Source organism: Liolophura sinensis, chromosome 7 (genome assembly GCF_032854445.1).
Source record: "Liolophura sinensis isolate JHLJ2023 chromosome 7, CUHK_Ljap_v2, whole genome shotgun sequence".
Taxonomy (NCBI): Eukaryota; Metazoa; Mollusca; class Polyplacophora; order Chitonida; family Chitonidae; genus Liolophura; species Liolophura sinensis.
This window is the reverse complement of record NC_088301.1, coordinates 20,613,008-20,685,096: the sequence shown is the minus strand read 5'-3', so window position 1 is coordinate 20,685,096 and position 72,089 is coordinate 20,613,008. Positions and strand designations below refer to the sequence as shown.

General features: G+C 39.4%; 4 protein-coding genes and 2 non-coding genes across 6 annotated transcripts in view; all 6 read left to right on the top strand.

Annotated features, from left to right (window-relative positions):
• LOC135470723 (mitogen-activated protein kinase kinase kinase 1-like) overlaps positions 1-21,884 on the top strand; it is a 24,783-nt gene extending 2,899 nt beyond the window's left edge. Inside the window, 21 exon segments of the mRNA XM_064749759.1 lie at positions 354-404; positions 946-1,086; positions 2,051-2,275; positions 2,905-3,021; positions 4,262-4,407; positions 5,265-5,386; positions 6,002-6,092; positions 6,456-6,606; positions 7,186-7,428; positions 8,398-8,519; positions 9,026-9,117; positions 9,463-10,893; positions 11,282-11,461; positions 12,384-12,524; positions 12,527-12,564; positions 14,167-14,268; positions 14,270-14,330; positions 15,456-15,587; positions 17,191-17,333; positions 18,128-18,259; positions 21,615-21,884. Coding sequence (XP_064605829.1) covers positions 354-404; positions 946-1,086; positions 2,051-2,275; positions 2,905-3,021; positions 4,262-4,407; positions 5,265-5,386; positions 6,002-6,092; positions 6,456-6,606; positions 7,186-7,428; positions 8,398-8,519; positions 9,026-9,117; positions 9,463-10,893; positions 11,282-11,461; positions 12,384-12,524; positions 12,527-12,564; positions 14,167-14,268; positions 14,270-14,330; positions 15,456-15,587; positions 17,191-17,333; positions 18,128-18,259; positions 21,615-21,773 — 4,020 coding nt within the window. The 3' untranslated portion in view covers positions 21,774-21,884.
• A 5,804-nt stretch (positions 21,885-27,688) lies between these two features.
• Positions 27,689-27,850, top strand: LOC135471981 (U1 spliceosomal RNA). Its single transcript, XR_010444491.1, has one exon. It is a non-coding gene; the product is annotated as a U1 spliceosomal RNA (small nuclear RNA).
• A 1,793-nt stretch (positions 27,851-29,643) lies between these two features.
• Positions 29,644-29,805, top strand: LOC135471983 (U1 spliceosomal RNA). Its single transcript, XR_010444493.1, has one exon. It is a non-coding gene; the product is annotated as a U1 spliceosomal RNA (small nuclear RNA).
• Positions 29,806-35,564: 5,759 nt separating this feature from the next.
• Positions 35,565-50,175, top strand: LOC135470025 (trifunctional enzyme subunit beta, mitochondrial-like). Its single transcript, XM_064748720.1, is given in 18 exon segments — positions 35,565-35,630; positions 35,947-35,997; positions 36,652-36,781; positions 37,135-37,166; positions 38,460-38,527; positions 39,152-39,195; positions 39,197-39,237; positions 40,407-40,597; positions 42,083-42,107; positions 42,110-42,174; positions 43,147-43,234; positions 45,645-45,728; positions 45,731-45,768; positions 47,135-47,262; positions 47,554-47,641; positions 48,442-48,516; positions 49,014-49,178; positions 49,676-50,175. Coding segments are annotated over 18 exon segments (1,407 nt in total). The 5' UTR covers positions 35,565-35,575; the 3' UTR covers positions 49,715-50,175.
• Positions 50,176-57,872: 7,697 nt separating this feature from the next.
• On the top strand, positions 57,873-58,280 carry LOC135470722 (uncharacterized). The gene has a single exon (XM_064749758.1). The coding sequence runs from the start codon at positions 57,873-57,875 to the stop codon at positions 58,278-58,280; it is 408 nt and encodes a 135-aa protein (XP_064605828.1).
• Positions 58,281-71,456: 13,176 nt separating this feature from the next.
• On the top strand, positions 71,457-71,810 carry LOC135470721 (uncharacterized). Its single transcript, XM_064749757.1, has one exon. It carries the CDS (start codon positions 71,457-71,459, stop codon positions 71,808-71,810), a length of 354 nt encoding a protein of 117 aa, XP_064605827.1.
• The last annotated feature ends 279 nt before the right edge of the window (positions 71,811-72,089 follow it).

Below are 72,089 nucleotides of genomic sequence, written 5' to 3'. Positions count from 1 at the left end.
ACTGCATTAAATATCTGTTTTATTGAAATTCTGCATTGGAAAAGCATGCCCCCATTGACAGTAACTGATAGTAAAAACAATGGAGAAACTGACAATACCAAGTAGAAACTGTTATTTCGAAATGCTGCCATTTTTTTGGTCGTGTAAGTCAGCTGTAACTTCAAACCTCAAAGGTCAGTGTTGAAGCGCTAATTTGACCATGACTGCCCTGTCCTGACGAATGTAGTAGCGCACATCCTCAAATGCAGATATGGCTTATAGGGCTGTGTTACCTCTAGCAAAGAATTTCTTTACGGCTGCCTTATATGATGTAGATGCCTGGCATTGAGTGCTATATGCTGTTCTCTTCTTAGGTGGTTAAACATGCACCAAACTCAGGAAATGCCCCACCTGCTAACTCACAGGTATGTCATCAAGGTGGCTGTAGGTAGGTGGTGTTTATTTAGTCATAACAGGTTAAACTAGAAGCCGTGATAATTGTTGGATTCATGTACCTGACAAAGGGCAGTGGTTTCCTCAGGGCCCTGCCCAGCGTATTCCGTTCATAAACATGTAGTATCATGTCCAGTAAACTTATTGTACTTATCTGTACTAGTATTTTTTCATAGTGTTTCACAAGCAGACTCTCATTGTTAAAAATATTTATGAGTACAGTGTTAAACCCTATTCACGAACATATAAAAATATAGGGGCCATTCATCATTATGTTCAGAACTAGCCTGTAAGGTCAATTTGTAATTGGCAATCATTAAAACCTCAGTGTTCCATCATTAGGTAGAAGGTATTTTTGTTTTGTTGTATGCTTTATCATCCAATAACAAGTGGATTTGAGATCAATTTTTTTTAAAAAGGAAAACACTAAACAAGTTGTTTGCAATGCTAAAAGTTGTGGTGTACATGTCAGAGCTAGTAAAATCACTGATTCATTAATGAATTGTCATTCAGGCTGCATCCAGCAACATTCCAGTCCGCCTGCACAAAAGACGTCACTTATCCCCACATGCCGAGTCTGCCTTCACAAGAAATGTGGTAAACAACCCTGTCTCATACAGTGGCTCAAGGAGGAAACTCTCCCCCCACAATTCAGTATGTCAGTTTTATCTTCCAAATAGAATTGTGTGAAATTATTGGTTTTCATTCAGCATTTGTGTGTTGTGTTGATCCACCAATAAGCTTAGCAAAATTCAAAAACATAGATATTCCGAAGAAAATGACAATTTGCATATCTAAATGAGCATAAGTGTCGTCCATGACTAACTTTCTCATGTTTCCTGATTCTGAGGGTTCTATTGATTTTAGTAAGGTGTTTTGAGGTTTGCTTGGAACATAGGTTGATATTCCACTGGAAAATTTTAAATTTCAACACCAAAAATAATATTTTGTGACATTTATTTGCCTCCAAAAATACACTTTTGTGAGTGAAATTTAAGATCATTTAGGGTATTTTATTTTTCAATATTTTGGCGAAATTTTATTTTTCATCTTCACTTATCCTGAAGATGACCTATAAAATTTTGTAGGAATATTGAAACATTTTTGAGATTTTGAGATATCATTTTATTTGATGAAAATTTGCATGTGTCCAACTTGACTATATTCTATATTCTGTTCTTGAACTGCCTTTTTTAACAAGCCTGTTGGATTTAATCCTCAAGCTGTAACTTAAGTTAAATATTCTTGGATTAAATTCAAAAAAGTAAAAAACATGAAACTTAACAATTATAGAGAGACAAAACCTGTGATTTTGGCAAAAATTCCATATTCCTTACTCAAATGAAATTTTCTGTATTTACCAAGAAAAGCTCAAATTATTGCCTTCAGTAAATATCAGATTCAAACCTTGTGACCTGCGTTATCAATTTTAAGAATTTTATCGTTGTTTGAATGATAACACATGCACAGACAAGGCTAATGTTTTGTGAAAGGTAATTGCTTGGACTGTTGTGAAATAATAGCAAAAACGTGATTGGTTTTTTTGCCAAATGTCGCTTGTATAATCTCATTAATGATTGAAACATTAATAATAGTAACTTGTATATGCTATGTTTAGTTCCAGTTTCGACAGCCAGGTCTTTCCGCTGGATTTTACTCTGGTCGACGCACACCTTCTCCAAACACTCTGCACGATCCCAGCACACAGAGCGAGTTGACCAACAAACGCATTGCCAAGGTGCTGCGTGCTCGACTCTACCTGCTCCAGCAGATGGGACCAAACTCCTTCATGATTGGTGGAGATTCTCCGGAGCATAAATATAAAGTTATCATTGGTCCACAGGTAATCCAGTGTGTCATGTGCAAATATTACAAAAACATGTAATTTATCCCTTATGTATTGTAGATCAGTAAATGGCAGTAATTTTGTGGCAAAAAAATGCACTTTAAAGACAAATGTCAAGAAGTTTTATTACTTTTTCCATCCTATCTTGTAAGCAAACCTTTCTAGGATCAGTAGAACTAGCAGAATCGGGCAAAATATGTAACTTTACCATGGGTGAAGTTTTAGGCCATTACCATACTTGTGTTGCTTTCTATGGATTTTAAAAAAAAAAAAAATAGTTATTCTTGTAACAGATCATATAAAACACTGAGTGTTTATTTCCAAACTTCAGATTCAGGTGTCTTCATATTATACAAGAGTTACTGTTTCACCATTTCGTGTAATTAATTTTTAATTTCGGAACTTTTTATTGGTCAGCTGCACTGTATATTTTCATACAGGCACAAAGTGAATACATCAACTGAAGATTGATAGTCCAAAAAATGCAGGTTAAGTGTACCCAATAGAATGGTTTTATTACATGTACATGTATTCTATTTCAGTTTACTTTTTTCCAATGCAAGCAACGAAGCGCTGATATTTTGAGAGAAAGTAATAGTCTGTTGTATATAATATCCATGTTGTAGTCTTGCTCATGTGGACGAGGCCCTCACTGCGCTCACTTGTTGTTCGTCATGCTGAGAGTGTTCCAAGTGAGCGAAACTGACTCCTGCCTTTGGGCAAAAACATTAAAAAACTTTGAGGTGAGGGTGCAACTAATTAATTTTATTTTGTTTTCCCGTATTGTGTATTTTCTGTCACCAGCACATCTGCCTGATGCATTCTTCTGCCGTTGTGGCACATTGCCCTTGTCCATAGCAGTCGCATACTTATTTACCCTATTTATTTGATTGAAATTTTACTCTTCATTCAAAAATGTTTCACTTAATGGGCAAAACCTGTTAGAAAGCCACAGCCATCTGCATGTTGTTAGCAGACCTTCCCACGTATGCCAGGAGAGGAGGCTGACATGAACTGGACTTGAACTCCCAGCAATTGTGTTGTTAAGACGTCCTTGGGTAATTGTGCTGCGCTAACACCTCAGCAGTATTCTAGGTTAGAATCTTCAGTAAGGTTAAGTCAACAGTTTTTAAAACTCATACTTTGTTTTTCGGCATTCATGCTTAAGGGGTGGTGTCATGTCTGGCGTCATTGTTTATAACATTTCTGTAATGGGGGAGGGGGGCATAATGAAAAGTCAATGTCAGTGGCTTTGTGAACGAGAGAAAAGAAATTTTATCAAGTCAAAATGATGCTCTCACAGAGCTTTTAAGTCTGTGAATGAATATGAATTAAAAACAAACTTCATATGGTTAAACCACCACCGTTGTAGTTGTAACTTATCTGGAGTAGTTTGGTTCCTAACAGTGTGAGAGCACCATAGAAAGTGGCAGTTTTACCCTGCCTGCATGCTGTATTAATACTATACATAGATAGCCTGTCATGATTTGGCTCATTTTGTTTGGAAAGTAAATCAAAACACTGAGTACTCGTCAGTCGAGTCTGAATGAGTGAGTGAGTGCTTGGGGTTTAACTTCGCACTTAATTTTTCAGTCATATGATGACGAAGGAATCCTTAGAGTCCTTGTTGCAGGACGGATTTGAAACACCTTACTGAAGGCAAATAAGCCCGCCCGCCCGCCCGAGCCATTATACTGAGACGGATCAACCAGTCATTGCGCTATCCCCTTCATGCAGAACACCAAGCGAGGAAGTTACAACTTCCTCTTTTAAGGTCTTAGGTGTGACTTGACCCAGGATTGACACTGAATCTACCAGTCCTGAAGCGGACACTCTACCAACTGTGCTATCAGAGACGGTCAATCAGTCAAGTTTGAAACAAGTAACATAGTTAAATGTGGAATATGTAAGCCTAGGTAAAGTGTCATGCTAACAGAACCTTTGAATCAAAAATGCTAACTAGACTAGCTATTTCTGTTTCAGGTGGAAGCTTTATTTGGCATGTATCACAACAAGCGTTCACTGCGATTGGCTGCTCGTCACCAACAGAAGAAAACAAAAGAGTCGCTGCCTGAGACACACGATAGTAGTTCTGATGAACCTACAACTCCTACAGAGGGAGATACCGGGTAAATATTACAACTCATTGTATTACTCAACTCACATATTGGACGTGTATATGTAGTACAGTTCTGGTCATTCTTTTAAGTAGCTGGTAACTGCCTTGTGATGAACCCTCAGGTTCAGAGCTGAACTCTTGGCTATAGTGGCATTGATAAATGTAGATCCAGGGTTCAGTCATGAATCAAGTCATGTCTCAGACTTAAATATCAGTAATCTTGGCACTAACTCGCTTTGCATTTAGTAGAAGACTAATAGACCAAATACCAGTCAACTCGGTATAATACGACTGAGTGGGATGCCATGTCTGGTGTCTTCAGCATTGTGTTTCAGTGAGGCAGCACTGTAGGTACCGTAGCTCTTCAACCTTTTCAGCCACCTCTGCTGCTAATGTTTTGAAACATTTGGAGAGAATCAGAGAATTACTTATCACAGTTTTGTGAAGCTTGCATCCTTGGTGACACAAACAGATCATTTTGAGGGTTATTTTCATAGTAATTGTATGCGTAAATTCCACTCAAAAAAGTGTTCTGGAGGTTGAAAAGGTTGAAGATTTGCAGTATATCTGTATAAGGCCCAGTCTGTTACAAGGGCACATGGGAACTATACTCTTAGCAGTCATAAAGAAGTTCATTCTGGCCTAATTGTGATGTTTGCATATTATGACTTTGCTGTGAGTTCATAAACCCTTTTGGTATGTCTGGAGATTTGTTTACTGTACGCAGGTAGCATATAATAATGTCACTGCCTAGATATGCCATGCATTGTGGAATTCAAAGTGTGGTAAAAGTTAAATATTTAAACACCGTTAAATATAGTGCTAACACTGTCACATACATGAATACACTGGTGAGCATCATTGTAGGAGCAGTAAAGATGAGGAAGACACCTGCCCAATCTGTCTCTTGGAGATGCTGGAGGGAGAAAGCTTGCTCAAGTGTGAAAATGGCTGTCAAAACAGGCTTCATCATCATTGTATTACCATCTGTAAGTATTCCAAGTCATGTCACAGTGGATGTCATCACTGTATTACCATCTGTAAGTCACTCAGTCCTGCCATAGCCGGTGTCGTCACTGTGTTACATCACTGTATTATCATCTGTAAGTCACTCAAGTCATGTCATAGCAGGTGGCGTCACTGTGTTACATCACTGTTTGGCCATCTGTAAGTCACTCAAGCCATGTCACAGTGGATGCCATAGCTGTATTATCATCTGTGTGTCACTCAAGTCATCTCATAGCAGATGTCATCACTGCATAACCATCTGTAAGTCACTCAGTCTTGCCATAGCTGGTGTCATCACTCATGTCATGCCACAGTGGATGTCATCACTGTATTACCATCGGTAAGTCACTAAAGTCATGTCACAGTGGATGTCATCACTGTATTACCATGTGTAAGTCACTCAGTCTTGCCATAGCTGGTGTCATCACTGTGTTACATCAGTGTACTATCATCTGTAAGTCACTCAAGTCATGTCATAGTAGATGGTTTTGAGGCAATATACTATTATTGGATGTGTCACATGGCTGTCAGTTTGTCAGGGTTTGGGGCTTTCTGCTGCTATTAGATGTGTCACATATTTGTTGTGTACTTTTCAGGGTTTGAGGAGTGTCGCAGACAGGGAGAGACCCTTAACTGTCCTCTGTGCAGGGCCGAGTGGAAGGGTACCTCAAATGACAACAACAACACGTATGGCAAACTTTAATTGATAAATTATAATATAAGTGATAACAATTTTTACGAAGCCCTGAAACAGATGTATAAAGTGGTGCATTTATCTTCATGAATCTTTTGAACATGTTCATTTTACTTCATGTTATCACATCATGCCAATTTCAGGGCTTCACAGATAGATTAATTTTGTCAGCCCGCACACAATAATGCCCTCAAAATTTGTTTGAATAAACATCTTTCAAACATGCGAAAAGTTGAAGAATTACAGTAGGTATGTTTTTTACCTGTGCAGCTGAATTTTCCTAGGGCGATTTCCTTCCTTGTATGTATGCCTTGACTATAAAGACCGTGATAAACACTGCTGTCTGTTGTTATCAGGACTGAAACAATTGAAAATGGGGAGCCCCTTATAGCCCCTCCTAACACTCGTGCCTCGTCCCCCACTCCTGAGCCTCATGAAGACACCAGGCTTCCTCATGCTGAACCCATTCCTCAAGAGTACATGAGCACTGCTGAGCCATGGATCCAGGTAAGTGTGGCTTAATGAAGTATTCATGTAACAGTGATAAAAATTGGCTGGTTTACACTTCAGTGAAAGGACAACTAGAAACTGTTTCTATAACTACCTTTTGTTATGTAATAAAAATACAGTGAAATTCTGAAATAACTTGGTAGCTTTTTTTAATAACTGAAATTGCCATTAATGTCACAAATTTTATTTCCATTAGAAACACAAGCAGTTGACACATTTATGTAAACAAGTGGCACCAAAGAACTACCAAATAAATAAATTAGTGTACATGAATATAAAGCAGCTCAGTAGGCATCAAAAGGACTTCTTTCCATGTGTAAATAGAAGTAAATGTATTTATTTATTTATTTGATTAGTGTTTTGTGTCGTACCCTAAATTATTTCACCTATATTATGCAGCTAGCACAATGGTGGAAGGCTATAGGAATGCTACCATCATCCGCTGGTTGCTGCGGTGATTTTACTTGGATGGCATCCATCTTTGTCCAAATGTTCCATGAAGCCTATTATCTAGAGTCCAATAAACATATATAAATTTCTAACAAAGATTTATACAAAACTTTGGAAATGTTTCAGGTGTTAGGAGAGGAGTTGGTGGCGTGTCTGTTTTCTCGTAACTGGTCTATCCGTGAGACAGCATTAAGACACCTGAGTCGTGAGGTGGTGGCGACCCTACTACGAGGGATGGGGGAGGGCAGGTCAGGTGTGATGGTCTCACCTGTCCGTCAGTCAGCCACTCATCAGATGCTGAACACCTGCTGCAGTATTCTGGCCTTCATGTGTGCTGACCCCGTCTACAAAGTCTTTGTGGCTTGTCTGGTACGATAAACATATGTGTTGTTGTTTGTTACAAGTACAGATAAACATCTACACTGTTACAAGCACACATAAACATCCACACTGTTACAAGCACACATAAACATCCACACTCTTACAAGCATACATAAACATCTACACTCTTACAGGCGCACAAACATCTACAGTGTTACAAGCACACATAAACATCTACACTGTTACAAGCACACATAAACATCTACACTGTTACAAGTACACAAACATCTACACTGTTACAAGTGCAGAAAAACTTGTACACTGCTATAAGCACAGATAAATATCTACACTGTTACAAGTACAGATAAACATCTACACTGTTACAAGCACACAAACATCTTCACTGTTATAAGCACAGATATATATCTACACTGTTACAAGCACAGATAAACATCTACACTGTTACAAGCACAGATAACATCTACACTGTTACAAGCACAGATAACATCTACTCTTTTACAAGCACAGATAAACATCTACACTGTCACAAGCACACATAAACATCTACACAGATGAATATCTACACTGTTACAAGCACAGATAAACATTTACATCGTTACAAGTACAGATAAACATCTACAGTTTTACAAGCATTCATAAACATCCACAGTGTTACAAGGACACATAAACATTTACACTGTTACAAGCACATAAAACAGCTACACTGTTACAAGCACACATAAACATCTACACTGTTACAAGCACACATAAACATCTACACTGTTACAAGCACACATTAACCTTGGAAGCACATTCTGAGTTTAAGTCGGTTAATTAAACCAAAAGCAAACATATAACAATAAAAACTTAAAAATGTAACAGTAATCCTGCCGTCAAATTCAACTTCTTGTACATCTACTTATGTAGAAATACTCATCATTACTGTGATAAGCTGAAATTGGTTAGTATGGGCATCATTGCAGTTATCATCAGTGTGATGTAATTTCTTTGTGACAGCGTACGTTGAGAACAATGATGTCATATACACCGTGTCGTGGAGTACAGCAGAGGCAGCGTCTTCAGGCCTTGCTGAAACCAATCATCGACACCATCGTGCTTAAGTGTACTGACGGAAATCGGTAGGTCAAACATTGATACCATTGTACTCCAGTGTACTGCTGGAATCTGGGTAGTTTATATACATTACTGATACCATTCTGATTTCTTCTTAAAAAAGCATACTTTTAACACTTGAATTCATGGGTGTAAGGTTAAGAGCTAGCGATTCAGGTGCTCTGTTGATGATTCAATGACCGTGGTATTTGGCAAAGTTGAACTTGCTTAGAGTTCAGCCAAGTTTGTGCTGGCTTCCTCTTTGGTCGTACGTGGGATGGTCTCCCAGCAATCTGCGGATAGTTGTGGGTTTCCCCATGGACTCTGGCCGGTTTCCTCCATCCATATTGCTGGCTGCCGTCTTATAAGTGAAATATTCTTGAGTATGGCGTAAAACAGCAATCAAATAAATAAATAAATAAATGCTGATAGAAACCAGTAAATTAAATCCATCTTAGTACTTGCGTGTATTTGTTAAAACAAAAACAATCCAGTTTAAAGATACTTACATGAGCTTTCCCTATCATTTCAGGCGGACCAGTCAGCTGTCCATCTCCACCATTGTCGAGCTGGCCAAAGGTCAAGCAGGGGAGTTAGCAGTGGGCAGGGAGATTGTCAATCCAGGTGAGGTACTCTTCATTACCCATGGTTTACACAAGTGCGTCTTAGGCCAGTCCTGGCTGGGAGAGGCAAGTCATTACTTGTGCCCACCTTGTTCAAATTAAGGCGAGTGATATGTTGTTCACCTTAAAATAGTAATGTTTAGGTCTTCAATTTTTGGGACATTTTGTGTGCTTTTTTTAGCCAATAGTGCTCTGTTTGGCCAATAGTTCATGAAATGAACTACATAATACATATCTCTTCTTTTCAAATAAAAAACTCAGAGCTAAATCTACGCATGTAGATGTAGAAGTCATATTGTAATAATGTAGACTGGTAATTAGAAATTTTGTTATGTTATTTGTCCAGGCATCCATGGACTAGGTGGGCTGAAGTTTGTGATTCAGTGTGTAACAGAGGCCTACCTTCCAGACTCGATTCAGTGGCAATGGTTGCTTGGTCGGATGTGCATACTTGAAAGACTTTTCGAGGAGTTTTCGGAGCAGTTCGTGTTTCAGGGAGTTGCCCTGGATGAAGATGATGATGATGCTGACTTGGACGTTTCCATGCAAATGGATCCTGGTCGACCCCCAGGGTACCACTTCATCATCGCTGTGTCTCAGTTCACTATCAAGGCAGTAGGGTATTCCCACACCCGTGTGGCCAAACTCGCTCGTAGACTTTTCCTGGTGGCTGCACACTATGCTGCGCATGACCCCAGCGCCACAACTGAACTGGAAACAATGTTAGCCAATACAGAGGCTAGGTTGGCCCCAGCCATGAGGAGGAAATTCAGAAAGATAGTTCAGGACAACAGAGTTTCGCATGCCGCTGAGGAGCTTGATTTCCCGTCCGACCTGAGCGAGTCAGATAGTATTTGTGTTTCCGTCCCATCTCCCAGTATTTCCCCGGTGTCTACACCACGATGTAACTCGCCCGAATCCGTTAAACTGGTAAACGTGCCACAGGAGGATGGTCAGAGTGAAGCCAGTTGCTCAGGGAATGTCGCACCAGCAGTGCCCCCTAACACCCCACGACACGTGAGGCGGGCACGCCCTGAACCTGAGGGTAGCTCCGACATTGTTGACAGTCTAAACACGAGTGATCGAAGCGAGCCCCGTGAAGATGCACACGAAGAGGGAAGATCAGAGGTGATTTCTGCGGAGACTGGAGCTCATACACTGACCACTCCCCTGGTCCAATCTGTGATTAACATTAGTGCGGAGGATGTCATTGGACTGGCTCAAATGGAAGCCGTTGTGGACATTGCCGAAGACATCACTGCTTCACATTCCACTGCTGAGGAGGTTTACTCACCCCCGAGCCCTCCGCAAAGCTTGCACATCAAGCCATCTTCCCCAGGAGAGGAATTACCCTGGCAGGGGGAAGTCACTCCTGCCTCTACCCCAAGATCTAGAACCTCCAGTCTCAGGGACAGCCTTAGTACAGATGGAGTTGTCTCCCTTTGTGACGCAGAAACAATTCACCCATCTGAATCCTCACATAGACAGGCTCCAGTTTGTCGCTGCAGCGCGGGGCTTAGTCCTTCAGTGGTGACAACTACAAAATTACGGCGTAGTGTGTCTGACACACAGACTCCGACAGGGTCACGTAGGCGTGATGGTGCGGTCGCACCTGAGGGCAATCCCCACCCTAAACCACGATACAGCCGCTCAGTTATGCTAACAGAGGATCTGGACTTTCGCTTTTCTCCTCCTCCATCTGACCAACCGGTATGCTTCAAAACAGAAGTAGCCACACCGTCCCCCAAACATTCCCCGAGTACCACGGCCGACCAAGGTAAGGATGACCAGAGTAGTCGTTGATAAAAAATTACATCGTCGTTCATTTTGTGTGAAATGTTTAAGTTCATATGTGGCAAATATGTTTTCTTTTTTTGGATCAAAAAGGCTTTTAATGTTAAGTGAATGAGTAATTATGGTTTAGCGCCCCATTGACATTATTGCAGGACATATCTTAAAGAAAATTGTGCTGACCAAATACACTGTAATTCAAACTTTAACAAAATACTTCTATTTTTTCCAGTTTCTTTTCAATAGCTCCTTTAGTGTTTAACCAACAATTCATACAGGTGTAAAAGCCTAAACACATAGCCTTATATGCCTCATGTCCATGTTGTCTTTCTTCTGTCTGTAATTACGTTATATGTGTGAAATTTTGATGACAGCCTCCTCTGACCCTGAGTGCAAGTGTAAAGAAGAAGTGGAGTTAGAAGAGGCTCTGGCACTGGCTAAGGCATTAGACGTGTCCAGTAAGCAGGACCCGAACACCAGTAGTGCCAGGCTTGACCCCTACAGGACAGAGAGGAGGTTATCACCATCCGTATTCAGCCAGAGGTTTGTGCATCGTTAGAATAATGGTTTTTCTCGAGATTTTATATTTTGGTTTCAACATCATTTCAACCATATGATTCCTTGTGCACTAGGCTGGTCTAACCTGTGGAGATAGTTATATTGCTGCTCAGTGGAATGCCATGCTGAAGATCCCAGACATGACACCCTACCTACTTGCACATACCAGTACTTGACCTACCTCATTATTCTAATCACCAAGCGACTGAAGTAGATGTATCAATATTACAGAACAATTATTGTAATTCAAGGCAATATACAGTCAACAGTGCTCTCTCTTGTTGCCTTGCATGAAATGTTTTCCGGTACAGTGTGCAAGTACTGGCAGGAGGTGGGTAACTCCTGCATCCCTGAAATGAAAAATTTTTGAGTGTAACATTGAAGTACGTTTTCAAAAAAAAAATTCAATATATGAAGCTTTAGATGCATGTATTTTTACATGTGGATGAGTACTATTTTTGAGACAGGAAGAGCCCCAAATTAGGACAAGTCTGTATCGGCACATAATTATTAAATAGCTGCATTATTTTACACCAATCATCAATCACACTAGGGCTGCAAGCTTTAGTCGTCGCATTTGAAATTTGACACAAAAATTTAAGGTATAGGTAGTAAAAGTGTAATTTTTTTTTTTTATGAACGGGGCTGAAATATGTACAGAGAAAATTCTCAGTGTCATCGAACGACGCAACAGTAATGTCATGTTGCTAATGCCAGTGTGCAATTTAAAAGGTTGCTAATGATCGCCACCACGTCAAAATATAGGCAAACATGGAAAGTGGTCTAATGATACTGAATGTGATCTCAAGATTACTCCAAGGTGAAGCGATCACTGGTTTGTCCTTTTATTTAAACTTTGAAGCTTTTCCAGGAACAACCTGATGTGTTAATTGTTTTTTCAATTACTTCTTTTTCCAGGGAAAAGATCAGGTGATGGTTTAACCTCTGACCTTGACAATCCAGGCACTTCAAGGGAGGAGCCTAAACTATACTTTGAGAACATTCATTGGGTGAAGGGGTTGCTGTTAGGAACAGGGGCCTACAGTACATGTTACCAGGCCGTGATGTTCAGACTGGTGTGATCATGGCTGTCAAACAGGTGTGGAAGAAAAGTAGTACCTCGTAAACAAGGGGCTGTAGCAGTACTTTGGTGGGGTGATATTTATACTCTTTCAACTTTTATAAAATAAATCTCCCCTTGATAGTTACCATCTCCAAAGCAGGAATGTTTATTCCAGATCAGGTTTAAATCACCAATAGACGAAACTTTCTTGGCTTAACCTTTTTAACCCACAAAATTTTGAAAGCAATATTCAACGTCAAGCGAGCAAAGGGCTGTCGTCACATGGGAATTGATCTTATACAAATCACCATGGAAAAATCAAATGTTCTCCTGATAATGATAACCATGTTTTTTAAATGTAAATTAAATGCAACTTAAAGTATATGTTCTGACATAATTCTATGTTTTCATGTTTTTATGTGTCTAAATAGTTTGGTGACCTGTGTACATTTTCGGGGCTGAAAACTATTTTGCCACTGTTGGATTAGCCTAGAGTTAGAAAAACTGTTGTGACAAAAGCCTGGGTAATTATTCCTCTTGAGTGACACAGGCCCTGGCAGGGCTTGAAATGGAGGCCTACGAATGGCAAAAAGTATGCTGAAGATGTGGCACAGCAGGTGTGTTAAGAACCTTGCCTGCGAAAAAAAAAAATAATAATAATAAAATGCCCAACATGAGCTGTCAGTGTATGGACAACTGTAAGTTCTGCTCTCTGATTTCTGCCTGGCTGATAAAGCTGTCATGAATTTATTATTCACCGAAAATGCAGTGAACACTGTTTGCGACCGTTGCAAACAATGGAGAGATGTAGTGAGATATAACTCTGTGCTGAAAGCTACTTAATAACAAAATGATTGGCTTCGCTGGTGTGCACTTGTATTGCGTTATGCACTTCTGTTGTTTGCGTCAACTGAAAGCAAAACCAATGCGTTAATGGAAAAGCATGTCTCCAATTACTGTCAAATTGTCCATCATGCAATCCTGGGATTTGGGTTGGCTGAATGTTCTTAATACATAGCGGTAGAAAGGCATTAAGAGGCGCAATTCTCTTGTGTTGAAAGAAAATTTCAAAGTGCATGATCAAAGGCACAAGAAATGTGATGAAATGACTCATTCTAAATTGAGCCTCACAGAAAGTTAGAGTATCTTGAACAAAATCGGATACTGTGAAGGAAAGGGAATTCTTCTTCAGGTCATCGTCATTTTGTTTGATGTATTTATTAAATTCTCGTGGCCTCCGTGGCTCAGTCGGTTAGCGCGCCAGCGCAGCGTAATGACCCATGAGCCTCTCACCAATGCGGTCGCTGTGAGTTCAAGTCCAGCTCATGCTGGCTTCCTCTCCGGCCGTAAGTGGGAAGGTCTTCCAGCAACCTGCGGATGGTCATGGGTTTCCGCCGGGCTCTGCCCGGTTTCCACCCACCATAATGCTGGCCGCCGTCGTATAAGTGAAATATTCTTGAGTACGGCGTAAAACACCAATCAAATAAATAAATAAATATTAAATTCTCTCCTAAATTGGCAGACCATTTTAAAAATTGCAGGTCATCTGCTATTTGGCCTGTGAAATTCTGACTTGCAAGAAACTTCTTAAAGTTCTAAAGTGTATTTTATTGGTCTTTATTATTTTCGTGCCTGCAGATTTCGTTTTGTCGGAATTCGCCGTCTGAGCAGGAGAAGGTGATAGAGGCGATCACAGAGGAGATCCACATGATGTCTCGTCTGAACCACCCTAACATCGTGGCGCATTCTGGGCGCCACAAAACAGGGCTGTCATTTCAATATGTTTGTAGAGTGGATGGCTGGTAGGAACAACCTCTGCAAAAAAAAAAAAAATTTCTGTATAAATACATCTTGCCAAAAATTTTTCAAGTGGCACATTTTGCTTGACTATCCACCTACATGTATTCACAATATTTTGTGAAGTTTAATTAATTTCTGATTAGAAAAACATCGTTGTTGCTGTCAAAAATATCATTTTAAGCCCATTATGTGTTTTTTAAAGTGCATATTCACATACCAAACTTTAGGTAGTATAAATACAGTAGTTGGAACTACCAAAGAGAATAATAATGGCTTCCGACAGAGATTATTAAGCCTTTCACGGTTTAGGTCACAAGTTCATAACTAGTTCCTCCTGTTTTAGCTAGACTTTTAATGTGCCGTAAGCTATTTAGCTTGCTTGTACAGACGGAGCTTTCTTCACACCTTAAGGATTGGTGTCAAATAGCTGTTAAAGGATTGTAAATGTAAAGGATGGCACTGCATGTATTGAGTTCAGGTTTGCACACATGGGAAGCATAGTAACAGGAGGGGGGTGTTCTGGAGTTAATGATTTATTTGTTTGGTCTTTCAAGCTGTACTCAAGAATATTTCACTTATACAACGGCAGCCAGCGTTATGGTGGAAGAAAACTAGGCAGAGCCTGGGTTAAACCCATGACCATCAGCAGGTTGCTTGCAGACTTTCCCACGTACTCTATAGTTAATGCCTAGCATGCATATTTTTTCCTGCACATTACAATATTCAGGTTGATTGTGTATTTGAATTAATGTCGAGGTAAATCTCAAGGGTTGTAAGTGGAAAAGTATTGCATTGTACCTTTGTAAATGTGTGATATCTATGAGTATAACTGTCATGATGTAACCTTGGATGTTGCTGAATCTTGTAGAAGTTTCAACATTTTTAATAATGAAAGGAATCAAAATAAACTCTACATATTTAGATGTATAATGTACATGTATCTTTCAAACATTAAAGCTTTTAATACAGAACTGCAGTCTGTAATTTTAGAATTCTATATTATGTCCATTTTCAACATCAGCTTATGCCAAGAAGCATTTCAGTTGATACATGATACAATTTTTCTTTGATCAGATGACATCTCTCTTGTCCTGACAATAAATCCTGCATGCGTTCATGTGTTGTAGGTGGGTCAATAGCCTTCCTGCTGGATCAGTACGGAGCTTTCTCGGAGCCTGTTATCATCAGTTACATACAGCAGGTCCTGAGAGGGCTGGCTTATCTCCATGACAACCATATCCTACATCGGGACCTAAAAGGTATGTCTGGGCAATAGCCCTAAATCGTGATTAAGTTATTGATTGTTTGTTGCTGTTGGTGAAAGGGCACGTTCACTCGTCTTTGCTACTGTATCTGGCATTTTCCAAATGCCTAATGGAGACAGATTTTAGAGTTACACTTACCTCACCTTTGCAGAGGCTGATTTTTACCTGTAATTTCATGCAAACAGCGAAATTTAAACATGTTATTTCGTGAAAAGCGCACGTATGATACAGACAAGATCTCAAATAAAAATGGCCCCTCCAAATCTTGAAGGTACCTTACATGAGGATAACTCACGTGGATATAAAGTTGTTATTTTTTACATTAAGAGATCCCTCTCCGGCCGTAAGTGGGAAGGTCTGTCAGCAACTTGCGGATGGTTATGGGTTTCCCCCGGGCTCTGCCAGGTTTTGTCCCGACATAATGCTGGCCCCATCACTTTATAAGTGAAATATTTTTGAGTATGGTGTAAAACACCAATCAAATAAATAAATAAATAAATGAAGAGGTCTAAATAACTCACAAATATAATTGAATTGAATATTGAGTCAAGATCTGATTGACATCAGATTCTTTTTTTAGCTGTTGTAAATATTAAAACCACATGTCATTTATTAATTTATTTATTTGATTGGTGTTTTATGCCGTACTCAAAAATATTTCACTTATAAGACGGCATCCAGCATTATGGTGGGAGGAAACCGGGCAGAGCCTAGGGGAAAGCCACGACCATCTGCCGGTTGCTGACAGACCTTCCCACTTACGGCCGCAGAGGAAGCCAGCATGAACGCCATGTCATATTTAAATTTTGTGGTTTAATTTCCTTTTGAACCCGCAGAAGATTGTGGGTTTCCCCTGGGCTCTGCCTATCCTCCCGCCATAATGTTGTAGAAGTGAACTATACTTGAGTATGGCATAAAACACCAATTAAAAATTAAATGAATAAATGAATTTTCATGTGCATTTATATTATTGTGACATCAGTATTCCTTCAGAAAGGATAGAAAATAGACCACCATCCAGCCCTCAAGGCACTGACCAAATAGGTTGCTTGTTTTGGCTTGTACTTCTATGATTCTTCAACCTTTTCGCTTATTTGGAAGGTGTTAATTCGAGCAAATGCTTAGGATACTATTTTGTGTAGATTGATAAAGTTATACTTTTTGTGAAGCCCTGACATGGGCCCGTCCAACCAATGTAGTTTTGTCTCTAAAATCAAATTAAAAAGATACATAAATGGCGCTGAAATTTGCTGTTTCAAAAAGATTGAGGAATTAGAGTACTCTTTTCCTCGACATAAACCCCATCACTGTTGCATTATGGGAAAATTCTTAAATGTAGTGGTACGACATTAAACCCCCAAGCATACTTACAGATGTAGCTAGGAACTCCAATTAAATATATACAATAAAAATCTTGTTAATCAGTCAGGCCAAACTGTATAATGTTTTTCACCTGTTTTATGTATTCTAGATTATTTACCCATTTTGATGGCTGATAAGCTGCACAGTGCATTGGTGTATGTGTCATAGCAATTGTCAAACAATCCCCAAGATTCTGATCTGTAAATGACATGTACTCTCAACTGTATTGTTTCAGGAGCCAATCTTTTGGCAGATAGTACAGGTCAAAGGTTACGTATTGGAGATTTTGGTGCAGCAGCGAGGCTGGCATCACGATCAACAGGGGCAGGAGAATTCCAGGGACAGCTGCTGGGGACGATAGCCTTCATGGCACCAGAGGTACTTGTAGAAACCTCTTGAACAACAGTTGTTGCGGTTCAGCAAATACAGAAAATAAAGTAATGGAACATTCACCTCTGTTCAAGCCTATACCCATCCTTGAACTATGCTGCCTTCCACTTTCCAGGGATGAGGCTGTGAAAACCTCGGAGACACTTGTAATGTAAATGGCGTTTCCAGGCCTTCAAAAAGCATGAATTAACATTTTTTAATTTCTGTTTTTTTTTTCCAGTTCTTTTATTATTTATCTTATTTCTTCGTTGTTTGACTTTGAAAAGCCTTGACATTGAGATCTAGCTTGACACACATTGTGAGCTAATCTATAAACAGACCACAGAAGTGACCTGAACTAACATATGTACATGTAGCATGCTAGCATTCTCGCAAGAAATACATTTCCAGTATTTTTAAATTGCTCAATGCAATTGAGTGTGGTTATGTGAAAATTCAGCCAATAAAGTTGTATAATTGTTAAATATTTCTTCAAATTTCTTGGAAAAGGTGTATTTTGTGCCTCGAAAAAGGCGAAAATGAGGTTACCAGCTATAAAGCACCCTGGTGAATGAAATTGATACATTGTATTTGTCCTCATTATAAATGTTATCTCTTTTTTTGTAACATTGTTTTCCTGTGCTATTTTGCTCTATGACATCTTAGTGAAAATCATCCTTAAATGATTGACTTGTTTCGTACGTGTTTAAATATATACCTTTGTGGTTGTTTATGAGATAAACATAGCGTAGTAACCATAACTTGTCAGAAATGTTAAACACCATGTGATATTGCTTAAACAGGTTTTAAGGGGAGAGAACTACGGACGTTCCTGTGATGTTTGGAGTGTGGGATGCGTCATGATTGAAATGGCTACCAGAAAACCTCCATGGAATGCCACTGATGTCACCAATCATCTCAAGTTAATATTTAAAGTAAGTCAGTATGCCTCAGTGTATTTTTCTGATAACATTTTTTCAGTTGATTGAAGTTTTACACTGTATTTATACGAGATTGGCCAGCATTATGATGGGAGGTAACCTGCCCTGATAAGATTACCTTACTTTACACTCAGCTTAAGCACTTTTTGGCCTGATGTCAGTATAATGGGAACAGGCAGTATACCAAAACTTCTTGTTTTTAGCATAAAACACCAGTAAAAAAATTATTACATTATCGGGCGTATTTTTAGATCCAATTTGACTGAAGTCTGATCTAGTTACTCTACCCCAACTTGTCATTTACAAGAATAACACCTAGTCTCATGTAGTCAGACCACTGTTCATGAAATCAGATTTTTGCTTGATTTTTTGGGGAAGTGAAGTCACCTCTTTATTCTCTTTATTCCATTAATTCACGCACCGTGTGTCGTAAAACAAGGCATCTGATAAGTACTTAAGAACTTACCTGTCCACTGAAAAATTGTTTTTGTGTTTTGTGGTTTTGTTTTTGTATTATAAACCAAACCTCACGATACTGGTTATAGTACAATGTAAATTTTTTTTTTTTTTCGCAAATTAGGAAAGAAATTCAGACTGTCTCAAACTTTATCAGTTTTTAAGAAACAGAGTTTTTTGGCATTGAAGTAACTGTTTAAATGTTGGAATCAAAATTATCATTTCAAGGTCTTTGTGAGCTTTCAAAAATGCACGTTGACATTCCACACTGTAGGTGAAAAACAGTAAATAAATAAATCAAATCATTAGTCCACTGAGATACACTGAGCAGTTATGCTGTGAAAACTGTTTTACCTGCTTTCTGTGACAGTCACGAGGATGGTTCTTGTTGTTTTTATTTTTGGGTAAACATATAGTATCTTTACCTACTAAACTTATGTATGCACCATATGTCACGTTGGGCCGGGAGTTGTATTTGCTGTGTATTTTAATATGACATTGAGGTACATATACTGTTTGTACTCTTCAACTTTTCCGTATGCTTTTAAGGTGTTTATTTAAGCATAATCTGAAAGCATTATTTTGTGTAGTTTGTGAAATTACCCTTCTTATGAAGCCCAGAAATTGGCCAATCCAACCCATGTAGTTTTGTCTCCAAATTCAACTTAAAAATGTGTATAAATTGCATTGTAGATTGTTCTTTCACATGCGGAAAGTTTGATGAATTAGGTTACGTGTAAATTTGTGTCCTACAGGTGTATACACATGCTATGTGGAAAGGCCTGTGGAAGAACAGTTTCATTGTAAACAGACTGAGTTACTAGTGATAAATAACAATATTTTTTGGGGTCTATGGATGAGAATCGCCAGAGGCACATTATAGATGCACGAAAAATTGTGAAGAAATTGCCGGAAGTTGTTTCACCCAAATACGCCGTGTCAGTGCGCTTAGCAAAATAGGAAGTGTGTTCATGAATACGCAAATGTTTCAACAGGTCAAAAAAAAATTACCAGTGGCATTAGGCAAGTTACCATAGAATGAAATAATACTGCAACCCCTGCTAGCAAAACCAAATAAAAAGGTAAAGTTGTCAGTGAGTGAGTTATTAGTGCAAGCCCAGTACCCTACAGGTTAAGGTGTTAACAGACCCTTAGCCAGGATTTATGAAAGGCATCGGGGACGAGTGTCTAGTCACTTGTAAAGTTGTAAAATTAATGCCATTAGAATCGTGTTTTTTCTAAAAAAAAACTTAAAAAATAAAAAATCCATTTCTTGAATAGTTTTGACTGGTATGCTTGAGGAGTACTTTGTATAAAGATTTTCTTATCCTGTAAGATTGTATAAATCTTCAAGGCAGAGGGCTGACTTGAAAGTTGTCATTGTTGTTGCACTGACAGTTGTATTCGTCCGGTTGGTTAAAAAAGATGGAATAGACTTTTTCTGTGGGACAAGTCTTTCATGGGTGGACTGACACTTCCTCTCCAGCTGACCCTAACTGGCAATGTCTAATGTTGAGATTGTTGTGCAAACTTGTTGATACATTGGCTGTGCATTATATACGCTCGATTGGCTGAGTGTTAGATTTTGTCGTTACTCTTCAATATTTGGAGGGAAAAAATGGTCCTGCAATCGGAAGCTTTGTTCAATGAATACAATATGGCCGATGAAAGTATTTACAGCAGAAAAGGAAAGCATATGAAATAAAGTGTCTTTTAGAGGCAGGGCACACTGCAATGTGACTTCTCAGAGGCATGGCGGACCTCCAGATAGGCATGGCGCTGAGCCACGTGATAAATGTAACTACAAGAATCTCTATACCGTTATGTCTATGTAGTCCTTTACCTGTATGCACGTGTATGTCTTTCGATTTTCTCAACCCCCTTCACACAGTCAACTTCACACTTTCCAGGTGTATTGCTGGGGACCCAATGTAGTGAATTGTTAAGTATCTTCAAAAATGTGTACTGGAGTAAGCTTACCCAGTACCCCCTCTTTTGGAAAAGTATAGAGTATTGCACTACCTCTGAAAATTATCTGTAGCACTGCTTGGCCCCTTGGGTTACTGCCCAATAGTTGATCTTCCTAATTGCGTGAATGCCAACAAACTTATTATGCAAAGTTTTAGTGGTCCGTTGAAGAAGTTATCTATTATGGAATGAGCTGTTAGTAATTGTTTACTATATGTGATGAACATTTGGATATAATCCTGAAAAGATTGAAAAAAAAAAGGTTGACAGATTGTACATTTATTTTATGCTTCCTTGCCATATGTGTACTGTTGGTCTGCCAGCAATGGATGGTTGTGGGTTTCCCCCAGGCTCTGCCCGGTTTCCTCCCACCAAAAAGCTGGCCGCCTTTGTATAAGTGAAATACTCTTGAATACGGTGTAAAACACCAATCAAATAAATAAGTATTTGTACTTTTGAGATACAACTATACAATATAAGGACTAAAACATGTATTACGATATGTTGGCTTGATCTGTTGCCACATACGGTAGTGGTACAAATAATAAAGATTTTCATGCTCACACTAACTGAAATGGTAACGACTGAGTTGCAAAAAAAGAATTACAGGCAATTGTGTACAATCTAACAGTATATGATAATATGATGTTCTGGTCCAATGCATTCTGTTTAAAGTCCTGTCATATTGAGGTGGGGCCTGGTCCTCCATTACAGACAGAATAACTGATAGGCCCTTTGTGGGCGGAACAGACGAATGAATTGTACTAGAAGACAAGTGATCATTAGTTACCAGAAAAATAAAAATAGAAGAAGAGCAATAAACCCATTTCACAGCCCTTGGTCTCTAGCTATATTATTATATTGTATGTTACATGCCTTGTTTGGCTCTCACAGTGAACACATCTTTGGTTCTTTTACTCCGCAGATAGCCACGTGTGACCAACCTCCACCCATCCCGCCCAACATGTCCCCGCCAGTAAAGGACGTGATGCTGCGGTGTTTGGAGCTGAACAGGACAGAGCGGCCCTCGGCCAAGGAACTCCTACTCCATCCCCTCTTCACCCAGTACCAGGCCCCCAGGTGACTGCCAGACTATTGTCACAATGACGACGAAGATGACGATGACAACAACAACGACAGCATCACATATCACTCAAACTGCCTTACAAAACACATTTTATATATATATATATATATATATATATACATTATGTGTGTGTTCTTGTTAATCTGTGAATGACAGATTACGCTGTTCATGGTGCAATCTGCAGGTTAACTACTTTGTATGCACTTTGTCTGCATGTGTCTGCACTGTAACAGGTTCATACTCATGCAAGCTCTATTTTTGTATTGGCATTTCAATCCAGATTTTCAGGGTCAATATTTTTTCATCACATTCATAAAAGGAAGAATTTTTTTTTTTACAATCCAAATGATGTTTAATATTGCCACAGTAATTGATATAGCACAATGATGATGAATGGAACCTGATAATATATGGGTTTTTTTTTTGGTATTTCAACACATTTATGCTTCAACATGTCATTGGGTATTAACAGAAGATAGGTGTCAAGGAGGGAATGAGGCCACATCAAAACTATTCTGTATTTGTATATTTATTATTGAATGGTTTGTGGGATAAGCCCTTTCTGTTGAAACACCAAAATGCAGCACTGGAATATGTTTTTCAAAGCAGCTAGTTGTCGTGTCACAAGTAACATTTATGCTTCTTCGCCTTATATGACGAACTATACCTTCATTATGACTATGGCTAGGGGTTTTCTAATTTTAGGCAGACCCACAGCTGAGAGAAACCATGTGTTGTAACATGCGACTTATGTGCTCTTCCTTCTGGGAAGTGGCACAGGTATACAAAGGGCATCAGAGTAACCTACTTAATACTCTGCCAGGTTTCCTCCCACCATAATACTGGCCGCCGTCATATGAGTGAAATATTCTTGAGTCGGCGTAAAACACCAGTCGAATAAATAAATAAATTACTTAATAAAGAGAGTTGTTTAGACTTTCATCACCTGGCTGAGCTGTAGTCTCGTTATGAGGGCATCAAAGGGTTGACTTTATTGGTTAATTTTACAAAGACATTGATGTTGAAAACATCATATGCTCAGGTTTATGTGTTGTCATTTTGTAACATTTCACAAGCAAGGGTTCCAAATCAGTTACAGAAGTCAAGAGAACATTTCCTTCAATAAATGGGAATGTTAGAAGCAATATTTCCTTTCTGCACTATAATTGCAGTGCCGCAACACCTGTTCTTCAGATGTTTTATCTAGATTGAAATGCAATTCTCACACAGTAAAAGTATTTTTTACAGGACAGCTTTAACATAAGCCTGTGTCGAGTAACCAAGAAATCCCGAGCTTTGGAAAAAAAATTATTCCAAGCTATATACTTGTATGCATGTTAAAAATGAGACATGTACTTGCACATCTGAAATTGTTACCATGTGCATTTACGTCTAATTAACCTGATGTTATTCTTCATGAAAGAAGGCACATAGTTATAACCACATGGGGCCACTTTCACAAAACTTTATACATGGATTTTTGATGACTTTTCTCATAAATCATAATGTCTCTGGGCATTACAACATGGCCACTGTCTTTTACAAAAACTTTTGGGAAGATCTGTGAAAGAGGCCCAGGAGGAAGATTTTGCTACTTCGCAAGAGAAAAGCAAAATATGTGTTGATGGCTTTGTACATCAGTTAAATAAATTATGATCATAATTCAGAGTAATATACCCCAAATATATCTGATACACAGTATTGCCTGTATAAAGGTATATGATCTACATAAGCAATAGGCCCAGAGAAAGCAGGGACATACGAATGATCCGAATCAGCATTTGTGGGGCATTTTGCGAGTTCATGCGGGATTAGGAGCTCTCATAAACTAAAGCTACCAGAATTCGTGATTTTACGGTAGTTGCTTATCGCATCGTTGAGCAGACAGACCTGGCTATAAAACTTTGTAAAATCACACCTCTTAGACGTGTTAGTTTCCGAGAGCTCCCACCTCGACTCGCAAAATTTCAGAAGTGCTGATTCAGCTTTTTGTTGTTATGGTTACTCTTACTATGCAACATAGAGCCTGTGTTCTTAAAGAAGAAACCTGAAGGTGCCTTTATCTCAATGGCCAATTGTTTTTCAGTATTTGATTGTGATGGAGTGCAATAAGAAGGAGTTTTATATAAGTAATAAAGGTCTACAAGTCTAGGATATAACATACAAATTGTTTTAAAGAAATTCATGTAAGAAAGAGTTTTAGCCTTCAGGAAGGGTGTATTTTTAATTAAAAATTTTTTTTGTATTGAAGTTTTGACTGCTCTTATCATAAAGGATTCGTGTTTTAATTCTCCGTCAATATTCATTGTATATCGATAATTTTTTTAAGTGTATATTTTGTCCAAAGGAATCAAAAATTGTAATTAGGAATGATCTATGACGGAGAAACAAAAGCCATGTGGACAGTTTTAGACATAGCCTTATTTTACATGGGTTTCGAATCAGAAGTTGTGCAATTACACATCAAGATGGGGGCCAGCCTCGAATCAAAAACAAAATGAGTGCCTTTGTACCTCGTAAGTTTCAACATTCCATTGTATTTTTGTGTAGATTACAGGTCACATATGAGTAGATACAGTAAAAAAAACTAGTGTACTTTTATCATTGTGTGTCAGCTGAGTGCTAAACATTACATACAATACAATCACAAGTGCTATTGCATGTAGAGAAAAGTTGTGCATGGCAGGTGTGTTCAGGTCACAGGTAAGTGTGTGTAGGTAATTATCAAAATCATTTCAGGTTGCAGGTTGAAGAAATTGTTTTAAATATTTTTATTTAAAATTCAAGGAATTTGATGAATTGTGACTTAAAGTTTAATAACATCAAAACATACCAGGCCAGTTTACTTTGTTGCTGAAAGAGGATGACATTTCCATCTTGATAATCCGTGCAGGTATTTGATATCTTCAGTTTGGAAAACTTCCTGGTACATCATATATAATAGCAAAGAAACTGTGATTGCGTTGGTGATGAGAACAGATTTTTTCGACAACCCATGATTTTTTTTCTAAATTATATAAATATTCTATTTTTCAAGGACATGAACTTACTGGCTTATAGCATAACAGTGCAAAGGGATATAATAAAGCTTTAATACCAGAAAACATCATCATTGAAATAGGTGTAGATTTATGCCTTTTGTAATGCCAATTTATGTAATTAGACAGATTAACGTAAAACAATGATCACAAAACTTCCATTTTTCTGCACACAAATAATTGTATTTTACATTGTTTTTAATCTGGTCTTGTGGGCAAAGGTGCATGCATTTGCCCCCTAATTTATCTGTTGAGTCGCGGCTAGGATTTTAATAGAAGGAACATATTTTTAACTTAATTGCAGCTTTTGAGAGCTTTGTTTACTATACAATGAATTAATGGACAAAGGATGATGAAAGCTGAAGACAAAGCAGAAGAATTATTTCAAGGAATCCGTACTTATTTAAATACTCACCCAAGGGGTCAAGGCCACTGTGGTTTCTGTAGATACCAGTAAAGAAATTAATGTGTGTTTCTTTATGGATAAAGGTAGTGGTTTCCCAATACATATAAGCACATAAATTTCCAATATGTTATATCCACAAGTGCTTAATTTATTTGTTGTAGTCAAAAAATGTTGTGTGACTCTGGTCAGGACATTTCCCAATAGAGTTTGAATGGTTTAGTGAGAATAGAAACAAATAGTTAACTGCTCTCGATGCTTTGTCATGAGATCTCATATTGAAAGCTCATATTGTTACTATGTAGCAGAAAAACGGATACAATGTACCAGGGACTGTTACACTGTACAATAGTCCCAGAGTGTACTCATTTCAAATTTGTCTGAATGTTTTGCAGTCATCTGTTTTTTATTATTAAGACAGTATAGCAATGATTTTACTGTGCTTCACTGAGAAAAGAGGAATGACTACTGCCACATCTCCCTAATTCATTGTGCTACTCTCCATGTCACCCGTCTGCTGTCACACTATTATTTGATTTAACAAAACAAGTCCACATTTTTATTTCCAATAACCTATTCATGCCCGCTTACATGAACACTTTTATACTGAAACGGAGAACTGCTGTTACAATGATCTCAGTCTTCAGGGTACACTGTGATATGTACATGCTGAAGTTATATTTTTTTCTGAGAGGAGGGGTAGATTCAAATTTTGAAGGACTTAAATTTTATGCTGAGTTTCCTATTTCTGTGTGCAGTCTTCTCCACAGTGATCTTCCAATTAAATCTTCCTCTCATATGCCGAACATTTCCAGCATTTGTTATGACAAGTTCACGGTTGTTACGTTTTCAAGTTTCTTGTTTGATTTTCCGTTGTGTTAAATCTCAAAATAGGAAGGGTAAAATCAGGTTACAAACATGTTTTTTTTTTTTTTTTTTTTTTTGGTAAATGTGACAGGGAGATGTTTGCAAATATGGCATGTTGAAGATGATTCAGTTGGGATGTTAATAATCAATGAACATGTTTCTTGAAGTTCTATAATAAAAAAATATTTCTCTTTTACGTTATGTTTTGTCAGTTCTGTATTATTATGTTTGGCTCACAATTTCATGTTCAAGATCTCTAGACATACTAATTTTATAACTGCTTGAAGAAATTAAGAAGATAGCACAGTAGTCTCCCTTGTAGATTTATCATGTCTATTTTAATGCTACCTTTTGTTTAGGCCTACATGCATTTATCATTGAATATAGAATAGTTGAGAGATGAAATTATACAATGTGTAAAACATCCATAGGCATTTGTCTGTGCATGTATAGGCTCCTATGTATGCAAATTTCGTGTTTAATGGAAACGACAACAAATAATATTACCTTAGCTATTTTGGAAGAGGTGTCAGTAAAGTGGTGTAAACAACATCAGGTATTTATGGCTGTGCCCTGGATTGGTTGTGTGCATTTTAAATACCGTAAATTACCAAATTCCTGACTCAGTGTACTGTGTATTAAATTCAAAGTTTAACCAAATGTTAAGGTGGTATATTAGAAAGTACTGCACGTATTGAGGTAATGTTTTGCACACGTGTAGAGCACAATAGCATGAGGGGAATGTTCCATTGTTGGTTCATTGTTCATATACATATGCCGCATAGACCTTCTTTGTAATTGTTAATTGTTGCATTAGTTGATAAGTACTTGCACTCTTGTTTGAACAGGGTTCACAGAATTAACTGGGAGGTGTCTTGAAGGGCATCAGCCATTTCCCAACCCCACCCTCTGCCCACCTCCCTCCCCCTTTTTTTTTTATAGACAGGCCACTGTGCTCTTACCAAATTAGCTATACTTTTGACGCTTTGAAAAAGAATTTAAAGGTTTAAAAGAATTTTTAAAGCCTTGAAAATAACATCTATTTTCTGTACATTGTAAAATGATTTTTCAAAAGTTTATGATTCCTGAAGCTTTATGACTGACTTTTCAGTTTCTAGAGAGCAGCATTTTTTTTTTCAATTGACAGGCTAACCGTGCCAAACTCCAAATCCTGACCCCGATCACCCCAACCCCTCTCTCTCGCTGTGATGTCTCGCGCAAAAAAATGAGCTTATTCATATCACTGTAATGTGGCTAATTTGGTCTTCGACTTGTATAATCAGACTTGGCGCACCGTCGTATCGCTAATGTATAGAGAGAAGAGAGATATCGGCATTAACTGTTAAAGGGAGATAACTTTGAATTCATTGTTTCTTGTTTCCGTCAATATTTCCTTCATTTTCACGATTTTAAGTGGAACATGTTCCTATTTTTCCGTTTATAAATCGACCAAAATACTGTACTTTGTTACAAAATCACCAAATAGTGAATTTTTTCAGCTGTAACAGAGATGGGACTTTTTTTAGAAAGAATATAATTCCCAGGTGTCTCTCCTGTTACGCGGAAGCAGCGGTACATATACCGTAGAACTGCACTCCCAAAGCATACTTACCTGGCACAGGGGATACCGTGATCACGAAGGCGGTTCCCCCAGGTCGAGGCCTTCCCATTGCACTTCGGTGGGCTGACGCTTGCGATCACCCCAAATGTGGGTGACTCGGGTGCGTAATTTTTACTCAGGGGGACTGCGTTCGCGCTATCCCCTAGGATGAAAGCAAAAGTAGACAAGGGGAGGATGATCATGGGAAGAGTGAGAAGAACGATGGCCTCTGTCTTAGGAAATTCCTGATTCGTAACGGTGTTTGTGCAGTGTAATGGCGAAGACGTATGGGCAATAACCGAGATATCCTGATGATCAAAGTTATACAACGGTATATAGGTAACCAGAAAGTATGGAAGAAAGGGTTAGCAAACTTGACCGTGAAATTTACGTAGGCCTACTACGCTACATTATTTGGTATTGTGGCCTGCACATTTTGACGTTTGTCATCATCCCCAAAAGAAGACGACTGGCATGGGTATTTTTACTCAGGGGACTGCGCTTAGCGTCTAATGACACGATAGACCCAAACTGCATCAAGTGTGCCTAGACTGCCCAGGCCTGATCCATTTCCATTGTTTTATTTATTTGATTGGTGTTTTACGCCGTACTCAAGATGTTTCACTTATACGATGGCCGCCAGCATTGTTGGGGGAGGAAACCGGACAGAGCCCGGGGGAAACCCACTACCATCCGCAGGTTGCTGTCAGACCTTCCCACGTACGGTCGTAGAGGAAGCCAGCATGAGCTGGACTTGAACCATTCTTTTAATGTAATTGTATATTAAATGTGATGACCAGACAGCTTTTGGAAAAATCAGATTAGTGGCGGCTGAAACACTGCAAGTAAAATAACTATTTTTAATACCTCATTGTGCTGAAGCCATGGTGGCAGGGGACGTGTACGTTACTACTTTTTAAGCAGATATGCATGAAGTCAGAATAAAAGCCAGACTTCAGTAAATTGACAAGAGACTGTGTGACCAAATATCACACAGTCGTCACTTCTCTGGTTTTACTATCTATGGTGTAGTCTTTTTGGTATATTTGTTATCAATGATGTTGAAGACCTTTTTCCTGAGGGCTCGATTTAGGTACATTTATTATAATTTGAGTACAAGTCTATGAGTCACCTTTGCACGTTGTAGTGTCGTACATTACGTGATCTTGTTTCCATCATGTGTATAACCTGACTTCAAAGCCGAGCCCCATAAATTCGAGGTGTGTCATGTTTTCATGGAAACCGATTATGCATATTTGACGGAGTTTTCCTCGCCATGCAGTCCAGGTATGTGTCATTAAGAATAAAATAAATAAATAAAAATACAGCACTTATAAGAACGGTTTAACCTAAGACATTTATGCATAAAATGCTTTCATATCCCAGATGACCATACAACCTGTCTGTGCTCTACAGCGCACGACAGTGGCTTTGGACGGGCCGGATGCATACACAGCCAGTTAGTGAAGATTACAACAGGGGTTGTCTAGCCCACAAACTGCTGGCTGCACCACGAGCCACACCAGTCAAACAACACGGCCGAATCCAAAGTACTTTTTCCCTTTTTAATGTGAGATCCTGGAGCAGCTATGTTTTGTTAAATGACTTGTCCAGTGCGTAGATCTAAACCGATGTAACGTTATTGATGTGTGCTGGACCGCTACAACAACGAGTTCCAAGGTCCAAAACGGAATCAGAAAAAGGGAGATAACCCCTGGCCGGCGTATATCTTTTCAATTTATTTTCTTGAATTAAAGAAATTTAAATTTAATTTATGGATATGTAATTATCCGTACAAATTTTGAAAAATATGGTTCAAGGCGTAATTGCACATAAAACCTAATTTAGTCTTAAGCTAATTAAAATGTTAGCGTTCTATTGTGCAACACCCTAATTTAAGGCCCACCATTTGGAAACGGAAACAGAAGTTTATAAACTTTCGTTGTTGTTTGGTAATTCATACTTACCTGGCACAGGGGATACCGTGATCACGAAGGCGGTTCCCCCAGGTCGAGGCCTTCCCATTGCACTTCGGTGGGCTGACGCTTGCGATCACCCCAAATGTGGGTGACTCGGGTGCGTAATTTTTACTCAGGGGGACTGCGTTCGCGCTATCCCCCAGAATCAAAACAAAGATCAGACTTGGAAGGCATAGGATACGTGCAAACCGTTGGAAGGAATGCTTACTCAACACGTGCGAGCTCGGCGAAGTGACTTAAGCGCGTCTCAGGGCGTAAGATTGTGGCTAATTACGTTACCATATAAAGGCTTACGTGTTCGGGTTAGGGGCTGTATATTCATCGTGTTGAATTAAATCGCGACGTTGGATATTTTAACAGTAGCAATTGAGTACATATTTCTTTATCCACAACTGATATTCTAGCATGGTATATCAGTTGAATGCTGATTTCACTCAGTCGCGTAGAACATACCTTTTGTTTTTTTTTTTTTTTTTTTTTTTTTTTTGATTGGTGTTTTACGCCGTACTCAAGAATATTTCACTTATACGACGGCGGCCAGCATTATGGTGGGTGGAAACCGGGCAGAGCCCGGGGGAAACCCACGACCATCCGCAGGTTGCTGACAGACCTTCTCACGTACGGCCGGAGAGGAAGCCAGCATGAGCTGGACTTGAACTCACAGCGACCGCATTGGTGAGACATACCTTTTGTCTTTGCTACGCCTCTGAAACTGTTGACCGCTACTCTTTGTATGACTCCGTTCTGTTTTCGTACTTTATATACTTTCTTTGTTCTTTGGTGATTTGTGTTAAACGTCTTTTTGGGAATTGGCTTTGCGATTATTGATACGCCCTTATCAGTTGTCGGCCGGTAAAGTAATGTGTTTTTCGCATGGTCGTACCCCCCCCCCCCCCCCCCCCCCCACCCACTCCCCGCGTCATGAAATGAAGTCATTAATTCTTGATTTAACGCAGTCAAAGAACACTATTAGTTTGGGATTGTTCCCGGTTTAAATCGTCCTCTGTTGTAGATCAGATACTGCTAGCATTGCGGTAGGTTTCAAACGGCCATTGCGTTACTGTACACAGTTCACAATTTGTTACTCATTGGTTCACTCATTGGTCCATAGGAGAGACACAGGCAATGAGACAGCGACATTCGTTGGAAGCCATCACGTGGTTGTATCTACTTTTCTTTCTCTTCACCGGCATACCGAAGATTGATCAAATTAATGACGAATAAACTGTCGCTTTGTTTTACACCCACCAAGCCCTGTCACCAGAGTTTATATACATATATTTAAAGCCTAATTTTTCCTCCCTGCTGTGAAAATTTAACTCCCCGCCAGGATTTCTTATCCCAACTCCTGGAAAAAATTCGATATGTAAAGGAAAACTTTGAAAAAAAAAATGATCTGAACTCTCTCTCCCCACTCCCTCTTAATATGTTCTGCTCTTCTTCACACAGATTCAACTGATAGAATTTCATCACTAATTACATCGGTGTTTCATAAAACTGGTCACCGCTATACATTAAGCTCATAGGCAACAAAGCCTTCTTAAGTTCCGTTACCTAGAAAGGTTACCATTCATTGGATAGTTTGTTGTTCTTCCTAATGTCTGAATAATTTCTGTAGGAAATGCGTTGAAGCCATATGTCAACAGTGTATAGATATTTCGATGGGTTCAAATTGTGCCACCTTTTTGGCTGACCTATATACCTCTTCTCTTATGAGAACGACTACATGTATATGCAGAAGCTATTAAAGACTAATCCCCAAAAGACCCGATCGTTCTTATTCACTAAACGATATAGTGATGATCTCATAGCTTTAGATAACCCATTTATAGCAACGGCTATGCATATAAGCTGACGGCCAAAAGAATCTTTACAAAGAGTTCAGATCAATTTATTTTGCCAAAGCAAAAAACAGGATGACTGAAGTTTAATATATGCAAAAGACCAATGACTTTAGATATTGAAAGTCTTGCGTAGGAACGGACAAAGCAGCCCTCAAATCATTTTACAAGTGAACAAACAGAGCAGGGGTAGAAAAATAGCCATTCCATCTTGGTTAACAATGAGCAGAGTACACAAAAATTTGATCATTTTTAATATCAGTCAATATCAAAACCAATCAATATCGCGTGTGGCCACCCCTTGCTTCAGTGCATGCAAAAACTCTCCGACGCATAGAAAAAGTCAGTCGTCTGATGAGATGACGTGGGATTCATTGCCATTCATTGCCATTCATCTTGGAGAGCGAACGCCAGTTTTTGTCGGTTGGTTGCCAGGTGTGGCCGTTGTCTTACTTAACCAAACATGTTCTATCTGGGGAACGTGCAGGCCACGGCAAGACGTTGACGTCGTTGGCGTCGAGGAAGTTCTGCACAGTTCGAGCTGTATGGGGTCTGGCGTTGTCATGCTGGTACAGGACACCACGTGCCTGTTGTTGAAGGAATGGCAGAAAAACAGGACGTAGAATTTCATCCACGTAACGCTGAGCTGTTAGGTTCCCGTAGATGATGACCAGTGGTGTCCGTTCCTCTCCACAAATCCCACCCCACACATCACGCTGCCGCCACCAAACGGTACCACCTCCTGGACGCATGATGCAGTCGTTCGTTCGCCTCTTCGATGGTAAACTTGCTGTCTGCCGTCGGCACGGGACAGGCGGAAGCGGCTTTCATCCGCGAAAACAACACGTTGCCAATCACGCCCTTGCCAACGGCGTACAATTCGAGCCCATCGCAGCCTCTGGCCACGTTGTTCGGCTGTGAACAACTGCTCTCTGAATGGTCGAGCCAAGAGTCTCCTGGACACGGTCTGCCGACTGAGCCGATGACCTAAGACATTGATTGACGATGACGTCACTGTCAGGAAGCGGTTCCTCGGGTGTAAGGTGCGCAGGTACCCGTCTCTCTCGGCGTAGTTACCCTAGGCGTGCCTGTTCTGCAACAAGTTGGACTCAGTTACACGAGAGCAGCCAAAGGTCCTTGCAATGTGGGCATGGGTGGCTCCCATGGATACCATACGCAGGGCTCTCTCGCGTTGTTCTGGAATCAATCGAGGCATTACTTTGGTGGTTTTTAGTCAGTGTGCAAGTTCAGCACACTGTGTGTAACGTTTTTATACACTTATTACATGTGCAGTCGCGGCCATTCATGGCTCACGTGATTTTTCAACTTTCTTCGTTGTCTCAAAATGTTCGTGTGGGCGTATATGACGCTTGTCGCACATGGGAATATGCTTCGTACAATGTTTTCCTACAATAATTTGGTATTATTTGCTGAAAAGGCTGGTTAAAATTAACTCACGGAGTGGTAAAGTTTCTTTTGGCGGTCGGTTTATATCCACCTTCGTTGGAATCAAAGAAAACAAACTCCCTGTAGATGGTCCATCTTATCTGGACCCATGTTTGTACAAAGACCAAAACGGTTTCCTCCCCTCAAGATGAATAGTTTCAATTTTAACATTGTAAATTATCCGCACTTGGGCAGCATTATATGCCGCAGGATCCTGTACATGGCGTGTGTATATCCCGCCTTGTAGCCTTTGTTACTGTATAATGTAACTCGCGCGGGACGGCTTGCTTGCCTTCGGTAAGCCGTCTCGGTGAAGCATCACTAGATAAAAGAGCGGTGAAAATCCGTTTTGCAACAAGGAGGCGCATTTCAAGCAATCTTAAGAACTCCTTCGTCGTCATATGACTGAAAAATTGCTAAATACGACGTTAAACCACAAGCACCATTCACTCACTCACTCAGGTGATATTTCTTTTAGTTATACATGTACGAAACATATATCGTGTTCATCAAGGCAAAACTGTTGTAATAAAGTCTGCTGTTTTTTGGGAACCGGTAGAATGTATATTGTATAATTGTTGACATAACTATAAGGATATAGGCAGAACAATACACAATTAATAGTGCCACACTAGATTTGTGACATAGCAACAGTATACCTTCTGCTGGTGTATATTATACAGATCGTTACGGTACTGAAGATGGAAAGTTGTTAAATAAACATGGAGGTAGTATCTAAAATATTTCAAATGTTATTTCTCTTGCAACGGATGTATGTGTAAATTGTTGGGAAAATTTCTCAGTTAACCACTGACTTGTATCATAATATTTTTCCTCGATTCCAGTCATTGGCTGCCTTTCTTGATCTGAGCATTTAGGTTCTATTTCCATAGAAATATTTTATTTACTTATTTCATTGGTGTTTTAGGCCGTACTCAAGAATGTTTCACTTATACGACTGCGGCCACAATTATATACGGTGAGAGGTAAAACCCGGGGGAAATTCATGCTCGACGTATAGAAATAAACATTCGAATTAACAATACTCCTTTATTTATTTATTTATTATACTCAATACCATTTCACTTATACGACGGCGGTCAGCATTATGGTGGGTGGAAATCGGGCAGAGCCCGGGGGAAAACCCCCGACCATCCGCAGGTTGCTGAAAAAAGACCTTCCCACGCACGGCCGGAGAGGAAGCCAGCATGAGGTGGACTTGAACTCACAGCGACCGCATTGGTGAGAGGCTCCTGGGTCATTACGCTGTGCTAGCGCGCTAACCAACTGAGCCATGCATGGAGGCCCCCAATACTCCTTTGTGTGGGGAGAACATTCCCTTTGGTGAACTTGTATGTGACGTACGATGACGTTCCAAATAATTACATTTCTTCCGATTTATATACACATTGCAGCTGAAATGTTGAAAATTTATGGATAAGGGATTTAAACGCAGGCATACATATAGGACGTGAATCTTTCTGTATCCCCCTCCTCCCTCACCAAAAAAAAAAGAAAAAAAAGAAACACCAACAAAGACGAAATTATTATTCACGCTAGCTTCACCGATATATAGGTGGAGTGCCCGAAGCATTAACGACTTTGTCTTACATTTTGTCTTCCATTTATATGTAGGTCTATACACCTGTCAAACTTTGATCTCCTGATGTAATAGCTGCTGTGGAATGGGTCAGAATTATTTCCCAGTGCTTGCATTGCTGATTACTCAATGTTTGTAAAAGACCTAGGAAGGCCTATATAGGCCGTATAATATGTCATTTACATGCATGTGTATATATAAGCTTATATCGGTATGATAATATTAATTATTACGTAAGGCGCGTACACGTACATAGCTTAATACGCTTTGACATTGTATGTTGACCCGTGACCTTTGTTTCTTTCATCAATGCAGAAAAGAGATATGTCACAAATACGGTATAGGTCAAAATATAGGACAGGGTTAATGCGAGTGTAACCTGTGATTACCATAAACACCTTGACCAAAGGAAAGAAACGGCTGCCCCATAGGCCTACTTTGAACAGTGCGGTGATCCACAGGTGCATTAACTTTTTTTAAGTACGGTGCTGAAATCATTTCGGCCAGTTGTAAGGAGACATTATTGCATAAAATTGCAATAACGGGTAAGAGCAATTACGACGCATATTTTTCATCTATTTTCTAAATTTTTTTTATTTTTTATTTTTTTTGGAATGCTATAGATGTTACGTAGAGGTATAGTAGGCGTGTTACTTGATGCCATATTTAAATGATGTTAGGTGAAAATTGAGAAGTGATGTCACACGTGAATATATAGGTTTATGACACACGCTATAGGCCCACTGTGAAAGTTGAAACAGCGCCTAATAAATATACATGTTGGCCTATGGCTATAGGGAGTTTGTGTCAAATGTCTAGTGCCGCCCCCACAAAAAATATCAGTTCGTCTTGAATGTAGACCATTTCGAATGCAGACCTTCTGTCGACCACTATCATATGCATCTGCCCGGCATATCAAATATATGCATTGGTAGAAACGGCACAATGATTTTTTCGGATTATTCTGTTTGCTCAGGTTTTAAAAGCAACCTGTCATCTATGGTCCAAAGTCCACTCCAGTGAAAATGGCGTCTTTGTTGAGGAATCGCGTGTGTCACTTAGCTGCTCAAACAAAAATAAGTAAGTTTACACAGAAAATAAAGTGTCACAACCCCTGAAGATTGTCTTGTCGAAATTTAAGCGGTAAACCTCTTTATTGTTATTTATGCATAAATTCTTTCCCCCAAGTGAAAATCTCCGTACGCAGTCGGCAAGTATTTACAGTTGTTGTTGTTGCACTGTTGAAATATTTTTGGTTGTTGCTCTGACCACATTATGAAAATTTTCTCTCACAGTTAAATGTTTAGGGAAAAACATGTTTTTCAGTTTATTTTTACAATTGTGACGCCTGAGTCATGATTTCGTTTTATATCTTTGTCTTATTTAAACTTTACAGGTGCGGCCAGATGTATTACAGTGAGTTCCACCAACCATGCACAGGCCAAAAGTGGGTTCCTCCTTCCACCAATCTATTTTTTAATTTTTTAAAATTTTATCTTATTTCAAATAGCTGTTTGAAGGGAACTGTGTATAATGGTTGTAGACTCTTAGTAGCAAAGAGTTTGTTGAAGTGCAAGAATTATAGTCCAACATGGTGCTGACTGGATCCAGACAAATACCTCTGTATACTTCGCCTACTCTAACATACCTGATTAGTGCCTTGCTAGAGCATTAAAAGTAGATAAATGGAATGATGTTAAGCACAAATATACTTCCACAACACACAGAACAGCGTTAACTACAACAATCCACCCTCAGAAAAATATATACACATACACATATATACATACACAGATATATAGTTATTAGTGTTACCCAATATATTGTGCTCACATTTATGTATTATAGTTTATTATTGCATATAGCCCCTGGCTTATGAGCACAAACTTGACGGACATCATATAAGTGAAAAACACCAATCAATTAGTAAATAATACATGTTATTTAACATTGAAAAAAAAAAATGTTCTAAAGAATTAGACAATTAAATTTGAAAAGTACGCCTATCATTAAATGATATAAATAAAATACTGTAGAAAAATTAGATGTTGCAAGTCATGTATACATATCTGAACTCTCATTTCTGACCTTCTCTTTTCAGGTAAGAAAACATTGGCTAAACAGAATATACGAAATGTGGTGCTGGTTGAAGGAGTGAGGACGCCATTCCTCATGTCAGGCACAGATTATGCCTCTCTCATGCCACACGACTTAGCAAGGACAGCCTTGAAGTGAGTTCATAGTCTGACAGTTAGTGAGAGAATTCACAGTTGTTTTCATAACTGAGACAAAAGCAATAGACTAAGTGCAAGTAAGCAGTCTGACAGGGATTCTTCTAAACACCAGTTGGATTGAATAGGCTTGAAATTTGTTAGCCACCAAGAATTTATTTGCAGGTCAAATTCAAGTCAAATTATTGCTATTATTGCAGAATAGCAGAAATACATGTACACCTCTCCTGGCCCTCATTATGACATGACCTTCAATATAACAGGGTCATGGATTTCTCGCCCAAATTTTTCACAAAGTTGTTATTTATCTGAGAATTATAGTTGATATTTTATTCTCTTGATTTACATTGCAGAGGACTGCTGAAGAGAACTGGGATCAGTAGAGGTAATCACAAGGATTAAATGACAAAAAGTCTTCAGTACTACTAGCTATCTAGTGTTTATCATCCCATGAACTCGGACATTTCCATAACTGCATGTTGCGTACACCTCTTTTAAAGGAGAAGAAAACATAAAAGTGATGCCCAAATCAAATGAATGAGCGCCAAAACTTATTTGCAAATATGATCTTTAATATTTTTTTAGATTTTTTTTTTTTCAAGAAAAAATGGTATTTGAAAATTTTTTTTGTATGGTGGGTTATTGGGATCAATTTTTGGTATTTATCGTTGTTGCATAATAATGTTCTAAATAAGGATCTGATGCTTGTGTAATAAATTTTTTTTGAATGTAAATTTGTTGTTTATATTGAAACATATGCATTTAACCTAAATTATGATAATATTTATGGAACATATTGAAAATATGATGCAAATTGAGGTTTAATACATTTGTTAGCTGAAAAGAAGAAATTGTAGTGCAAAAAACATTTATTAAACCTGCGTTACATCCTCATTTATGATATTATTAAACAAAGACTATAAATACCAAAGGTGGTCCCAAATACCCACCATACAAATATTATTTTCAAGTCTTTTTCTCCTTAAGGAAAAGTCAGAAAAAATATTTTTCATATTTTGGAATAAATTTTCGTACTCTTTCATCTGAAACTGATGTCATTTTTATGATTTCTCCGCCTTTAAAGCTGTCACCATATTAAATGGTTTAACTGATTTTTGCTAGAGATTGATTTTTGGCTACATTTAAAAAAGATGGTTCCCCCTGGTTACAGAGGTTTTGTGTAGGTTGAGCTTTAATCTGGAATTTACAGAATGAAAATTTAAAGTTTGGCCTTGAACAAATAATCTGGACTTACCTGTGATATCTGATAACTTGTCTTTCGACACATCGAATGTGATGTGTATATCAACTGACAGCATGTTTCAGTTTTGTTGAATTCTGCATGTTATTATGACAGTTAAATTGTGCCATATGTATTTCACTAACTATGGGAGGCTCCAACCGAACCAGAAAAATTGTCAAAATCGTACTAGAATGCATCAATTTTTGCTGTGACGCTGCAATGCTTGTGTACTATATAGGTTGTGTTATAACACCACACACTCGGGTAATTGTGATGTATATCCTTCATTAACAAAATAGTTCATGAGTTTGGACTGTTCTGATCAGACAGGAAGGATTTTTCCTAAGTATTAGCCAATTCAGCAACAATGCCATCATTTCTTCGAGGTTTGAATACTCAGTTTACATTTAATACATCAGTGTCTTTATTTGACAGATATGGTAGATTACATTGTGTATGGCACCGTTATACAAGAGGTGAAAACCAGCAACGTGGCTAGAGAAGTAAGTAACAGTTCTGAATTTAATTGAAATTAGATTCCCTTAATCTTGCTGCTACAAATGTGTACTGTGGACTCCAATGACTGTGTATGGCATAAAATAACAAGTGGAGTTAAACAATTAGAAACAAATTCAGGTTGCTACTGTTGTGTATTTATGAGACTGAAAACGAGAGTGCCTGAGGCAGTTGTCTTTTCATTTGTTAGTTCACATCAGACATGAATGCAGTAATACTCTGAGACTGGGATGTTTTAGATTTCCCTGCCTCCATTATTCTCGGGGGACTAGTAGGATGTTTAATGATCTTGTGTGGTTTTACACGACATTCACTGAAGGCATCTAACCAACCACTAGTATGACAGTAAAGGTCTGTGGCTTATTACTGGCATGCTAGTCTCCTACGTCCATAAAACTGGCCCACAAAGCATGAAGAAATTTTATTTTAAGAAATAAATAATGACACTAATTACAGTTGGCAATCAGCAAATTCTTTAGCCTTTGAGTCTCGACTTTGTTCAATAGCTGCACATACATGGCTTTATTAGATTAAAAAAACGTTTTTGTGCATGCAGTTGCATAGTGTTTTTGTTGCAACATAAAATACCCTTTCATTTGTTCATGTTTTAGGCTGCCTTAGGGGCTGGATTCTCAGACAGAATCCCTCCCATACCGTCAACAAGCCTGTATCTCCTCCAACCAAGCCATCACAACAGGTAACCAGCTCTGGCCTACAGGCTTCTGTAACCTACTATATACATCACCTGTGTAGCTTAAGGAGACAGGGGTAAAATTGCATTTGCCCATTTTTCAAATTTTTATCTGTTTTTTTTTTGATCTGTTATTTGTGTTGCCATTCACTGAAAACCAAATTTGAATTTTAAATACCTTAAACCTTTCTGTGAACATGGGCACTCATGTTTTCTTAGTTTGTGGAAACTCACAGAGGGGCACAGAGATGAATAAACGTGCCTAGGAATGTGTATTATCCCCTGCTGCCGTTTGTCCACTCCCTGTGCAGACCTCTGCCCATGCTGACAGTCCGGGCCTTGTGCTCCACTTTCTCCCTTTTTGTCTTGGAGGTAGTTGGGTGGTGGAGTACCTTTATCATACAGCGCCCATGTAGCTGTATACTTCAGGTTAAAAAATGTCTCACTTTTTCTCATTGTATACACATTACTGTAATTTTTCAACCTTTCCACATGTTATAAGGTGTTTATTCAAGCATATTGTGAAGGCATTATTGTGTGTTGACTGATAAAATTATACTTTTGTGAAGCCTTGAAACTGGCCAATTCAGCCAGTCTGGTTTTTCTTTCCAAAATAAAATAAATAATAGGCATAAATTCATGCACTGAAAGTTGCTCTTTCATGTGCGAAGCGGTTGAGGAATTTGGGTAGTAAAGGGATGTCAAAGTTTCCAAAACACTGAAAATTATTGCAGGTTTTTAATTATAATGATCACACTCTGAAACTCTTGAATTGAAAAGATGAATATTAAATATCTGTGGGACCTTTTTTTCTCTGTAAATAATAAACTATGCACTTTGACATTAAAAGTTTGAAAATGGTGAAAATTGATGAAAAAAAAAACATTTTAAAAAGCAATAAAAACAATGTTTTTGGCAGTGTTATCTTCTTTTCACTAAGGCAAAACTAAGATAAGTATTTTTAAATCAGCAAGTCTTTAGCTTTTCAGAATTTATATGTGTGTGTGTATATATATATATATATATATATATATATATATATATATATATATATATATTATATATCTATACATATGACTGTTTGATCAGTTTTTGGGCACAACAACTTACAGAACTGCCTGTTGCTGGTTATAGAAGATGTAGAAACTTAGCCATGATCTTTGTTTGTGTTTCAGCTATAGGTCTGATAACGTCGGGTCAGTGTGAGGCCGTAGTTGCCGGGGGCGTAGAGTTTATGTCAGATGTTCCCATTAGGCACAGCCGCAAGATGAGGAAGCTGATGTTGACGATGAACAAAGCTAAGACAGTGCCGGCACGCCTGGGGCTCATTGCGCAGATGTTGACTCCCAGTGCGCTCAGCCCAGAGGTAAATTACCCTCCAGTACTCCAGTGATGCGAGTGGGCTTGAGCAGCCCAGATTGCCACTGCATTGTAGATCTTTATATATGGTACACTGAATCACACAAATGCTTGGTTTCGACAGTCTTGTGTAGTTCCACCCAGTATTCATACCAATTTTCAGAATTTTTGTTAAACAGATTTATTTTGAGTGTGTTACTGTAAATGGCCTGTGACAAAAATTTGAATAAATAAGTATTAATGTATTTGTGTTTTACACTGTACTCAAAATATTTTATTTATACAATGGCGACCAGCATTATGGGTGTCGGGGGTAACCTCACGACCATTCAAAGGTTGCTGACAGGCCTTTCGGCATATGACTGAAAGGAAAGCTAGGATGAGCTGGACTTGAACTCATTGTGACAACATTGGTGAGAAGTTCTTGTCATTGTTCTGCACTTTAAAAAGTGCTCATGCCAGTAACCTGACATGTTGAAGGAGGTATTGCATAGATTTCCGTAACTTAGTTATGCCTTCATGCTGCATGTTCCTCGCTGTGAGCTCATGCTGGCTTCCTCTCTGGTGGTTCATGGGAAGGTCTACTAGCAATCTGTGGATGTGGTGGGTTTCCCACATTTCCTTCCATGATAATGCTGGTTACCTTAGTATAAATGAAGTATTCTTGAGCGTGGTGTAAAACGCCAATGAAATAAATGAATAAATATAAAACATCGATTCTGACACTAAATCACTCAACGAGTGGGTCATCTATTTAAATTGAGGATGTTAAACGTAAGCTTACATTAAAGGTAAGGAAATGTCAAGAAGATGTAGTAATGCCTATGTCAGTTACCCTAATTCTTCTAAAATTTGGGACCGGCCCTGATAGCACAGAGGTAGAGCGTTCGCTTCGTGGGTGGTAGATCCAGGGTCAATCCTGGGTCGAGTCACACCTAAGACCTTAAAAGAGGAAGTCGTGACTTCCTGGCTTGGTGTTCAGCATGAAGGGATAGTGCAATGACTGGTTGACCTGTATCAGTATAATGGCGTGGGTGGGGCGGCTTACTTGCCTTTGGTAAGGGTGTCAGAGTGAAGCAGCACTAGATAAAAGAACTAGGAAATTTCACCTGCAACAATGAGGCACATTACATGCACTCTAATGATTCCTTCGTTGTCATTTGAAAGATTGTTAAGTACGCCGTTAAACCCCAAACACTCATTCACTCACTCACTCTAAAATTTGGGACATACATTAGTAGTGCTGAAAGTAGAATATTAAATTTCATTACCAGAGTTTTGGAAAGTAGAGATATTACTATGTTGTTCATGTGATGGTCTAACCATGTGAGAATAAAGGAACTGAATATTCCTGCTAGAATTACATATATAAAAAATGCTAAAATGAGCAGACCAGGTGGCCCAAATTTTAGAGAAGAAATAGGGTAACTCAACATTTGCACAAGGGACTTGGAGAGCATCATGTAGTCTTTCTGTTTTTTCCACCTGCCAGTTGCCGGCTGTGGCAGAGTTCTCTTCTGGGAGACAATGGGGCACTCTGCAGACAGACTGTGTGCTGCATTCAACGTGTCCAGGGTGGAACAGGTACGTGTAGGTGTGATAACATTGTGCGCGGCACGCCCCCTCCATAGTACTGCTAGCTTTTACTGCAGAGTTGTTCTTTCCAACCGCCTGTTGTCTGTTTACCTAGCCTAATTCTTTAACCTTTCCAGGCGCCTATGCACACCAATATTTTGAAAGATAATGAAAGAACTATGGGGTGTAGAGAAATAATCTTCACATTTTTTTGATGTTTGTATCTGTAATGAATCAGTTTTTTGTGTCATTTTCATAATTACTGTATTCCATTGACAAAAATGCTACTTTTGATGGCAACACTTTAGGTTTTTCTTATAATAAATTGATCAGAATTCACCTAAAACTCTTTATATCCTGGTTAGGTGGTTGAATCGATCAGATCAATGAAAATGGGTGACTTGAAAAATGCTAAACTTTAATTGAAATACAGTATACCTGGGTTAAATTTCAGAGGCTCACTGTTTAGGTGTGACATGCTACCAATGTTGTAAAGGCAAGGTAAAAGGTAAAAACCATTCAGGAATGACTTCACAGCTTATGATTATTAATTATGGAAGGAAATATGATTTCTGTAGTTAATGTGCCACTGGTTTAACTTTTTAAGGTTTAGGATGGGCCTTTGAAATTTGAGGCTGCAGATGCTTTTCACGGCCAATAAAGGGCAACACTATCTATCACAGTTTTCAGTTTCTCCATTGTCTTTACTATAAGTCACTGCAAATGGGGACTAGATTTCCAGTGCAGAATTTCAATGAAACAGATATTTATTGTAGTAAGCATACCGCCGCTGTGTTAAAAGCACAGGCTGTCTTGTGAAAATTAGCACCTAGCTCTCATGCACTAGCGATGACGGCCGTCTGTAATGCAAAAGGGACATATTGTACACATGTTTTTGCTACAATATGGCTGAAATATTTGCCGAGTAAAGTGTCTATAGGAGTCCTGTGAATGATCAGACCGGTTTGTTATTAACTGCAGGATGAGTTTGCCATGAGGTCTCACTCATTAGCTAAAGAGGCAGGGGATAAAGGCTTACTCTCCGATGTCATGCCATACAAAGTCCCAGGTAAGTCAGCAGATTCTGTGTCCTTTCTTCTCAACTATCAGTGGTGGTGTCTTAAAGAGTTAATGATAAATATCGAAAGTCTGAATTACTTTCTTTAATTGTAAAAAAATTGCCGTGTGTTAAAACCGCTGTTTATAGTTTGGAGGATAGTACGGAAACAAAAGTTTTCTGTCGTTTCCAGTTTTGTCTGGTGTGATGTTATACAGAAACGTTTGTGTATCCATCGCGGATACACAGCAACAAATGACGTCATGCTTTCAAACGTGCATGATGTCATTCCACCAGCATAATCTGATTAACTCGATGTCACATCTGTATGATTCATCGTCACACATGGAATATTATCTCTTCACATCAGGAAAAATTTTGTGGAAACTGCCGCAGATATTTTGAGAGACTGTTCACTTAAATATTTTGAACGGGGATTTTAGCTCTGTTCCCTAGGGTATCCTTTAATTCAGTTTTATATTTCCGCCCAGCTTCTCTTAGGAGTCCAGTAGCACTGTCTGTCACGAAATCTTGAATGATGCTGAATTCACTGTGGTAACGGTGATGACTCAGGAAGTGGTGTTTAGCAACCACTAACATCCGCCCTAACCTGTTATACTATTAAATGCAACGTACACATTTATTCTCTTTATCAGAATTATGCACAACATGATTCTAGCCAACACCTGAAACATTTTTATGACTGAATGCTGATTAAGTAGTCTGCACGAGAACACCAGTGTTCAGACTTGGCCTAAAGAAGCCTACATACATCAGTGGTGTAAAGCAAATGTTGGGAACAGCTCATGCGGTGTGAGGAGCATGATTTGTCATAATAATGGTACATATGCATGTGAAGTGCTGACTCATTGCAGTACGGCTGTTATAATTAATGACATAGCAATGGTACATGTGCATGTTAAGTGTTGAGGCACTGCAGTACTGCTGTTATAATGATGACATGGTAATGGGACATGTGTATGTGAAGTGCTCACTTACTGCAGTATGGCTGTTATAGTTGATGGACATAGTAATGGTACATGTGCGTGTGAAGTGCTGACTCACTGCAGTATGGCTGTTATAATTGATGACATAGTAATGGTACATGTGTCTGTTAAGTGCTGACTCACTGCAGTACTGCTGTTATAATTGATGACATAGTAATGGTACATGTGTATGTGAAGTGCTGACTCACTGCAGTGTGGCTGTTATAATTGATGACATAGTAATGGGACATGTGTATGTGAAGTGCTGACTCACTGCAGTACTGCTGTTATAATTTGATGACATTAGTAATGGTACATGTGTATGTGAAGTGCTCACTTACTGCAGTACTGCTGTTATAATTGATGACATAGTATGGTACATGTGTATGTGAAGTGCTGACTCACTGCAGTACTGCTGTATAATTGATGACATAGTAATGGTACATGTGTATGTGAAGTGCTGACTCACTGCAGTACTGCTGCTATAGTTGATGACATAGTAATGGTAGATGAACGTGTTAAGTGATGACTCACTGCAGTACAGCTGTTACAATTGATGACATAGTAATGGTACATGTGCGTGTGAAGTGCTGACTCACTGCAGTATGGCTGTTATAATTGATGACATAGTAATGGTACATGTGTGTGTTAAGTGCTGACTCACTGCAGTGTGGCTGCTATAGTTGATGACATAGTAATGGTACATTTGTATGTGAAGTGCTGACTCACTGCAGTGTGGCTGTTATAATTGATGACATAGTAATGGTACATGTGTATGTGAAGTGCTGACTCACTGCAGTATGGCTGTTATAGTTGATGACATAGTAATGGTACATGTGTGTGTTAAGTGCTGACGCACATCAGTACTGTTGTTACAATTAATGAAAGAGTTATGGTACATGGACATGTTAAGTGCTGACTCAGTGCAGTACCGCTGTTATAATTGATGATACAGGTATGAAACAAGACCTCACGGGGGTTTTGATTAGAATCCTCCTAGTATTCCTGATTTTTTTGAAAAGCGATAAAATGGAAACAGATTACATGTATTTCTCTGTTTCGTACCAGTTGAGATGTATTGTTGTATTTGTATTGTTAAACACTCAAGTTGTTGGTTCCGTCTCGTTGTCAAACATGGAAGTTTTCAGACCTTCGTTCTTGTCACCACCATTCTTGAGGCTGTCGCAGATGATCTGTCTCAAAGTGTCTTTTAGCTTGTTTACAGGAACATCATTCATTTTCTGGTAAAAAATCTGGTCCGACTTTCACAAAACTTCAGATACCAGTTTTCTCGTAAACGATGTCACCTACGGCACTATAACTTAAACTTTTTGTGAAAAAAATTATGAGCAATACTACTTACGAAATTTCATTGAAGAAAGGTTTAAATGATTTTGTTTAAACACATTGAGGAACTTGCAGTTTTCTTTTCACAGGACGACCTAACCCAGTAAGCAGAGACAATGGCGTGCGTCCTTCACCTATGGAGAAGATGGCTAAGCTAAAACCAGCCTTCATCAAACACACGGAACCATCACAGCTGCCAATGCATCATTCCTGGTACTTCATCATTGTACAGCTTGACCAGTAGCTTGTACTTGTATTTACATGTAATGGTTGATTGGTGTTTTACGCTGTAGTCAAGAATATTTTCCGTTATAGGACAGTGGCCAGCATAATGGTGGGGGGGAAAACCGGGGACCACAGTTGTTGCCATCATTGCCATTATTATATGTTTAGAGGACCCTCGATGGGCAATGCAGTTTAGGCTACCTCGGTTTGCAATCAGTCACCTGTGCCCAGTAAATGTATGTGATATTATAATATATTATTATATAACATACCCTAAATGACCATAAATTTCGCCCTTGACTTGCCCATTTTTTCCTGATTCTGAGTGTTCTATTGAGTTCAGGAAGTTGCTTTGAGGTTTGCTTGGAACCAAGGATAATTACTGAAAAATTGTAAGTTTCAGCACCAAAAACAATATTTTGTGTCATTTATTTGCCTCCAAATATGCACTTTGGTGGACAAAATTTGAGGTCATTTAGTGTAATATGTTGCTTTGATGTGATCTTTATACACCATTCTCCAGTATCTCATATCAATCTAAGGCTTGATGACATTAATCTAATCTTACCTGTTTATTGCTCTGTAAAATCGAATGTTCCGCTTTCCGATCTTAAAATTTTGTAGAAATTTTGTGAACATTTATTGAGTGCTCAAATTAAAAAAAAATCCCAAGGTCCATAGTAGATTGTTTGTAAAGAAGTACTTTGCCATATATAGCACAGAATCATACTCAAATAAGATAACTTGTTGTTTTTATGCCTGGCTGGTTCTAATTCAGGTGTTGATGAGTTTATGTGCAATACTACAGCATTTTGTGAAGTATTCCAACTGAAAGCCGCATGTTTTGCATTTCAAGAACAGTACACATAATTATGTCAGAATGGTTCAGAATGAAAAAAAAGGAAAAGTTATACAGATAATTGTTTCATCGAAGACTGATAATCTCTGCATAATAAAGCAGCTCAGTGGAAAGACCTATGATGTACAGTTAAGCCATCTTGCAGCGTCTTAGTTCAAAAGTCAGGAGAGAGAAACATCAAGTAACAAAAGTGATAGTTATGCCACCAGGGGAGATAACCATGGTCGTTATCTGTAACAAGATTGGAAACATGAGGAATACAAGTGTAAATGAATCATTAAGAGGAGACAACAGTTTGATACATGTCTTTGTAGTTGTTTAATTACTGGTAGTCAAAGCTTTTGTGGGAAAGGTTGTCAGTAACTTGCCAATGTCGATGGATTATGCCTTATGCCTTACACTTCTTTTGGCCTACCACAAAACTGGTCGCCATCATATCAGTTAAAAATTTTTGAGTATGGTTTTAGCAAATAAATGATTATTGCTTTGTTGCAGACTGATGGGGCGTCAGCCTGTCTGATCATGTCAGAAGAGAAAGCCCTGGCCCTGGGCTACAAGCCTAAAGCTTACCTCCGAGACTTTGTCTATGTGGCTCAGGATCCTAATGACCAGCTTCTGCTCGGGTATGTTGAGTTTAATTGGTCAGTCACAAGCAGTTATGCATTCGCATTTCAAAAATGGACCCCTCCATCAAAACAAAAAAAGCACCATTCTCAATAACAAAGGGAACAACAACAACATTAACAACGTCATTGTCTTATTACCTATGTGTTAACAATCAATTATATAAATAAATAAATGAACTACTTTTTGCTTACCTCCTGAATGCACACATATACATATGTACACGTATAAATGCCACCAAGTTGAGTTGCGATCTGTTTTCTCTAATGACTGAAAAATCTTTGTTCCAGACCCAGCTATGCAACCCCGAAAGTCCTAGAGAAGGCTGGCCTTCAGTTGTCAGACATAGATGTGTTTGAATATCACGAGGCTTTTGCTGTAAGTACAGAACTGTCTTCTGCTGTATCCTGCAGATGTGATGAAGTTATGCCACTCATACATACATGGAGGGTACATCCCCTTACTGACTTTGTTTCATCTGTGCTTGTGGGCTTACCCTAAATGACCATAAATTTTGTCCATAACTATAAACTTGCCCAATTTCCCTGGTTCTGAGAGTTTGATTTTGGAAAGGTGTTTGGAGTTTTGCTTGGAATATGCGATGATATTCTACTGGAAAATTGTAAGTTTTGGCACCAAAAATAATATTTTTGTGACAGTTAATTGCATATAAAAATGCCCTTTTGTGGGTGAAATTTGAAGTCATGTAGAGTATTTGCACAGTGTTATTGACCTCTTGTCTTCTGTTCATTCGGCATTCAAGCCTGTTTGTCACAGGCTGACATATCAAACATTACCCTGTGTACTCTAGTCACATTGAACCAGGACTTTACCTGTTAAATAATTATCCTTACATGTACATGTGTGTGCTTAAGTATCTACATTGAGTAATATACGTAACTACATCAGTGATATTCATACCCACATCAGTGATGTACATACCCACATCAGTGATGTACATACCCACATCAGTGATATACATACCCACATCAGTGATCTGCATATCAACATCAGTGATGTACATACCCACATCAGTGATGTACATACCCACATCAGTGATGTACATACCCTCATCAGTGATATACATACCCTCATCAGTGATATACATACCCACATCAGTGATCTGCATATCCACATCAGTGATGTACATAATTTGCTCATCTATTTTGTCTCTTCAGGGACAAATTCTTGCCAATCTGAAGGCCATGGATTCTGATTGGTTCTGTAAGAATATGATGGGCAGATCCTCTAAGGTGAGTAGGCCAATGAAAGGTGGAGAAAACAGCTGTAATAACTGTTCATGTGTAATATCTTTACAATCCCAAACAAACGAATATCACAGGGAAGATAATGTGATCATTTACGTTATTTAGAATAATACATGGGATTCATTATACTTGGAGTTTTCCTTGAAACCTAAGAGTGTGGAGTGTGATGGATTGTCCAGCTTACCAGATTTTTCAGTTACAGGCTTGGAGCTGTTGGTGCTCAAGTTTTAAGTACTCCTCCTGAAATCTTGAAGCTCTCTTAGACTTAAATCATATTTAGTCTTCTGGTACTATTCCTGAGCTAGATTTGAATTTTAACACTAATTTTCAATTTTATCATGAAAGTTTAAGACAAGTCTTAGTTTTAAAATTCCTAAGGCAAGTCAAAAGTTTAGGGCAGTAAACTGTTTTGAAGTAAAGGTTATGACTGACTTAAGTTGACCATGAGGCCTGTGTTTTTAATGTCTTTATTTTCCTTGCAGGTAGGGACCATCCCGATGGAAAGGTTCAACAAATGGGGAGGCTCCTTGTCTCTGGGACACCCTTTTGGAGCCACTGGAGTGAGACTGGCTACAACAGCAGCAAATCGTCTACGAGAGGAAGATGGACAGTATGCCCTTGTGGCTGCCTGTGCAGCTGGGGGTTTGGTGAGTTTTTCTTTTTAGAATGGGGCAGGGGGTGTTCTTCTCGCCAGTCAGATCACTGCGAGTTCAAACCCGGCTCATGCTGTCTTTCTCTCCGGTCGTACATGGGAAGGTCTGCCAGCAGCCTGCTGTACCTGGTTTCTACCCACCATAATTGTGGCACCTGCCGTATACCTGTCATGTTTTTCAGTTTGGCATAAAACTGCAATCAAACTAATAAATAAATAAATCTTTGGCTCGGATACATGAAGTGTTGATTAGTTTGTTGGAGATCAGTTTCTGTCCAAACATTCGGCATACGTATTGAACTTCCACAGTTACTCGCCAAAGGCCGCTGGTTTTTATTTCGGGTACAGTGGTTTCCTCCACCTCTAAAATTGTCAGATTTTGTATCGGTTAAAAATTCTTAAGTATAATGTTAAACAACCAATAAAAAAAAGTACATAAATCTTCATTTTGATTTTTGTTCAGATTTACACGTTGTTGTTTTTAATTTCCAGGGTCATGGCATGATTGTTGAGAGATACCCCAGCAAGTGATTTGTCAGATTCGATGACCAGGCCAAGATGAAAGACCGTTTCCAGTGTTTGTTGAGTGGGGCGAAAACGAACAAGCAGTAATAGCTAAATCCTATCATAAAGCTAATCAGGATGAGGAAAAATCGTCCGTGTTGACATGTATTTAGCAGTTGAGTGTTTCCCTGGACATGTGCACATAGATTCAATTCCATAGCCAGTCGGAAGAGACCTGACAGCAAGGACATCTGCATCAATTCGTGTTAATCCACGGTATGAGAAATCATTTTCAGCAGCTTATTTGTAATATAATATTTGTACCTCATAAAGAAGTGAAGATTGAACCGTGAACTTTAAGTAAAATTGTACATGTACATTGTTATGTTTTGTGTTTTTGTGTTTAAATGTTTGAACAGAAGATGTAAAAACTGTACAGTTTTGCCTTATAATTGTCATGCTGAAAAGAAAAAAAAACATAAGCTTGATCTTAAGAGTTCGTCGTTTATTTCTGACTATAGATGGGCTAGTTCCTATGGCCCGTACTAGGAAGCGGTCGCAAACTGCACCTAGTGTAATTTCCATGATAACATATACGGTGAAGAGATATGTTATCACGGTGTATGGGCCTGACACAGCATTGAGACAACTGTGTTCCAGAAAGCAAGCCCAGGCAAAAGTGATGTCTTTGCCGCGTGTTTTTAACATTGTGGGAGATTTAGATTTGATTATCTTAGTATATATCGAACTTTAACTGTGTACTTTTTGAAATATTCAAGCTAATGGAATAGGTTACTAATAGTTAAAACTATTGGGAGAACTTTACGTGAATGGGGGACTACCGTGGCCGAGGTGGTTGGCTTTCTAGCACGGCGCAATGATCCAGGAGCTTCTTACAAATGCCAATCGTTGCAAGTATAGTTCTTTTTGGCACGTTTTTAACACGTTTTCAACACGTTTTCAACACGTTTTCAACACGTTTTCATCACGTTTTCATGTGTTTTTACACGACTTAATTGGAACCGGCTCGTGCAGGCGAGGGATGCTGAGCGATGACATTTGGTCATATACCCTGCTCTGCACAGTGGGAGAGCCTGTGTCTAACTAGTGTGGCAAGGTTATCCCATCAAACGCCTTCACTTCAAGTTTCTTAAGTTTCACAATGATTACAATTCTGTTGTAAGTAAATATGGACATTGTTCAGAATCTCTGGCACTCAGGATCATGATTGTGTCTAATTCGGCTTAACTAAGGGTAGGGGCTGTGTATCCATTGTGTTGAATTAGATCCCCACGATGGATATATGAACAGTTGCAATCAAAGTGCAACTGAGATACACATTTTGTTATCGACAACTGATATTCTAGAAAATACTTTCAATGCTTTCTTAGTTCTTTGGTATTTTGTGTTATGCGTCGTTTTAGGCCTTGTGATAATTGACCCGGAACGTCCTTCTTGGCTGACGGCTGGTATACGAATGTCTGTTTCGACGCATAAAATTTCCATAATATTGAAGAATAACAATTGTTGTCATCATTGTTGTTCAGTATCATATAAAATTTAAAAATACAGGAAACCGGTCGAGGAAAAGTATCGGTTTGTTAAGTTACGTTACTCGCGAAGTTGTCCACATCCCACGCACTTTTCCACGCGTAACGCACAGGTTTATTGGTGAAAACCGAATGTGAAAACTGAGGGGTTGATCGCATAACGTCACCAAGGCTCTTCCAACAATAAGATCGGGAGAAGACGCAAAAATCAAATCCGTTCACACGGAAGGGAAATATGCAAATGTTTTTCATGACCTTGTTCCATTTAGCTTAAATTCTAAATTCAATAAATTGCTGAAGTCGGTAGGTTCTTTTTTTTTTTTTGGCGGTGGTTGTGGTGGAGGGCGTAAGACATTATGGAATGAGACCCCTCCCCCCACACTCAAATATTACATGGATCTCAATATGCTGATCTGCATGAGCCAAACACTTTTTACTTGCAGAACACAAAAGTTAGCAGCTTTCTAGAAACTGGGCCATATGATTTGAAGAGTGCTTGTAACGTATGTATTAATAAGCAATGTCTGAAACAATGTTTTTTTTTTTTTTAGACATCGTGTGTGGTTCCAGAGGTGCCCTAATGTTGGGTATACCGTGATCTTTTAGTGAGGAACTGATACTTGTTTTCTTAAATACTAATATAAAGAATCATTCTCAGTAGAAAAAAATTGTTAGCTGTACAGCATTTAGAAAGCAATGTCTCGGGTTGCATTACGTATAAATAGAGGCTCAAATATCGGTGTAAGCTGTATGGGGTAACATATGTCGTATGCAATGCTGTTTCGTATGGTAAGTGTATACAGCGATCACGTGCAACACAAAGGTAGTGGCGTTTAACGCACGCTTAGAATTCCATTTTTACGAAATGAAAAATGACATATGATACACAGGATATTCATCGTGTTGAATAAGATCGCCTTTTTGTATATATGAGCAGTTGTAATCAAAGCGCAACTGAGATACATATTTTACTATCGACGACTTATGTACGTGTACTAGGATGGTACACGGCCTGAATACTGATTTCACCCATTCGCCTGCAACATTCCTTGCGTCCTTCCTACATCACTGCTTGAAGCAGTGACTGCTTCACTTCGCATGGTCCCGTCCTAATTTCGGACTTTAAAAACTTTCCTAGCTCTTTGGTGGTTTGTGTTAAACGTCGTATTGGAAACTGACCTTGCGATTATTTAGTTGGAACGAGCATATTAGGTGACGGCTGGTATACGAATGTCTGTTTCGACGCTTAGATTCAGTAAGGTCAGCTGATATGGTGCTAAAGAGTAAAGGTATATAGTGCCAAGGGCTAGAAAATTGTTCAATTCCATTGCCTCCGAAGAAGCATCAGGAAAAAAACATCTTTGTTTAACATAACGTGAAAAGTTCAGCGGGACAATATCAGTGCTGTGGAAAAGCTTAAATATTTCTATTACAAACTATATCACATGTAGGAAGAGCGCAATGTTTTAATGGTCATATATATACTGAAAATGTTAGGACAAAGTATATATCATATAAACATTGGTATGTTAACTTTATTACTTTATTTTATTTTGCCAGTGATATTTTTGGACTAGAGAGTGTGCTCGGTGCGTGGAAGTGAGAGTATACGGCTTTATCAGACTGGTGTAGATGTCGTCTAGATAGTGGGTTGTATAAGACTGTTAGAGGCAAACTTGACGTTTTGCTTAAGGCTCTAACAGTGACAAACTTAGCGCTTATAAAGACCTTTATAGAGGCAAACTTGTTGCTTGTGTAAGACCTTGATAGTGGCAAACTTGGTGGTTGTGTAAGACTTTAATAGTGGCAAACTTGGTGCTTGTGTAAGACCTTGATAGTGGCAAACTTGGTGCTTGTGTAAGACTTTAATAGTGGTAACCTTGATGCTTGTGTAAAACCTTGATAGTGGCAAACTTGGTGGTTGTGTAAGACTTTAATAGTGGCAAACTTGGTGCTTGTGTAAGACCTTGATAGTGGCAAACTTGGTGCTTGTGTAAGACCTTGATAGTGGCAAACTCGGTGCTTGTGTAAGACTTTAACAGTGGCAAACTTAGTGTGGTGTAAGACCTTAATAGTGGCAAACTTGGTGCTTGTGTAACATCTTGATAGTGGCAAACTTGGTGCTTGCGTAAGACCTTAATAGTGGCAACCTTGATGCTTGTGTAAGACCTTTAAAGAGGCAAACTTGGTGCTTGTGTAAAACCTTAATAGTGGCAACCTTGATGCTTGTGTAAGACCTTGATAGTGGCAAACTTGGTGCTTGTGTAAAACCTTAATAATGGCAAACTTGGTGCTTGTGTAAGACCTTTATAGAGGCAAACTTGGTGCTTGTGTAAAACCTTAATAATGGCAAACTTGGTGCTTGTGTAAGACCGTGATAGTGGCAAATTTGGTGCTTGTGTAAGACCTTGATAGTGGCAAACTTGGTGTGGTGTATAACCTTGATGGTGGCAAACTTGGTGTGGTGTAAGACGTTGATGGTAGCAAATTTGACGCTTGTATAAAAACCGTGATAGTGGCAAACTTAATGCTTGTGTAAGCCCTTGATTGTGGCAAACTTGGTGCTTGTGTAAGACTTTAACAGTGGCAAACTTGATGCTTGTGTAAGACCTTGATAGTGGCAAACTTGGTGCTTGTGTAAGACCTTAACAGTGGCAAACTTGGTGCTTGTGTAAGACTTTAATAGTGGCAAACTTGATGCTTGTGTAAGATCTTGATAGTGGCAAACTTGGTGCTTGTGTAAGACCTTAATAGTGGCAAACTTGGTGCTTGTGTAAAACCTTAATAGTGGCAACCTTGATGCTTGTGTAAGACCTTGATAGTGGCAAACTTGGTGCTTGTGTAAAACCTTAATAATGGCAAACTTGATGCTTGTGTAAGACCTTGATAATGGCAAACTTGGTGCTTGTGTAAGATCTTAATAGTGGCAAACTTGATGCTTGTGTAAGATCTTGATAGTGGCAAACTTGGTGCTTGTGTAAGACCTTAATAATGGCAACCTTGATGCTTGTGTAAGACCTTGATAGTGGCAAACTTGGTGTGGTGTAAGATCTTGATGGTGGCAAACTTGGTGTGGTGTAAGACGTTGATGGTAGCAACCTTGATGCTTGTGTAAGACCTTGATAGTGGCAAACTTGGTGCTTGTGTAAGATCTTAATAGTGGCAAACTTGATGCTTGTGTAAGATCTTAATAGTGGCAAACTTGGTGCTTGTGTAAGACCTTAATAGTGGCAACCTTGATGCTTGTGTAAGACCTTGATAGTGGCAAACTTGGTGTGGTGTAAGACGTTGATGGTAGCAAATTTGACGCTTGTATAAAAACCGTGATAGTGGCAACCTTGATGCTTGTGTAAGATCTTGATTGTGGCAAACTTGGTGCTTGTGTAAGACCTTAATAGTGGCAAATTTGGTGCTTGTGTAAGACTTTAACAGAGGCAAACTTGATGCTTGTGTAAGACCTTGATAGTGGCAAACTTGGTGCTTGTGTAAAACCTTAATAATGGCAAACTTGATGCTTGTGTAAGACCTTGATAATGGCAAACTTGGTGCTTGTGTAAGATCTTAATAGTGGCAAACTTGATGCTTGTGTAAGATCTTAATAGTGGTAACCTTGATGCTTGTGTACAACCTTTATAGTGGCAAACTTGGTGCTTGTGTAAGATCTTGATAGTGGCAAACTGGGTGCTTGTGTAAGACCTTAATAGTGGCAATCTTGGTACTTGTGTAAGACCTTTATAGTGGCAAACTTGGTGCTTGTGTAAGATCTTGATAGTGGCAAACTTGGTGCTTGTGTAAGACCTTAATAGTGGCAAACTTGGTGCTTGTGTAAGACCTTAATAGTGGCAACCTTGATGCTTGTGTAAGACCTTGATAGTGGCAAACTTGGTGCTTGTGTAAGACCTTAATAGTGGTAACCTTGATGCTTGTGTAAGACATTTATAGTGGCAAACTTGGTGCTTGTGTAAAACCTTAATAATGGCAAACGTGATGCTTGTGTAAGACCTTGATAATGGCAAACTTGGTGCTTGTGTAAGACCTTAATAGTGGCAAACTTGATGCTTGTGTAAGACCTTGATAGTGGCAAACTTGGTGCTTGTGTAAGACTTTAACAGTGGCAAACTTAGTGTGGTGTAAGACCTTGATGGTGGCAAACTTGACGCTTGTGTAAGACCTTAATAGTGGCAACCTTGATACTTGTGTAAGACCTTGATAGTGGCAAACTTGGTGCTTGTGTAAGACTTTAACAGTGGCAAACTTGATGCTTGTGTAAGATCTTGATAGTGGCAAACTTGGTGCTCGTATAAGACCTTAATAGTCGTGAACGTGGCGCTTGTGTAAAAACCTTTATCGTAGTGAACAAGGGGCGTATATAAAGCTTTAATAGTGGTGAACATGGCCCTTGTGTAAAACCTTAATAGTGGTGAACATGGCCCTTGTGTAAGACCTTGATAGTGGTGAACATGGCCCTTGTATAAGACCTTGATAGTGGTGAACATGGCCCTTGTGTAAGACCTTGATAGTTGTGAACATGGCCCTTGTGTAAAACCTTAATAGTGGTGAACATGGCTATTGTGTAAGACCTTGATAGTGGTGAATATGGCCTTGTGTAAGACCTTAATAGTGGTGAACATGGCCCTTGTGTAAGACCTTAAGAGTGGTGAACATGGCCCTTGTGTAAGACCTTGATAGTGGTGAACATGGCCCTTGTGTAAGACCTTGATAGTGGTGAACAGGGCCATTGTGTAAGACCTTGATAGTGGTGAACATGGCCATTGTGTAAGACCTTAATAGTGGTGAACATGGCCCTTGTGTAAGACCTTGATAGTGGTGAACATGGCCCTTGTGTAAGGCCTTGATAGTGGTGAACATGGCCCTTGTGTAAGACCTTAAGAGTGGTGAACATGGCCATTGTGTAAGACCTTGATAGTGGTGAACATGGCCCTTGTGTAAGACCTTAATAGTGGTGAACATGGCCCTTGTGTAAGACCTTAATTTTTGTGAACTTGGTGCTTGAATAGGACCTTAATAGTGGCAAAATTGGAGCGTAATTACCCAAGACTAAATTTTTCTGATCTATTTGACTTGTTTTGATTTCTTTTTGATGTTTCACAAAGTACTGACAATTTTGGCCATTCTTTGTAAGGTGTGCCAACAATCATGGACGTTTAGAATGTGGACTATTTATATGTTTTATAGGGCATTTATTTTGCCTTGCTTATAGTTTAAAGCACACATGATAATATTCTCCTTCAAGAGAAAACTGCTTTTTTACATTGGGTGATAGCTGAACATTCTTTTCTTGTCATTATGAGTTTCATGAAAAGTACAGACAAAAAGTGATTAATAACCTCGGAATATCTTAAATCTTTTTATCTGTTTGATTAACCCTTGTAATCTATGACAACGACTGAAAGGATCATTGTGTCATCAACAAGGCATCAGATACTGAAAATGCATCGGGGAATCCCCTGTGAAAAGACTTAATCTTTTACATCTGATTGTGTTATCCAAGCATAATACAGGCCAAGTCGACCAAGAGATTTTCTTACTTCAGAAACCCAACCTTGCAATTCGGCAAATAACACGTACACCATTTCCAAAACATACTTCAGCTCCATGCTTTAATACATGAAAGAATAATTTTGTCAAGAATGTATAACTTATGAGCAGGATTACTAACTTTATGGAAATTGGTTGTAAAATCTTTTGCACCTAAAATCGACATGGGGAAACATTTTTTGCCTTTTATAAATTACCAATAATAATTTTTTTACATTCAAAGAGCGAAGTTTTTCTAATGCACTCATTTTGTTTGAATCATGGGTTCGTCTGCTTTGTCGAAGTGTAGTTTTGTATTTTTTTCTGATATCAACGACACTTAATCCATTGACATTTGATTTCTCGCGTCTAAAAAGATTAAGTTTGTTTGCAGAAAAAGAATTCGGCCAATTTCGTAGTTCGCATCCTGGCTACGCAGTCGATTTTTGCAATCTTTTGAGAGATTCCGTTGTACACGGACAACATTCTTGTTGTACAGGGAGAAAATCGAAACAGAATTTTCGGTTATCTCACAAATCAAATCATTACTATCTAAATTATTCTAGGTAGCAGTGAATTTGTTGCACATAGTAATGGAGTTTAATACACGTGAGTTTACCTTATCATTATCTTACACGTATTTTAGCTTACACAATACACTCAATACAGGACCATCTTAGTATGGTTTTTTATTTCGTTCACAAAAATGTCAACGCATACTTGCGTTTAACTAAGGTCACGGCAGAATTTCTCATAAGCTCTTAAAGGACGTCGTCTTCTGATTGGCTGCGGTGGTCAACCATTGTCTGCGCCGGCCTGGTTGACTATGGCAAACATCCGGGACGAGATCACTTGTGGTTTTGTGGTGTCCGGATTCCTTGGCGTGACATTTCATTGGCATGGGGGTCATTTTTATTTCTTCGTTTTACAGACACCTCTGTTACTCCTCACGAGTATTATATAAAGACTAGGTTTAGGCTGAGCCTGTCGCAGTTTGAATTGACTTGCTGGCGTCAATCTGTGCAGTAACGGTACAAATACCTGCAACTCGAAAACTTTCTGCACTGCTAGATTTGATCTAAACATCATCTGCAGAGATGGCAAAAGCGTTAAACCTCATTTGTCTTCTGATCGTCTGCTGGTTTTCTGGTCTCACCAAGAGTCAGTCTTCTCTGACCAGACTCTACAACAAGAACGTCGTGAAAGCTGAGAGAATGGAGCGCCCCCTGCAGGGTTGGATTGGAAGGACTGGCATACCCCACGCCGGGGTCCGCGTCACTACCGATGATGGGCAGCTGTGGCTCGTTCACAAGACCAGGGACCAGGGCGCCAGCGACACAGTAGTGACCGATGCCAGACACATGAGTTCTGCCTGGAGCGTCGTCGAGACCAAGTACATCAATGGTCGGCGGACCGTGGGAGATTATGTGGCCGCGGGAGGGACGCGGTACAATCTCCTCTTCGATAACTGCTTGAACGCCGCTAATCGAATGATGGATCTCTAGATTTGTTGGGTAAGTTCATTTAGAGCAGGGCACCTCAGGCCACTTTTACAAAACTTCCTAAGCCATATTTCTCGTTACATTTTTCGTGAAATACGTTGCCTAGATTATTGTTAAAGCGGTGTTATTTACGAGAAAAGTTACGCAGAAATGATTTATGCACTTTTGTGAAAGTGGGCCCGGCATGGCCGAGAGGATGGCGTAATGGTGCAGCAAAATAACTCAGGTACCTCTCACCAGTGTGAATTGAAGTACAGCTCATGCTGGCTTCCTCTTCGTCGTACGTGGGAAGGTCTCGCAGAAACCTGTGAATGGCTGTGGGTTTCCACCAGGTTCGGCCCGGTTTCCTGCCACCATAATACTCACTGGTGTATTTTTATAGGTAAATTTTCTTAAGTTCGACTTAAAAATGCCAAAAAATACATAAGTTCTATTTGGGCAGCAACTTTAATGTGTAGGTAGTCGGGTTTTTTGATCATCTGTTGTGCGTTTAACGTGAACTCCAGAATGTTTTGAGTTATGTGACAGCGGCCCGTTATATTTTGTGGGAGGAAACGATGTGCCACGGTAAAACACCGACTTAATTATCTTTGACAAGTTCCTGATGAACTTTTCCACGTGTGGCGTCGACTTGCACGATATGTTGATGGACGACTATGCAAACGGTCACACAAGCTTCAACACCCCACGAACGATGAGACCGAGGTTCAGGCGGGATCTACATGTATTTACATCCATGTATTTTTCACGGCTATTACAATTACATGCTGGCATTTCCAACATATATGGGATGCCTTTTAATGTCCGTCTGATCTACAATTTGCAAAAGAGTTTGGCATATGAATAATTTTCAGATGTTTTCTAAAGCGCCTTTGTATTGCTCGGGAAAGTCCACCGTGACACGTTATACCATGAGATTTTGGGTGGTGATGAAAGGGTGGATGGTGGACGGTGGAGGGGTGAGGGATGAGTGTTACACGAGATGTTTGGGAACAAAGAATAAATACACATGTAGGTCGCACAGTGTACATGTGTTTATGCTGTGTTTTGGTTTCAGATGCGTGCAATTCAGTTGGAGCCGATTCAAGAAGAGACCGGAACTGAGAAAGGAAATTTTTATCTTCAATGTTTAACAAAAATGTATCAATTAATAGTTAATTTGAAACGTTATTATTAAATTTCAGTTTATTATAAATTCACAATTGTGAATACTTTCAATCATGTGCACCTAAACTAAATGTGATTTTTTTTTCAATAGTGGAAATGACCGATGACCTTGTGTAAAACCAATTCTCTTTCAATAAAAATGTAATACAGAGTTTATCTTTTGACAATTTGTGCCCTTATTTGTGTAAACAGCCTACAGGGGGCGGGAGGGTGGGGGGGGGAGGGTGGGGGGGGGGGATTCATCGGCACTCAAAAATGGACCCGCTGTACACCCAGCCTCGACATATTTGACAAGGACGGGTACAGGTAACTGGATTAGGTTTTTAAATGCATCGCTACTGATTAGGGGCCATCCTTGGCGGACAAAATGTTGCAAAATCCAACGGCAGTGCAATTCTACTACTCGACTCGTCATGTAACTCAATCCAGGCAAACTTTATGAGACCATATTGTCTCCGGGACGATAAAGAAATAGAAGAAATGGTAATTCGGGGGAAATTGAAACTTCTGGTTATCTGATCTGAAGTGACAGCAATGTCAGAATGGCGACAGGAAGGTCATGATCAAAATGAAGGGGTCTATTAAACATATGGATTTATTCATTTAATTATTTGATTGGTGTTTTACGCCGTACCCAAGAATATTTCACTTATACAGCGGTGGCCAGCATTATTGTGGAAGGAGAAAGGGCAGAGCCACGAGGGAAATCCACGACCATCCGCAGGTTTCTGCGTACGGCTGAAGAAAGATATATGGAGGATATCTGGTATCCATTCCGTGATAGGACGATTGCCTGGGCTCCCAGAGCTTATCCATGGGACACACCGGTGGGTGCGTTGCATTTTTTCTTTGGAGAGTTATCCAACAGAGAATTAAAGGTGTCACAGGTGTTAAAAATCGTAAAGATATAAGGACGACAATATCAAAGGTCTATTTTGTTCAAACCATGGCGTTATAGGGGGTGGCCAATTCAGGAGTTTAAATGTTGTCACGAACAGCCACTAACATCAAACCCAGACTGAAATGGCTACAGTAATCCATTAGTTATCCTGCACCAGACAAACCATGACCATTATGAAGTTATCCGTCACTAATCGTACTGTGGCCTTCGGAGTTTTCCGACAGTGGTGGTGTGCTGCCCATCGAACTTTTCCCTTAGTGGAAGGGAGTTCTTACTCACATTCCCAATGGCTCCTCGTATAAGGAAGAGTTGCATTTCTTCGTCGGCATAGACTACATCCACTATAAGAGTAGAGCTGTAAGAATACTTGAAGTGATGTAGGCTTGACAGGTAAAAATACTTGGAATAATGTAGGCTTGAGAGTTGTGAGAATACTTGAAATAATGTAGACTTGAGAGATGTAAGAATACTTGAAATAATGTAGACTTGAGAGATGTAAGAATACTTGAAATAATGTAGACGTGAGAGATGTAAGAATATTTGGAATGAAGTAGACTTGAGAGATGTAAGAATATTTGGAATGATGTAGGATTGAGAGTTGTGAGAATACTTGAAATAATGCAGGCTGAAGAACTGTGACAATACTGAACAGCCGTAAGAATACATGGTAAAGAATAGTACTAATACTTATAATTAATGTACTTAAAGAGGCGATAGTTGGAATAATGTATATGTAGGGCGAATAGTCAATAGAAGGCTTTTCTTTTGAACGCAAATGGGCCTCGAACGTATTTCGAGCGTATATTCATGTTTTATATATTTTATTTAATTGATGTTCTACGCCGTACTCAAGAATATTACGCATACGACGGCTGCCTGTATTACGGTGGGAGGGAAGCCGGATAAGGCCTGGGGAAATCGACGATCATTAGCAGGTTGCTGAGCAACAGATGATATCGCGTTTTTTTTTTACATTACATGAGAATGTAATGGACAAAGAGCAAGAAAAAATTATAACGTATTCATGCCAAACCCTTCAAATTTTTGTCTAGTAGGTACTTGGTTCGGAGAGAGTATTGTGGGGATGTTTTGGAGTATGGGCCTACAGTTTAGCCGGATGTCCAATTAGCGCTCTGCAACGATCTCATTTATTTCTGTTGTTTTTACGTTATATTCAAGAATATTACTTTTATATGACGGCGGCGATATTGGTGGAAGACATCTTGCATGACACCAGACAAACAGATAACCCCTCAACCGCCAGAGCTAACTGCTAGACAATATTCCCTCCCTGGAACGCCATGATGTAGAAACTAGACCTGACAACCTACCCAATCATACTCCCACAGTCCTACTGCAAAGCGACATTATAGCTTCGTGCTCTCAAAAATGCACGGTATGAAAACTTTCAGCTGTGATATTAAATTTACAAATCAGTCACAAATTTGATCAGGTTCACTTCTAATGAAATCTTAGCTGAAAAGAGCAGGTCCATATGTTAGAACGTTATAACAAGGCAGTCACAAATTTGATTCCCAAGATCCTAATCAGGTTCACATCCAATGCAATCCCTGAACTCTGAAAAGAACTGGTCTATGTGACACGTGTTTAACAAGACTATATTCTTACCAAGACCTACCTTTCCTCTTGTTCTTGGTACAAACGTGCAATCTTGGTAAAAACGCGTCAAGTCTGACATTCTTTTACCACTCGTAGACCACGCAGAGCGTTCCAAGTCGTTCCTCACGAGCATTCACTTGGTATACCTTATTCTCTGCTTCACTTAGAATTTTCGAATTCATACGAAGTGTAGGGCTTTAATCATTTTGATTTATTACTTTTTAATTTAAAGGACATGGGCGTCAGCTAATTATGGCACAAAGACATTCCCTCAAAGGAACACATTTATGTGCAGAAAGAATAATACGTTGCCTATCGTTAACAAACAAATTTATTATTAAGCAGAAATACACGACATATCAGACTGCAACGAGAACGAGCATTTCCTTTCGATGTGTGACACAAAAGGAACACAACAAATAGACATAACAGGGACAATGTATGGAAGAACTTGGAGACACCAGTCGTTGGCACACTGCTCCGTAATTGAGCAATTCCGTCTAACCTGCTTCCTTTTTTACATGCTTGGAGCTGTACAATTCACTGGATTGAACAATTTCGCCAGACTGGATATACATTTATAAACAGTTGTAATCATGCAAAAGTGCAACAACTTGCTGCAGTCTGACTCGGCGCTCAACACTGAGAGGATAAAGCAAGCAAACATGTCTGGTTGGTCTGGTGTCAGTATAATGTGACTGGGTGGGGTGTCATGGCTGGTGTCTTCAGTGGTGGCACGACTTTGGCGGCATGGACTTGCTCTGCCACAAGAAGACATAGTATATGTACACACTTCTCGTCGTCATATGACTGAAAAATTGTTATGTAGCCAACGATGTTAAGCCACAAGCGTGTATACATACATACATACATGCATACATACATACATACATACATACATACATACATACATACATACATACATACATACATACATACATACATACATACATACATACATACATACATACATGCATACACACATACATACATACATACATACATACATACATACATACATACATACATACATACATACATACATACATACATACATACACACACACACACACACATACATACATACATACATACATACATACATACATACATACATACATACATACATACATACATACATACATACATACAGAGGCAACATAGGTACATATTTTGATTAACGACAAGTTATGAACTAGCATGATCCACAATTTGCACAGTAATTGAATTTATTGACATAGAGCATACTTTGCGTCTTTCATGAACCTCTCATGATTTCTTACTTTATAGGCCTACACTTTCTTAGTTCTTTGTTGGTTTGTGTAGAACGTTGTTTTGGAAATTGGTCTGCAGATGATAACCAGAAACCCGTAATGTTTGACGGCTGGTAGACAAATGTCTGCTTCCACGAGTAGACTCTTGTGTGGGTTCGTTTCAAAAAACTTCTGTAGCCGTCAAAGGTCTGTTAGCCAGTTAAGCATCATTTTGGACTAACTTTTAAAATCTAAGACAAAAAGCTTTAGTCAATAGCCAGATAATTTCTTGATGAAACGAGTTAGACAAAATTGGTAGTTGGCTAGATGAGTTAGCCGTCTAAGTTTAACCTTTAGACTTTTTGTGAAACGCACCCCAGCTTTATTGTGCTGGTAAATTTGTTTTTCCGTTGGTTTCCACGGATCATTCGGGAAGAGAGCACGCGGAGCATGTAGAAAATAAAGGTATATCGAGTGCCTTAGCTTAGTGTTCAATGACATGTCACTTGTGGGTAATTTTTGTCTTTACATGGTCTTCACATGTTACATCTATACATGTTATATCTATACATGTTACGCACTCTGACGCCCTCTTGTCCTACCAGAGTTTGAACAGACTCAATGGCGTTTGTGCAGTGTATATCTGCAGGTTGGAAACTTCCTACTTTGGGATTTGATCTAAACATCATCAGCTGAGATGGCTACGCCTTCAGTAGCCGCACAAAATCCAGAGCAGCGATGGCAGTGTGATAGTTTGCAAATAGTCACACGTAACTGGTGAAATACGGCTTCTTGTCGGATTACCTCAGTTGGGGCTTTATTTTAACTGTTCATATAAATGCATAAGTAGTAGCAAATTGCATGCCCTTTATCACCATGGCTTAAGCGGAATTAGGCAAGTCTATGTTAATTGCAATTTAATAGACGTCACTGAGAATTCCTCAAAATGCTGTGTTGTTGTCACATTTAACATACGACAGCATTAAAACAATGTAAAGCGACACCCGAGTGCGTTTGCTAGACTATATTTGTTTATTTAATTTTTGTTTAACCCTTTTCTATAAAAATGTTATGACTGTCAGTTGTATGTGTTGAGGAAGCGGTGTGCCCGGTAAGCCACCGATCTTTGACGAGTTCATGAATGACGAAGCTTTTTTTTTCTCGTGTGGCGGCGACTTTCACGATATGTAGGTGAAGGACAAGTAGTCTTCAACGAACGTACGATTGTGCCAAATGCCCCGCTTCTGGTCATCCTGGCCCCACTTATTGTCATCCTGACTTCACTTATTGTCATCCTGACCCCATTTATTGTCATCCTGGCCCCATTTATTATCACCCTGGCCCCCACTTATTGTCATCCTGGCCCCATTTATTATCATCCTCAACCCGTTTACTGTCGCCCTGGCCCGGTTTATTCACCTTGGTCCCCACTTATCGTCATCCTGGCCACACTTATTGTCACCCTGGCCCCTACTTAAGATCGCCCTGGCTCCCACTTATTTTCTTTCTGGCCCCGCTTATTGTCACCCTGGCCTCCAGTGAAGTTTGGGGAAAGGTTGTAGGTGGAGGGTGGTTGGGAAAGGTTGTCAGTGGGGAGTGGTGAGGAAAGGTTATGGGTTGAGGGTGGTTGGGGAAAGGTTGTGGGTGGAGGGTGGTGTTAAAGGCTGTGATGGAAGGTGGTTTCTGGAAAAGTTGTGGGTGGAGAGTGGGTGGGAAAGTTTGTGGGTTGAGGGTGGTTGTGGAAAGGTTTTGGGTGGATGGCCTTGTTGATAGGTTGTGGGTGGAGGGTGTTTGGGGAAAGGTTGTGAGTGGAGGGTACAGTAAACACACTCTAGCCAGAAACTCGCTGTCCAAGCGCTGTATTAGTGTGTTACATTTAGCCCGTAGTGGAGCACAGCAATACACACTAGCCAGGACCTCGTTGTCCAAGCACTGTATTAGTATGGGACATTTAGTCTGTGGTGGAGGACAGTAACACACACACGAGCCAGAAACTCGCTGTGCAAGCGCTGTATTAATGTGGTACATTTTGCCCTGGTGGAGCACAGCAAGACACACAAGAGAGGGCCTCGCTGTCCAAAGGCCGTATTAATACGCGACATTTAGTCCGTGGTGGAGCACAGAAAGACACACTAGCCAGGACCGCGTTGTCCAAGGACCGTATTAATGTGGTACATTTAGTCTTTTGTAGATGATAATTTGACAAACTCTCGCTGAATGTATGCTTCGAAACAGACATTCGTATACCAGCCGTCAACCAGTATGGACGTTCCAGGTCAATAATTGGAAGACCAATTCCCAAAGCGAAGTTAAACCTAAACTGCTTATGTAAAGAACTAAGACAGTGTATAAAGTACAATGCAATATCTGCCTGTCTAAGAGATATATAAGCGATTTCCCATCAAACATAACTAACAAACAACAAACAAACAAAACATAACAATGGAATTAGTCATTGTCGTTAGGTGGAATATTTGAAACGTTGTGCATGTTCTAGGCCATGCCATTGTCTTACAAGATAATAAGACGTAATTAGAAAGGACGAATTAGATAGTCTTGATATGTTCTGTATAGTAAGCATCATGTGTTCTCGGTGGTACTTTAATGGTTGATGGGCTGTGTAACATAGACACCAATATAGAGATATGAACAGATCTGAACATTTTCTAAAAATATCACATATATACATGAATGCCATTAATCGCTCTTTTATTGGTCATCGGGTCTGAACTAAATAGTTCTGGATTGCTTATGTGGCCTGCGTACAACTTTTATATACGGTATACGCATGCGCTGTAAGGAGTAAAGTACACAGGAACGTCCTATTTGAAACCCTTAAATGAGACAGTTCTGCTGATAGTCTTGACATAAAAAAGTATACATATTTCACAGAAGGGGGCATAACTCTGTAGATACAGTAGTAACGCCAAACATTTTACGTTCCGACTACTGTATTACAGAAGCCCAAAGTCATCTGCTTACAGCGCATAGTGTAGTGGACTTGATTGTGCAAATATGGTTAATGTGTTTTGTGTGAGTACCTTATGTCTCGAACCTTATAAGAGCCGGTGCGTATTCACGATTTAAATCTAAAGATTGAACATGTTATGTTACTTGATGTTGTAATTGTACTTACGGCTAAACATAATTTAAACATAATGTGTCTACCAACTATTTTTTATAACGTTTTCTTTCATGTTGTTATCTTGTTTTTTGGAGTCAATGATTATAATGAATGGAACGCCAACAATTTTATATCCCTGTCTGTCAGAAAATAACTTGTCCTCTACAACATGTATTTTGGAAGGACAAAATCTCAGCTGAATAAATTGAGATTATCCGTAGACACGTGAATTACTCAGTTAAACCTGATACCTATCCACTCTAAAAAGGTATAGGGCTTGACCTATTTTGTCATCCGGTTACAGCCAAATGCCGTACTACACACCCATATTCTCCCTTACTGCATTCAAATTATACAAGCCTTTAACCTAAACCAGTGATCTCAGTAGACCTTAGTGGGCCTATCCTTTTCAGCAATGTAGAAATTCTATAAACTTTGTAAATCGTAGGTCTATGTGTCAGTTATTAGGTCATCATGTTCGGAAGATGGATCCATTGGTGAAGATACTTAAGAATGATGCAAAATAAATAAATAAACAAGTAAATAAGTAAATAAACAAATAAATAAATATTTACACGGTGTTTTATGCCGCATTCAATAATAATAAATATGACACCAATCAGGTCGCGGCTTCATGAAGCATAGGACCTACTTAGCTAAGTAAGCATTTAATTACGTGTACATGTATTATGACAGTGTACGTTGTAGAGTTTCACAAAGATGTCACACAGGTACGATAATGGCACATGTACAACAATGACAAGGTAATAGTGGCGTACAAGATAGCGCACGCTGTAGAGTTTCACAAAGATGTCGCACAGGTACGATAATGGCACATGTATAACAAAGATACGGTAATAGTGGCGTACAAGATAGCGCACGCTGTAGAGTTTCACAAAGATGTCGCACAGGTACGATAATGGCACATGTATAACAAAGATACGGTAATAGTGGCGTACAAGATAGCGTATGCTGTAGAGTTTCACAAAGATGTCGCGCAGGTACGATAATGGCACATGTATAACAAAGATACGGTAATAGTGGCGTACAAGATAGCGCACGCTGTAGAGTTTCACAAAGATGTCGCACAGGTACGATAATGGCACATGTATAACAAAGATACGGTAATAGTGGCGTACAAGATAGCGTATGCTGTAGAGTTTCACAAAGATGTCGCGCAGGTACGATAATGGCACATGTATAACAAAGATACGGTAATAGTGGCGTACAAGATAGCGTATGCTGTAGAGTTTCACAAAGATGTCGCGCAGGTACGATAATGGCACATGTATAACAAAGATACGGTAATAGTGGCGTACAAGATAGCGTATGCTGTAGAGTTTCACAAAGATGTCGCGCAGGTACGATAATGGCACATGTATAACAAAGATACGGTAATAGTGGCGTACAAGATAGCGTATGCTGTAGAGTTTCACAAAGATAACGCACAGGTACGATAATGGCACATGTATAACAAAGATACGGTAATAGTGGCGTACAAGATAGCGTATGCTGTAGAGTTTCACAAAGATGTCGCGCAGGTACGATAATGGCACATGTATAACAAAGATACGGTAATAGTGGCGTACAAGATAGCGCACGCTGTAGAGTTTCACAAAGATAACGCACAGGTACGATAATGGCACATGTATAACAAAGATACGGTAATAGTGGCGTACAAGATAGCGTATGCTGTAGAGTTTCACAAAGATGTCACACAGGTACGATAATGGCACATGTACAACAATGACAAGGTAATAGTGGCGTACAAGATAGCGCACGCTGTAGAGTTTCACAAAGATAACGCACAGGTACGATAATGGCACATGTATAACAAAGATACGGTAATAGTGGCGTACAAGATAGCGTATGCTGTAGAGTTTCACCAAGATGTCGCACAGGTACGATAATGGCACATGTATAACAAAGATACGGTAATAGTGGCGTACAAGATAGCGCACGCTGTAGAGTTTCACAAAGATGTCGCACAGGTACGATAATGGCACATGTATAACAAAGATACGGTAATAGTGGCGTACAAGATAGCGTATGCTGTAGAGTTTCACAAAGATGTCGCGCAGGTACGATAATGGCACATGTATAACAAAGATACGGTGATAGTGGCGTACAAGATAGCATATGCTGTAGAGTTTCACAAAGATGTCACACAGGTACGATAATGGCACATGTATAACAAAGATACGGTAATAGTGGCGTACAAGATAGCGTACGCTGTAGAGTTTCACAAAGATGTCGCAAAGGTACGATAATGGCACATGTATAACAATGACACAGTAATAGTGGCGTTCAAGATAGTGTACGACAAATGTACGATAAAAAATGTGGCTTTGTGAAACTGGGCCATAAAGTGGACTTGACACAGGGCCGCTTAACAGTAAGGGGAACGGGAGAATGGTTTTTCTGCGCTGCCTTTAGATGGACACACGAAGATTCGACTAAGATTGTATATATATGTTTACTTGGGCCTTTATGTGGTACATGGCAAATTTAACAGTCATATGGTAACGACGTGTCATTAAAGGTGTGTATACATATACATATATACTTGCATGAATGCACCTGGAAAAAAGGTAAATAGGGCTTACTGGGTTTCCTTGGCTTAGTGTGTTGTGACACGTCAGTCTGTTGTGGGTGGTTAGTTCTTTTTCATTTCGCAGAAGTGTAAGTCTCGTCTAATAAAGAATAGGCCTATAGGTCCGAATCCTAACCTTGGTGGCGCATATGCTGTACACGTGTGTTGAGGTTGAAAACATTTAGCTGTCAGATTTGACCCAGACATCATCAGCAGAGATGGCCAAGGCATTAAGTTTTGCTTTTCTTGTGATCTTCTTCGGGTTTTTTTGCGTCACAGAGAGCAAGTCTTCTCTGACCAAATTGTAAAATTCGAAGGTGGTGAAGGCAGAGAAAATGAAGCGACCCCTGCAAGGAGCCCTCGGACGGCTTGGCGTACCCCACGAGGGAGTCCGCGTCACTACAGAGAATGGAGAGCAGTGGCTCGTTCACAAGACCAAAGGCCAGGGGGTCAGTAACACAGTGGTGACCGATGCCAGGCACATGAGCTCTGCCTGGAAAGTCGTACAGAAGAAGGACATCAATGGTAGGCGAGCCGTAGGTGACTTTGTGGCTGCAGGAGGGAAGAAGTACAATGTTGTCACCAATAACTGCTGGGATGCCGCGCGCCGGATGATGAAACCTTAGGTTGAGTAAGACAAAGTATGCATCTTTTTTTTTCTCTGCAACATATCATAAATTTGTTACCACGTCCTCAAACATTAGCCATCGTGATCTCTAAAGCAGCTTATTAAATAGTTCCAACATGTTCTTGTGACTGGCGTCAGGTATTCATACATTTCCCTTTGTTTCGACTTCGGATCAAAGGTATGTTTTCCAAGTATATTAGATATGTAATCTCAGTGAAGGCAGCAGGTACTTTCTGTTTTATAATGAAGTTCTAACATGCCAACACCTTGATTCATCACTTTACACACGCCGCATATCTGAGAACGCACTTGCAGTTGTACAGGATTTACAGACAAGTTCTAGTCGTGGTTTAATAAGTCAAACGTATAGAAACTGACAAGTATGAATGCAAATCTAGCAATGCCCTAGAACCAAATTCATATGAATCTCATGTAAAACGTTTTTATTTTATTTATTTATTTGATTGGTGTTTTACCCCGTACTCAAGAATATTTCACATATACGAAGGCGGCCAGCATTATAGTGGGAGGAAACCGGACAGAGCCCTGGGGAAACCCACGACCATCCGCATATTGCTGAAAGACCTTCCCACGTACGGCCAGAAAGGAAGCCAGCATGAGTTGGACTTGAACTCAAAACGGCCGCATTTGGTGAGTGGTTCGTTAACCTCCTCGGCCACGGCGGAGCCCTTTCCTACTTATGCCATGGTGGTAAGATATATATGTGCCCCATGAAACAACCGATCTTCTCGGCTTTACGAAAGGTTTGTCCCTTATGCAAATCTGCGTACCGTGAATAAATAATAAATATAGGTGTTACAGTGTATTTACGTTCCGTTTTTGTTTCAGATACTTGGAATTCCTTTGCGAGATAAGAACAGACAAGAATATCTCCCTACCCCAGGCAAAAGAGAACAGCAACAGATTGCTACTGGTTTTTTGAGAAAAATGAATACTACTTCTTCCTCACTAAAGAAAAGGATTCACACCCGTCCTTAATCCTAACTGAACGAAACAACTATATATTTAGTGGACGTTTACATTTTTAAGCTTTTTTGCATTGATCACAATTGCATTGATATTTTGATAGTTTGATATTTTAGCCTGACGAATATTGAACAAAAAAGAAAAAGAAAGAAATGAAAGTTTTCTGCCATGTACCAATGTATTAAACGTATATATATATATCTCTTATAAATCTCTCAGTTGTGAACATTTCGCGGCACGATGGCTTTTTCGCTATCGTCAAACTTTTCAATATTGGGTATGGAAATGGCCTGTAATCCAAAAAAAATTATTTCAATAAAATAAGAAGACATAGGAGAAAATAAAACGAGACAAAACAACTCACAAAAGAAAGATGTGTCACCGTATGTAGGGCTAAGACACCCGATACGCCTTATTTACGTGGCGGTAGCACTTTGGTGGCATGGCGACACGGTATGTGGACACACATAATGACTCCTCATCGTGATAGGGCTAACAACGTGGTAAAACTCCAAATATAGGGTTCCTCTTCGCTTAGCTATATGAGCCCGCCTCAACTATAACCTAGTTCGACCCAGTTACAGATTAGTCTTAACTGGGTAATTCATTCTAAAGTACCTTCTTGCCATATTGCTTTTCAATCGATATTGCGTGATCATCTGCATACTTGCTATTGCTGGCGGTGATGTAAAGCTAAATGTAGAGAGATACGCATGCGGTGTAAGGAGTATGGCCCTACATATGTTGGATATATCGTGCTTCTCTTATCTCAACATACAGTGACGTCATTCTTTTGGGGGTCGACGCGTCGCGTATTTTATGTTACTCAGGTGAAGTCCAGTATTTGGCTTATCCTACCACAGTTTAACCTTGCTGGGTTATTGTGTCGTGCCTATATCTCCAGAGATGGCGGACAGCAAGTCTTCTCTAACCAACCTGTACAATTCTAAAGTTGTCACGGCAGAGAAAATGCAACGTCCTCTGCAGGGTTCTCTGGGACTGAAGGGCGTGCCCCACCAAGGGGTTCGTGTCACTACAGAGAGCGGGGATCAGTGGCTCGTTCACAAGACCAAAGGCCAGGGGTCCAGTGACACAGTGGTGACCGATGCCAGGCACATGAGCTCTGCCTGGAATGTCGTCGACAAGAAGGACATCAGTGGTGGGCGGTCCGTAGGTGACTATGTGGCTGCAGGGGGGACGAAGTACAATGTTGTCACCAATAACTGCTTGGATGCCACGCGCCGGATGATGCAGCAGTAGGCCGAGTATAAGGTCAGTTAAAATGAGTCGATAAACTCGAATACACAGTTAGTCGCATATTTTCGTTACTTTCGCTGCCCACAGTGTGAGTCAACTGTAAACGAAAATGAAACTAACTACCATCTTGTTCATATCATGAGACTACCACAGTTTGTATGAGGGACCCTTATCGCTTAGCGCTGTACAATTTGTTGAAATCGAAAGTGAATTATTTTAATGGTTTTTTCCGTTATTATGCAACTGTCTATCTAAAGAGTGTTCTATGGTGTATGTAATTGT

Bases quoted from the DNA above. Each gene is read 5' to 3' on its own strand.
- LOC135470722 (XM_064749758.1), top strand. From the start codon at position 57,873: ATGGCAAAAGCGTTAAACCTCATTTGTCTTCTGATCGTCTGCTGGTTT.
- LOC135470721 (XM_064749757.1), top strand. From the start codon at position 71,457: ATGGCGGACAGCAAGTCTTCTCTAACCAACCTGTACAATTCTAAAGTT.